Genomic DNA, 72,089 nt, shown 5'->3' with positions numbered 1-72,089 from the left:
CATGTACACAATGGAATAATAGCCATGGAAAACAATGAACCACTGCTCTCTGAGGCACCACAAATGAGTCTGGAGATAATCACGAAACATGAGGTAAGTCGGAAAGCAAAAGACCTATATTCTATGATATCACTTATAGGCGTTATCTAATAACTGACACAAAGGAACATATTTCCACAGAGAAAGACACTCACAGACTTAGAAAACAAACTATGCTCATCTAAAAGGAAAGGTGGGGGGAATGGATAAATTAAGATTAGTGTTACTATATGTATACAAACACATATTATATCCATATCTCAAAAAGACCAACCATATAGCAAGGGAGGTCTGCGGAACCGTCAGTAACATTTTACATGGGAAGAGGATCTGTACTTGAATAGACATCTATAATGTACAAACGAACCAGATGGTGTACACCTAGGACAAACAATATTCTAAGCTTTACCCCAATTAAAAAAAAATTTTAAAACCAAGAAGAAATAATGAGACATATACTTATGGGGCTTTCTCCATGCACATTCCAATGTAATTTACAAACTAGGAACACGACTTCCAGAAAGGCTCTGCTGCCCTAGTACCCAGATATGGGAATGGAGATATGCTGCCTGCTTGAGGCCACTTCCCACAACAGCAGATTTAAACCCATTGCTAAAGGTCACTAAATATTCACCAAACTTGCAGTTCGGTAAAAGACACCTGCTTTCTAAAAAAATTCTGGAGTGGAAAATCGACCAAAAATTTCAAAAGAGGGCAACCTTCCAAGAACACAATTTCAAGAGTTCTATTGTACTCCCAATTGTTTCCTTTTTTTTTAACAGAAAAGAAAACGGTGGAGAAAAATGATGAGTTTTACGAATTTTCAAAGACATGCAAACCCAAATTACAAAAACCTATCAGCTCACAGCAGCCAGAAGGGCCATTAGCATAAATGCTGCAAACAATATATGCTGAAGCGATTGTGGAGAAATGCGTACCCTCGATTCTAAGGGGGACGTGGTAAGAGCCACTAATGAAAACACAAAGAAGGTGCTTTGAAAAGGGAAACACGGTGCTACCAGTCAATCAATCACACCCACTGCTGGGCCTATCACCTGAGAAAAAATGAGAATCGAAAAGTCACAGCCTGGCAATCCTGCACTCCAACAATATTTACCATAGCCAACACTTGGAAGCAATGAAAATGTCCATCAACCGAGGAATGCACAAAGTAGAAGTGGTCCACGTACACAGTGGAAAATTACTCCAATAAAAAATAAAAATTAAATGTAAAAATCCAACAAAAGTAAGGAGACATCAGCTTGTGTGGGTTTGTCCGGGCACACTCCACTCTAATTTATAACCGAGAAACACCACAGGCCGCAAGGGCTTTTCCCTAGTTACCAGGGTGGGGGACATAGAAAGGCTGCCGCCCTCTGGCACTTACCTGCAAAAGCAGCTTTAAAGCCTGTGCTAATGGTCACTTCATAGGAACAAGTACTGCAGAACTGTAAATGAAACAGGCCCTCAAAATGTCTTGAGGGAGGTAAAGGCCAAAACATTTCAAAATGTGACACATACTTAAAGAGAACACTTTGAAGAACTAAGGGGTAATCACAGCTTGAAAAATAGCAAAGGACATGCCTTAAAGCTCAATTTCAACAGATTATGTGGCACATTCGAATTCAACCACAGAGAGGTATCAGCTCACACTTGTCAGAATAACCATCAGCAAGAAAACTACAAACAATAAATGCTGAAAGTGTTGTGGAGAAATGCATACCCTCAACTTCAAAGGGGACGTAACTTGGAAAGGGCCACGAATGAGAACAGAATGGAGGTGCCTTAAAAAGGTAAACATTGAGCTACTATATGATCCAGCAGGCCCACTCCTCGACGTAAAACCTAAGAAGAGAGAATTGGAAAGACACAGGCAGGCAAATCTGCACTGCACAGTATTACAATAGCCAAGATATGGAAGTAACCAAAAAGTCCACCAACAGATGGATGGACAAAGAAGAACTCCTCCATGTACAGATGGAATATTCGCTAGTGAAAAAAATGAAACAATGCCGTTTGCAGCACCATAGATGAGTCTAGACGTAATCACGCCACGTGTAGTAAGTGAGAAAGCAAAAGACACATATCCTATCATATCACTTTTAAGAGTTACTTAAAAATTGATACCAATGAAGATATTTCCACAGAGAAAGGCAATCACAGATTCATTAAAAAACTTATGGTTCACCAAATAGAAAGGGATGAGGATTGGATACATTGCCACATTGGGGTTAACAGAGATATACAAACCATGTGAAATATATAACCACCAAAGACGTACGGAAGACCAGGAGAAGACTACTCAACATTGTGTCATAACCTACATGGGAAAAGGATGCGAGGAACAATAGATACATGTATATGTGTGAAAGAACCACATCTTGCACACCTAGAACAAACAAACCATTGTAATCATATTTACTGGGATAAAAAATAAAAAGTAAACTACAAATATGAACAAGAAGTAATGAGACATAAACTTAAAGGGCTTTTCCCTGGCACATTCCATTCTAATTTACAACCTACAACACCACTTCCATTAAGGCTCTGTTTCCCTAGTAACCAAATATGGTAAAGGGGAAATGCTGCCACCTTGTGGCCGTTTCCTGCAAGAACAGCTTTAAACTCACAGCTAATGGTCACGTAACATTCCCAAGGACTCAGGGCTGTAAAGGACACCTGCCCTAAAAAATTGTGCTGAAGGAGGGAATGGACAAAACAATTCAAAACAGGCAAATGTTTCAAGAAGAGAGTATGAAGAGTTAAGTTTTACTCACGCTCTTTTAAAAAAAAAAGGAAAATGGATAAAAGCTCAACCTCAGGGAGTGTTAGACCCATGCAATCTAATCTACAAAAAGTTTCAACTTACACCAGTCGACTGAACATGAGCAAAAAGTCTACAAACAATAAATGCTGAAGGGGTTTTAGGGAACTGTGTACCCTCTACCTGCCGGTGAGACGTAAAGGGGTAACAGCCAATAATGAGAACAGAAAGGAGCTGTGTTTAAAAGTAAAACTGCAGGCACCATTCAATGCAGCAGGCGCACCATTGGACCTCTCACCTGAGAAGACAAGAATCGAGAAGACACAGGCCGCAAAAGCTGCAGTGCAGCCTTATTCACAATAGCCAAGACAGTGGAGCAATCAAAATGTCCAACAACAGGTGAATGGATAAAGAAGAAGTGGTCCATGTACACAATGGAATAATAGCCATGGAAAACAATGAACCACTGCTCTCTGAGGCACCACAAATGAGTCTGGAGATAATCACGAAACATGAGGTAAGTCGGAAAGCAAAAGACCTATATTCTATGATATCACTTATAGGCGTTATCTAATAACTGACACAAAGGAACATATTTCCACAGAGAAAGACACTCACAGACTTAGAAAACAAACTATGCTCATCTAAAAGGAAAGGTGGGGGAAATGGATAAATTAAGATTAGTGTTACTATATGTATACAAACACATATTATATCCATATCTCAAAAAGACCAACCATATAGCAAGGGAGGTCTGCGGAACCGTCAGTAACATTTTACATGGGAAGAGGATCTGTACTTGAATAGACATATATAATGTACAAACGAACCAGATGGTGTACACCTAGGACAAACAATATTCTAAGCTTTACCCCAATTAAAAAAAAATTTTAAAACCAAGAAGAAATAATGAGACATATACTTATGGGGCTTTCTCCATGCACATTCCAATGTAATTTACAAACTAGGAACACGACTTCCAGAAAGGCTCTGCTGCCCTAGTACCCAGATATGGGAATGGAGATATGCTGCCTGCTTGAGGCCACTTCCCACAACAGCAGATTTAAACCCATTGCTAAAGGTCACTAAATATTCACCAAACTTGCAGTTCGGTAAAAGACACCTGCTTTCTAAAAAAATTCTGGAGTGGAAAATCGACCAAAAATTTCAAAAGAGGGCAACCTTCCAAGAACACAATTTCAAGAGTTCTATTGTACTCCCAATTGTTTCCTTTTTTTTTAACAGAAAAGAAAACGGTGGAGAAAAATGATGAGTTTTACGAATTTTCAAAGACATGCAAACCCAAATTACAAAAACCTATCAGCTCACAGCAGCCAGAAGGGCCATTAGCATAAATGCTGCAAACAATATATGCTGAAGCGATTGTGGAGAAATGCGTACCCTGGATTCTAAGGGGGACGTGGTAAGAGCCACTAATGAAAACACAAAGAAGGTGCTTTGAAAAGGGAAACACGGTGCTACCAGTCAATCAATCACACCCACTGCTGGGCCTATCACCTGAGAAAAAATGAGAATCGAAAAGTCACAGCCTGGCAATCCTGCACTCCAACAATATTTACCATAGCCAACACTTGGAAGCAATGAAAATGTCCATCAACCGAGGAATGCACAAAGTAGAAGTGGTCCACGTACACAGTGGAAAATTACTCCAATAAAAAATAAAAATTAAATGTAAAAATCCAACAAAAGTAAGGAGACATCAGCTTGTGTGGGTTTGTCCGGGCACACTCCACTCTAATTTATAACCGAGAAACACCACAGGCCGCAAGGGCTTTTCCCTAGTTACCAGGGTGGGGGACATAGAAAGGCTGCCGCCCTCTGGCAGTTACCTGCAAAAGCAGCTTTAAAGCCTGTGCTAATGGTCACTTCATAGGAACAAGTACTGCAGAACTGTAAATGAAACAGGCCCTCAAAATGTCTTGAGGGAGGTAAAGGCCAAAACATTTCAAAATGTGACACATACTTAAAGAGAACACTTTGAAGAACTAAGGGGTAATCACAGCTTGAAAAATAGCAAAGGACATGCCTTAAAGCTCAATTTCAACAGATTATGTGGCACATTCGAATTCAACCACAGAGAGGTATCAGCTCACACTTGTCAGAATAACCATCAGCAAGAAAACTACAAACAATAAATGCTGAAAGTGTTGTGGAGAAATGCATACCCTCAACTTCAAAGGGGACGTAACTTGGAAAGGGCCACGAATGAGAACAGAATGGAGGTGCCTTAAAAAGGTAAACATTGAGCTACTATATGATCCAGCAGGCCCACTCCTCGACGTAAAACCTAAGAAGAGAGAATTGGAAAGACACAGGCAGGCAAATCTGCACTGCACAGTATTACAATAGCCAAGATATGGAAGTAACCAAAAAGTCCACCAACAGATGGATGGACAAAGAAGAACTCCTCCATGTACAGATGGAATATTCGCTAGTGAAAAAAATGAAACAATGCCGTTTGCAGCACCATAGATGAGTCTAGACGTAATCACGCCACGTGTAGTAAGTGAGAAAGCAAAAGACACATATCCTATCATATCACTTTTAAGAGTTACTTAAAAATTGATACCAATGAAGATATTTCCACAGAGAAAGGCAATCACAGATTCATTAAAAAACTTATGGTTCACCAAATAGAAAGGGATGAGGATTGGATACATTGCCACATTGGGGTTAACAGAGATATACAAACCATGTGAAATATATAACCACCAAAGACGTACGGAAGACCAGGAGAAGACTACTCAACATTGTGTCATAACCTACATGGGAAAAGGATGCGAGGAACAATAGATACATGTATATGTGTGAAAGAACCACATCTTGCACACCTAGAACAAACAAACCATTGTAATCATATTTACTGGGATAAAAAATAAAAAGTAAACTACAAATATGAACAAGAAGTAATGAGACATAAACTTAAAGGGCTTTTCCCTGGCACATTCCATTCTAATTTACAACCTACAACACCACTTCCATTAAGGCTCTGTTTCCCTAGTAACCAAATATGGTAAAGGGGAAATGCTGCCACCTTGTGGCCGTTTCCTGCAAGAACAGCTTTAAACTCACAGCTAATGGTCACGTAACATTCCCAAGGACTCAGGGCTGTAAAGGACACCTGCCCTAAAAAATTGTGCTGAAGGAGGGAATGGACAAAACAATTCAAAACAGGCAAATGTTTCAAGAAGAGAGTATGAAGAGTTAAGTTTTACTCACGCTCTTTTAAAAAAAAAAGGAAAATGGATAAAAGCTCAACCTCAGGGAGTGTTAGACCCATGCAATCTAATCTACAAAAAGTTTCAACTTACACCAGTCGACTGAACATGAGCAAAAAGTCTACAAACAATAAATGCTGAAGGGGTTTTAGGGAACTGTGTACCCTCTACCTGCCGGTGAGACGTAAAGGGGTAACAGCCAATAATGAGAACAGAAAGGAGCTGTGTTTAAAAGTAAAACTGCAGGCACCATTCAATGCAGCAGGCGCACCATTGGACCTCTCACCTGAGAAGACAAGAATCGAGAAGACACAGGCCGCAAAAGCTGCAGTGCAGCCTTATTCACAATAGCCAAGACAGTGGAGCAATCAAAATGTCCAACAACAGGTGAATGGATAAAGAAGAAGTGGTCCATGTACACAATGGAATAATAGCCATGGAAAACAATGAACCACTGCTCTCTGAGGCACCACAAATGAGTCTGGAGATAATCACGAAACATGAGGTAAGTCGGAAAGCAAAAGACCTATATTCTATGATATCACTTATAGGCGTTATCTAATAACTGACACAAAGGAACATATTTCCACAGAGAAAGACACTCACAGACTTAGAAAACAAACTATGCTCATCTAAAAGGAAAGGTGGGGGGAATGGATAAATTAAGATTAGTGTTACTATATGTATACAAACATATATTATATCCATATCTCAAAAAGACCAACCATATAGCAAGGGAGGTCTGCGGAACCGTCAGTAACATTTTACATGGGAAGAGGATCTGTACTTGAATAGACATCTATAATGTACAAACGAACCAGATGGTGTACACCTAGGACAAACAATATTCTCAGCTTTACCCCAATTAAAAAAAAACTTTAAAACCAAGAAGAAATAATGAGACATATACTTATGGGGCTTTCTCCATGCACATTCCAATGTAATTTACAAACTAGGAACACGACTTCCAGAAAGGCTCTGCTGCCCTAGTACCCAGATATGGGAATGGAGATATGCTGCCTGCTTGAGGCCACTTCCCACAACAGCAGATTTAAACCCATTGCTAAAGGTCACTAAATATTCACCAAACTTGCAGTTCGGTAAAAGACACCTGCTTTCTAAAAAAATTCTGGAGTGGAAAATCGACCAAAAATTTCAAAAGAGGGCAACCTTCCAAGAACACAATTTCAAGAGTTCTATTGTACTCCCAATTGTTTCCTTTTTTTTTAACAGAAAAGAAAACGGTGGAGAAAAATGATGAGTTTTACGAATTTTCAAAGACATGCAAACCCAAATTACAAAAACCTATCAGCTCACAGCAGCCAGAAGGGCCATTAGCATAAATGCTGCAAACAATATATGCTGAAGCGATTGTGGAGAAATGCGTACCCTCGATTCTAAGGGGGACGTGGTAAGAGCCACTAATGAAAACACAAAGAAGGTGCTTTGAAAAGGGAAACACGGTGCTACCAGTCAATCAATCACACCCACTGCTGGGCCTATCACCTGAGAAAAAATGAGAATCGAAAAGTCACAGCCTGGCAATCCTGCACTCCAACAATATTTACCATAGCCAACACTTGGAAGCAATGAAAATGTCCATCAACCGAGGAATGCACAAAGTAGAAGTGGTCCACGTACACAGTGGAAAATTACTCCAATAAAAAATAAAAATTAAATGTAAAAATCCAACAAAAGTAAGGAGACATCAGCTTGTGTGGGTTTGTCCGGGCACACTCCACTCTAATTTATAACCGAGAAACACCACAGGCCGCAAGGGCTTTTCCCTAGTTACCAGGGTGGGGGACATAGAAAGGCTGCCGCCCTCTGGCAGTTACCTGCAAAAGCAGCTTTAAAGCCTGTGCTAATGGTCACTTCATAGGAACAAGTACTGCAGAACTGTAAATGAAACAGGCCCTCAAAATGTCTTGAGGGAGGTAAAGGCCAAAACATTTCAAAATGTGACACATACTTAAAGAGAACACTTTGAAGAACTAAGGGGTAATCACAGCTTGAAAAATAGCAAAGGACATGCCTTAAAGCTCAATTTCAACAGATTATGTGGCACATTCGAATTCAACCACAGAGAGGTATCAGCTCACACTTGTCAGAATAACCATCAGCAAGAAAACTACAAACAATAAATGCTGAAAGTGTTGTGGAGAAATGCATACCCTCAACTTCAAAGGGGACGTAACTTGGAAAGGGCCACGAATGAGAACAGAATGGAGGTGCCTTAAAAAGGTAAACATTGAGCTACTATATGATCCAGCAGGCCCACTCCTCGACGTAAAACCTAAGAAGAGAGAATTGGAAAGACACAGGCAGGCAAATCTGCACTGCACAGTATTACAATAGCCAAGATATGGAAGTAACCAAAAAGTCCACCAACAGATGGATGGACAAAGAAGAACTCCTCCATGTACAGATGGAATATTCGCTAGTGAAAAAAATGAAACAATGCCGTTTGCAGCACCATAGATGAGTCTAGACGTAATCACGCCACGTGTAGTAAGTGAGAAAGCAAAAGACACATATCCTATCATATCACTTTTAAGAGTTACTTAAAAATTGATACCAATGAAGATATTTCCACAGAGAAAGGCAATCACAGATTCATTAAAAAACTTATGGTTCACCAAATAGAAAGGGATGAGGATTGGATACATTGCCACATTGGGGTTAACAGAGATATACAAACCATGTGAAATATATAACCACCAAAGACGTACGGAAGACCAGGAGAAGACTACTCAACATTGTGTCATAACCTACATGGGAAAAGGATGCGAGGAACAATAGATACATGTATATGTGTGAAAGAACCACATCTTGCACACCTAGAACAAACAAACCATTGTAATCATATTTACTGGGATAAAAAATAAAAAGTAAACTACAAATATGAACAAGAAGTAATGAGACATAAACTTAAAGGGCTTTTCCCTGGCACATTCCATTCTAATTTACAACCTACAACACCACTTCCATTAAGGCTCTGTTTCCCTAGTAACCAAATATGGTAAAGGGGAAATGCTGCCACCTTGTGGCCGTTTCCTGCAAGAACAGCTTTAAACTCACAGCTAATGGTCACGTAACATTCCCAAGGACTCAGGGCTGTAAAGGACACCTGCCCTAAAAAATTGTGCTGAAGGAGGGAATGGACAAAACAATTCAAAACAGGCAAATGTTTCAAGAAGAGAGTATGAAGAGTTAAGTTTTACTCACGCTCTTTTAAAAAAAAAAGGAAAATGGATAAAAGCTCAACCTCAGGGAGTGTTAGACCCATGCAATCTAATCTACAAAAAGTTTCAACTTACACCAGTCGACTGAACATGAGCAAAAAGTCTACAAACAATAAATGCTGAAGGGGTTTTAGGGAACTGTGTACCCTCTACCTGCCGGTGAGACGTAAAGGGGTAACAGCCAATAATGAGAACAGAAAGGAGCTGTGTTTAAAAGTAAAACTGCAGGCACCATTCAATGCAGCAGGCGCACCATTGGACCTCTCACCTGAGAAGACAAGAATCGAGAAGACACAGGCCGCAAAAGCTGCAGTGCAGCCTTATTCACAATAGCCAAGACAGTGGAGCAATCAAAATGTCCAACAACAGGTGAATGGATAAAGAAGAAGTGGTCCATGTACACAATGGAATAATAGCCATGGAAAACAATGAACCACTGCTCTCTGAGGCACCACAAATGAGTCTGGAGATAATCACGAAACATGAGGTAAGTCGGAAAGCAAAAGACCTATATTCTATGATATCACTTATAGGCGTTATCTAATAACTGACACAAAGGAACATATTTCCACAGAGAAAGACACTCACAGACTTAGAAAACAAACTATGCTCATCTAAAAGGAAAGGTGGGGGGAATGGATAAATTAAGATTAGTGTTACTATATGTATACAAACATATATTATATCCATATCTCAAAAAGACCAACCATATAGCAAGGGAGGTCTGCGGAACCGTCAGTAACATTTTACATGGGAAGAGGATCTGTACTTGAATAGACATCTATAATGTACAAACGAACCAGATGGTGTACACCTAGGACAAACAATATTCTCAGCTTTACCCCAATTAAAAAAAAACTTTAAAACCAAGAAGAAATAATGAGACATATACTTATGGGGCTTTCTCCATGCACATTCCAATGTAATTTACAAACTAGGAACACGACTTCCAGAAAGGCTCTGCTGCCCTAGTACCCAGATATGGGAATGGAGATATGCTGCCTGCTTGAGGCCACTTCCCACAACAGCAGATTTAAACCCATTGCTAAAGGTCACTAAATATTCACCAAACTTGCAGTTCGGTAAAAGACACCTGCTTTCTAAAAAAATTCTGGAGTGGAAAATCGACCAAAAATTTCAAAAGAGGGCAACCTTCCAAGAACACAATTTCAAGAGTTCTATTGTACTCCCAATTGTTTCCTTTTTTTTTAACAGAAAAGAAAACGGTGGAGAAAAATGATGAGTTTTACGAATTTTCAAAGACATGCAAACCCAAATTACAAAAACCTATCAGCTCACAGCAGCCAGAAGGGCCATTAGCATAAATGCTGCAAACAATATATGCTGAAGCGATTGTGGAGAAATGCGTACCCTCGATTCTAAGGGGGACGTGGTAAGAGCCACTAATGAAAACACAAAGAAGGTGCTTTGAAAAGGGAAACACGGTGCTACCAGTCAATCAATCACACCCACTGCTGGGCCTATCACCTGAGAAAAAATGAGAATCGAAAAGTCACAGCCTGGCAATCCTGCACTCCAACAATATTTACCATAGCCAACACTTGGAAGCAATGAAAATGTCCATCAACCGAGGAATGCACAAAGTAGAAGTGGTCCACGTACACAGTGGAAAATTACTCCAATAAAAAATAAAAATTAAATGTAAAAATCCAACAAAAGTAAGGAGACATCAGCTTGTGTGGGTTTGTCCGGGCACACTCCACTCTAATTTATAACCGAGAAACACCACAGGCCGCAAGGGCTTTTCCCTAGTTACCAGGGTGGGGGACCTAGAAAGGCTGCCGCCCTCTGGCAGTTACCTGCAAAAGCAGCTTTAAAGCCTGTGCTAATGGTCACTTCATAGGAACAAGTACTGCAGAACTGTAAATGAAACAGGCCCTCAAAATGTCTTGAGGGAGGTAAAGGCCAAAACATTTCAAAATGTGACACATACTTAAAGAGAACACTTTGAAGAACTAAGGGGTAATCACAGCTTGAAAAATAGCAAAGGACATGCCTTAAAGCTCAATTTCAACAGATTATGTGGCACATTCGAATTCAACCACAGAGAGGTATCAGCTCACACTTGTCAGAATAACCATCAGCAAGAAAACTACAAACAATAAATGCTGAAAGTGTTGTGGAGAAATGCATACCCTCAACTTCAAAGGGGACGTAACTTGGAAAGGGCCACGAATGAGAACAGAATGGAGGTGCCTTAAAAAGGTAAACATTGAGCTACTATATGATCCAGCAGGCCCACTCCTCGACGTAAAACCTAAGAAGAGAGAATTGGAAAGACACAGGCAGGCAAATCTGCACTGCACAGTATTACAATAGCCAAGATATGGAAGTAACCAAAAAGTCCACCAACAGATGGATGGACAAAGAAGAACTCCTCCATGTACAGATGGAATATTCGCTAGTGAAAAAAATGAAACAATGCCGTTTGCAGCACCATAGATGAGTCTAGACGTAATCACGCCACGTGTAGTAAGTGAGAAAGCAAAAGACACATATCCTATCATATCACTTTTAAGAGTTACTTAAAAATTGATACCAATGAAGATATTTCCACAGAGAAAGGCAATCACAGATTCATTAAAAAACTTATGGTTCACCAAATAGAAAGGGATGAGGATTGGATACATTGCCACATTGGGGTTAACAGAGATATACAAACCATGTGAAATATATAACCACCAAAGACGTACGGAAGACCAGGAGAAGACTACTCAACATTGTGTCATAACCTACATGGGAAAAGGATGCGAGGAACAATAGATACATGTATATGTGTGAAAGAACCACATCTTGCACACCTAGAACAAACAAACCATTGTAATCATATTTACTGGGATAAAAAATAAAAAGTAAACTACAAATATGAACAAGAAGTAATGAGACATAAACTTAAAGGGCTTTTCCCTGGCACATTCCATTCTAATTTACAACCTACAACACCACTTCCATTAAGGCTCTGTTTCCCTAGTAACCAAATATGGTAAAGGGGAAATGCTGCCACCTTGTGGCCGTTTCCTGCAAGAACAGCTTTAAACTCACAGCTAATGGTCACGTAACATTCCCAAGGACTCAGGGCTGTAAAGGACACCTGCCCTAAAAAATTGTGCTGAAGGAGGGAATGGACAAAACAATTCAAAACAGGCAAATGTTTCAAGAAGAGAGTATGAAGAGTTAAGTTTTACTCACGCTCTTTTAAAAAAAAAAGGAAAATGGATAAAAGCTCAACCTCAGGGAGTGTTAGACCCATGCAATCTAATCTACAAAAAGTTTCAACTTACACCAGTCGACTGAACATGAGCAAAAAGTCTACAAACAATAAATGCTGAAGGGGTTTTAGGGAACTGTGTACCCTCTACCTGCCGGTGAGACGTAAAGGGGTAACAGCCAATAATGAGAACAGAAAGGAGCTGTGTTTAAAAGTAAAACTGCAGGCACCATTCAATGCAGCAGGCGCACCATTGGACCTCTCACCTGAGAAGACAAGAATCGAGAAGACACAGGCCGCAAAAGCTGCAGTGCAGCCTTATTCACAATAGCCAAGACAGTGGAGCAATCAAAATGTCCAACAACAGGTGAATGGATAAAGAAGAAGTGGTCCATGTACACAATGGAATAATAGCCATGGAAAACAATGAACCACTGCTCTCTGAGGCACCACAAATGAGTCTGGAGATAATCACGAAACATGAGGTAAGTCGGAAAGCAAAAGACCTATATTCTATGATATCCCTTATAGGCGTTATCTAATAACTGACACAAAGGAACATATTTCCACAGAGAAAGACACTCACAGACTTAGAAAACAAACTATGCTCATCTAAAAGGAAAGGTGGGGGGAATGGATAAATTAAGATTAGTGTTACTATATGTATACAAACACATATTATATCCATATCTCAAAAAGACCAACCATATAGCAAGGGAGGTCTGCGGAACCGTCAGTAACATTTTACATGGGAAGAGGATCTGTACTTGAATAGACATCTATAATGTACAAACGAACCAGATGGTGTACACCTAGGACAAACAATATTCTAAGCTTTACCCCAATTAAAAAAAAATTTTAAAACCAAGAAGAAATAATGAGACATATACTTATGGGGCTTTCTCCATGCACATTCCAATGTAATTTACAAACTAGGAACACGACTTCCAGAAAGGCTCTGCTGCCCTAGTACCCAGATATGGGAATGGAGATATGCTGCCTGCTTGAGGCCACTTCCCACAACAGCAGATTTAAACCCATTGCTAAAGGTCACTAAATATTCACCAAACTTGCAGTTCGGTAAAAGACACCTGCTTTCTAAAAAAATTCTGGAGTGGAAAATCGACCAAAAATTTCAAAAGAGGGCAACCTTCCAAGAACACAATTTCAAGAGTTCTATTGTACTCCCAATTGTTTCCTTTTTTTTTAACAGAAAAGAAAACGGTGGAGAAAAATGATGAGTTTTACGAATTTTCAAAGACATGCAAACCCAAATTACAAAAACCTATCAGCTCACAGCAGCCAGAAGGGCCATTAGCATAAATGCTGCAAACAATATATGCTGAAGCGATTGTGGAGAAATGCGTACCCTCGATTCTAAGGGGGACGTGGTAAGAGCCACTAATGAAAACACAAAGAAGGTGCTTTGAAAAGGGAAACACGGTGCTACCAGTCAATCAATCACACCCACTGCTGGGCCTATCACCTGAGAAAAAATGAGAATCGAAAAGTCACAGCCTGGCAATCCTGCACTCCAACAATATTTACCATAGCCAACACTTGGAAGCAATGAAAATGTCCATCAACCGAGGAATGCACAAAGTAGAAGTGGTCCACGTACACAGTGGAAAATTACTCCAATAAAAAATAAAAATTAAATGTAAAAATCCAACAAAAGTAAGGAGACATCAGCTTGTGTGGGTTTGTCCGGGCACACTCCACTCTAATTTATAACCGAGAAACACCACAGGCCGCAAGGGCTTTTCCCTAGTTACCAGGGTGGGGGACCTAGAAAGGCTGCCGCCCTCTGGCAGTTACCTGCAAAAGCAGCTTTAAAGCCTGTGCTAATGGTCACTTCATAGGAACAAGTACTGCAGAACTGTAAATGAAACAGGCCCTCAAAATGTCTTGAGGGAGGTAAAGGCCAAAACATTTCAAAATGTGACACATACTTAAAGAGAACACTTTGAAGAACTAAGGGGTAATCACAGCTTGAAAAATAGCAAAGGACATGCCTTAAAGCTCAATTTCAACAGATTATGTGGCACATTCGAATTCAACCACAGAGAGGTATCAGCTCACACTTGTCAGAATAACCATCAGCAAGAAAACTACAAACAATAAATGCTGAAAGTGTTGTGGAGAAATGCATACCCTCAACTTCAAAGGGGACGTAACTTGGAAAGGGCCACGAATGAGAACAGAATGGAGGTGCCTTAAAAAGGTAAACATTGAGCTACTATATGATCCAGCAGGCCCACTCCTCGACGTAAAACCTAAGAAGAGAGAATTGGAAAGACACAGGCAGGCAAATCTGCACTGCACAGTATTACAATAGCCAAGATATGGAAGTAACCAAAAAGTCCACCAACAGATGGATGGACAAAGAAGAACTCCTCCATGTACAGATGGAATATTCGCTAGTGAAAAAAATGAAACAATGCCGTTTGCAGCACCATAGATGAGTCTAGACGTAATCACGCCACGTGTAGTAAGTGAGAAAGCAAAAGACACATATCCTATCATATCACTTTTAAGAGTTACTTAAAAATTGATACCAATGAAGATATTTCCACAGAGAAAGGCAATCACAGATTCATTAAAAAACTTATGGTTCACCAAATAGAAAGGGATGAGGATTGGATACATTGCCACATTGGGGTTAACAGAGATATACAAACCATGTGAAATATATAACCACCAAAGACGTACGGAAGACCAGGAGAAGACTACTCAACATTGTGTCATAACCTACATGGGAAAAGGATGCGAGGAACAATAGATACATGTATATGTGTGAAAGAACCACATCTTGCACACCTAGAACAAACAAACCATTGTAATCATATTTACTGGGATAAAAAATAAAAAGTAAACTACAAATATGAACAAGAAGTAATGAGACATAAACTTAAAGGGCTTTTCCCTGGCACATTCCATTCTAATTTACAACCTACAACACCACTTCCATTAAGGCTCTGTTTCCCTAGTAACCAAATATGGTAAAGGGGAAATGCTGCCACCTTGTGGCCGTTTCCTGCAAGAACAGCTTTAAACTCACAGCTAATGGTCACGTAACATTCCCAAGGACTCAGGGCTGTAAAGGACACCTGCCCTAAAAAATTGTGCTGAAGGAGGGAATGGACAAAACAATTCAAAACAGGCAAATGTTTCAAGAAGAGAGTATGAAGAGTTAAGTTTTACTCACGCTCTTTTAAAAAAAAAAGGAAAATGGATAAAAGCTCAACCTCAGGGAGTGTTAGACCCATGCAATCTAATCTACAAAAAGTTTCAACTTACACCAGTCGACTGAACATGAGCAAAAAGTCTACAAACAATAAATGCTGAAGGGGTTTTAGGGAACTGTGTACCCTCTACCTGCCGGTGAGACGTAAAGGGGTAACAGCCAATAATGAGAACAGAAAGGAGCTGTGTTTAAAAGTAAAACTGCAGGCACCATTCAATGCAGCAGGCGCACCATTGGACCTCTCACCTGAGAAGACAAGAATCGAGAAGACACAGGCCGCAAAAGCTGCAGTGCAGCCTTATTCACAATAGCCAAGACAGTGGAGCAATCAAAATGTCCAACAACAGGTGAATGGATAAAGAAGAAGTGGTCCATGTACACAATGGAATAATAGCCATGGAAAACAATGAACCACTGCTCTCTGAGGCACCACAAATGAGTCTGGAGATAATCACGAAACATGAGGTAAGTCGGAAAGCAAAAGACCTATATTCTATGATATCCCTTATAGGCGTTATCTAATAACTGACACAAAGGAACATATTTCCACAGAGAAAGACACTCACAGACTTAGAAAACAAACTATGCTCATCTAAAAGGAAAGGTGGGGGGAATGGATAAATTAAGATTAGTGTTACTATATGTATACAAACACATATTATATCCATATCTCAAAAAGACCAACCATATAGCAAGGGAGGTCTGCGGAACCGTCAGTAACATTTTACATGGGAAGAGGATCTGTACTTGAATAGACATCTATAATGTACAAACGAACCAGATGGTGTACACCTAGGACAAACAATATTCTAAGCTTTACCCCAATTAAAAAAAAATTTTAAAACCAAGAAGAAATAATGAGACATATACTTATGGGGCTTTCTCCATGCACATTCCAATGTAATTTACAAACTAGGAACACGACTTCCAGAAAGGCTCTGCTGCCCTAGTACCCAGATATGGGAATGGAGATATGCTGCCTGCTTGAGGCCACTTCCCACAACAGCAGATTTAAACCCATTGCTAAAGGTCACTAAATATTCACCAAACTTGCAGTTCGGTAAAAGACACCTGCTTTCTAAAAAAATTCTGGAGTGGAAAATCGACCAAAAATTTCAAAAGAGGGCAACCTTCCAAGAACACAATTTCAAGAGTTCTATTGTACTCCCAATTGTTTCCTTTTTTTTTAACAGAAAAGAAAACGGTGGAGAAAAATGATGAGTTTTACGAATTTTCAAAGACATGCAAACCCAAATTACAAAAACCTATCAGCTCACAGCAGCCAGAAGGGCCATTAGCATAAATGCTGCAAACAATATATGCTGAAGCGATTGTGGAGAAATGCGTACCCTCGATTCTAAGGGGGACGTGGTAAGAGCCACTAATGAAAACACAAAGAAGGTGCTTTGAAAAGGGAAACACGGTGCTACCAGTCAATCAATCACACCCACTGCTGGGCCTATCACCTGAGAAAAAATGAGAATCGAAAAGTCACAGCCTGGCAATCCTGCACTCCAACAATATTTACCATAGCCAACACTTGGAAGCAATGAAAATGTCCATCAACCGAGGAATGCACAAAGTAGAAGTGGTCCACGTACACAGTGGAAAATTACTCCAATAAAAAATAAAAATTAAATGTAAAAATCCAACAAAAGTAAGGAGACATCAGCTTGTGTGGGTTTGTCCGGGCACACTCCACTCTAATTTATAACCGAGAAACACCACAGGCCGCAAGGGCTTTTCCCTAGTTACCAGGGTGGGGGACATAGAAAGGCTGCCGCCCTCTGGCAGTTACCTGCAAAAGCAGCTTTAAAGCCTGTGCTAATGGTCACTTCATAGGAACAAGTACTGCAGAACTGTAAATGAAACAGGCCCTCAAAATGTCTTGAGGGAGGTAAAGGCCAAAACATTTCAAAATGTGACACATACTTAAAGAGAACACTTTGAAGAACTAAGGGGTAATCACAGCTTGAAAAATAGCAAAGGACATGCCTTAAAGCTCAATTTCAACAGATTATGTGGCACATTCGAATTCAACCACAGAGAGGTATCAGCTCACACTTGTCAGAATAACCATCAGCAAGAAAACTACAAACAATAAATGCTGAAAGTGTTGTGGAGAAATGCATACCCTCAACTTCAAAGGGGACGTAACTTGGAAAGGGCCACGAATGAGAACAGAATGGAGGTGCCTTAAAAAGGTAAACATTGAGCTACTATATGATCCAGCAGGCCCACTCCTCGACGTAAAACCTAAGAAGAGAGAATTGGAAAGACACAGGCAGGCAAATCTGCACTGCACAGTATTACAATAGCCAAGATATGGAAGTAACCAAAAAGTCCACCAACAGATGGATGGACAAAGAAGAACTCCTCCATGTACAGATGGAATATTCGCTAGTGAAAAAAATGAAACAATGCCGTTTGCAGCACCATAGATGAGTCTAGACGTAATCACGCCACGTGTAGTAAGTGAGAAAGCAAAAGACACATATCCTATCATATCACTTGTAAGAGTTACTTAAAAATTGATACCAATGAAGATATTTCCACAGAGAAAGGCAATCACAGATTCATTAAAAAACTTATGGTTCACCAAATAGAAAGGGATGAGGATTGGATACATTGCCACATTGGGGTTAACAGAGATATACAAACCATGTGAAATATATAACCACCAAAGACGTACGGAAGACCAGGAGAAGACTACTCAACATTGTGTCATAACCTACATGGGAAAAGGATGCGAGGAACAATAGATACATGTATATGTGTGAAAGAACCACATCTTGCACACCTAGAACAAACAAACCATTGTAATCATATTTACTGGGATAAAAAATAAAAAGTAAACTACAAATATGAACAAGAAGTAATGAGACATAAACTTAAAGGGCTTTTCCCTGGCACATTCCATTCTAATTTACAACCTACAACACCACTTCCATTAAGGCTCTGTTTCCCTAGTAACCAAATATGGTAAAGGGGAAATGCTGCCACCTTGTGGCCGTTTCCTGCAAGAACAGCTTTAAACTCACAGCTAATGGTCACGTAACATTCCCAAGGACTCAGGGCTGTAAAGGACACCTGCCCTAAAAAATTGTGCTGAAGGAGGGAATGGACAAAACAATTCAAAACAGGCAAATGTTTCAAGAAGAGAGTATGAAGAGTTAAGTTTTACTCACGCTCTTTTAAAAAAAAAAGGAAAATGGATAAAAGCTCAACCTCAGGGAGTGTTAGACCCATGCAATCTAATCTACAAAAAGTTTCAACTTACACCAGTCGACTGAACATGAGCAAAAACTCTACAAACAATAAATGCTGAAGGGGTTTTAGGGAACTGTGTACCCTCTACCTGCTGGTGAGACGTGAAGGGGTAACAGCCAATAATGAGAACAGAAAGGAGCTGTGTTTAAAAGTAAAACTGCAGGCACCATTCAATGCAGCAGGCGCACCATTGGACCTCTCACCTGAGAAGACAGGAATCGAGAAGACACAGGCCGCAAAAGCTGCAGTGCAGCCTTATTCACAATAGCCAAGACAGTGGAGCAATCAAAATGTCCAACAACAGGTGAATGGATAAAGAAGAAGTGGTCCATGTACACAATGGAATAATAGCCATGGAAAACAATGAACCACTGCTCTCTGAGGCACCACAAATGAGTCTGGAGATAATCACGAAACATGAGGTAAGTCGGAAAGCAAAAGACCTATATTCTATGATATCACTTATAGGCGTTATCTAATAACTGACACAAAGGAACATATTTCCACAGAGAAAGACACTCACAGACTTAGAAAACAAACTATGCTCATCTAAAAGGAAAGGTGGGGGGAATGGATAAATTAAGATTAGTGTTACTATATGTATACAAACACATATTATATCCATATCTCAAAAAGACCAACCATATAGCAAGGGAGGTCTGCGGAACCGTCAGTAACATTTTACATGGGAAGAGGATCTGTACTTGAATAGACATCTATAATGTACAAACGAACCAGATGGTGTACACCTAGGACAAACAATATTCTAAGCTTTACCCCAATTAAAAAAAAATTTTAAAACCAAGAAGAAATAATGAGACATATACTTATGGGGCTTTCTCCATGCACATTCCAATGTAATTTACAAACTAGGAACACGACTTCCAGAAAGGCTCTGCTGCCCTAGTACCCAGATATGGGAATGGAGATATGCTGCCTGCTTGAGGCCACTTCCCACAACAGCAGATTTAAACCCATTGCTAAAGGTCACTAAATATTCACCAAACTTGCAGTTCGGTAAAAGACACCTGCTTTCTAAAAAAATTCTGGAGTGGAAAATCGACCAAAAATTTCAAAAGAGGGCAACCTTCCAAGAACACAATTTCAAGAGTTCTATTGTACTCCCAATTGTTTCCTTTTTTTTTAACAGAAAAGAAAACGGTGGAGAAAAATGATGAGTTTTACGAATTTTCAAAGACATGCAAACCCAAATTACAAAAACCTATCAGCTCACAGCAGCCAGAAGGGCCATTAGCATAAATGCTGCAAACAATATATGCTGAAGCGATTGTGGAGAAATGCGTACCCTCGATTCTAAGGGGGACGTGGTAAGAGCCACTAATGAAAACACAAAGAAGGTGCTTTGAAAAGGGAAACACGGTGCTACCAGTCAATCAATCACACCCACTGCTGGGCCTATCACCTGAGAAAAAATGAGAATCGAAAAGTCACAGCCTGGCAATCCTGCACTCCAACAATATTTACCATAGCCAACACTTGGAAGCAATGAAAATGTCCATCAACCGAGGAATGCACAAAGTAGAAGTGGTCCACGTACACAGTGGAAAATTACTCCAATAAAAAATAAAAATTAAATGTAAAAATCCAACAAAAGTAAGGAGACATCAGCTTGTGTGGGTTTGTCCGGGCACACTCCACTCTAATTTATAACCGAGAAACACCACAGGCCGCAAGGGCTTTTCCCTAGTTACCAGGGTGGGGGACATAGAAAGGCTGCCGCCCTCTGGCAGTTACCTGCAAAAGCAGCTTTAAAGCCTGTGCTAATGGTCACTTCATAGGAACAAGTACTGCAGAACTGTAAATGAAACAGGCCCTCAAAATGTCTTGAGGGAGGTAAAGGCCAAAACATTTCAAAATGTGACACATACTTAAAGAGAACACTTTGAAGAACTAAGGGGTAATCACAGCTTGAAAAATAGCAAAGGACATGCCTTAAAGCTCAATTTCAACAGATTATGTGGCACATTCGAATTCAACCACAGAGAGGTATCAGCTCACACTTGTCAGAATAACCATCAGCAAGAAAACTACAAACAATAAATGCTGAAAGTGTTGTGGAGAAATGCATACCCTCAACTTCAAAGGGGACGTAACTTGGAAAGGGCCACGAATGAGAACAGAATGGAGGTGCCTTAAAAAGGTAAACATTGAGCTACTATATGATCCAGCAGGCCCACTCCTCGACGTAAAACCTAAGAAGAGAGAATTGGAAAGACACAGGCAGGCAAATCTGCACTGCACAGTATTACAATAGCCAAGATATGGAAGTAACCAAAAAGTCCACCAACAGATGGATGGACAAAGAAGAACTCCTCCATGTACAGATGGAATATTCGCTAGTGAAAAAAATGAAACAATGCCGTTTGCAGCACCATAGATGAGTCTAGACGTAATCACGCCACGTGTAGTAAGTGAGAAAGCAAAAGACACATATCCTATCATATCACTTTTAAGAGTTACTTAAAAATTGATACCAATGAAGATATTTCCACAGAGAAAGGCAATCACAGATTCATTAAAAAACTTATGGTTCACCAAATAGAAAGGGATGAGGATTGGATACATTGCCACATTGGGGTTAACAGAGATATACAAACCATGTGAAATATATAACCACCAAAGACGTACGGAAGACCAGGAGAAGACTACTCAACATTGTGTCATAACCTACATGGGAAAAGGATGCGAGGAACAATAGATACATGTATATGTGTGAAAGAACCACATCTTGCACACCTAGAACAAACAAACCATTGTAATCATATTTACTGGGATAAAAAATAAAAAGTAAACTACAAATATGAACAAGAAGTAATGAGACATAAACTTAAAGGGCTTTTCCCTGGCACATTCCATTCTAATTTACAACCTACAACACCACTTCCATTAAGGCTCTGTTTCCCTAGTAACCAAATATGGTAAAGGGGAAATGCTGCCACCTTGTGGCCGTTTCCTGCAAGAACAGCTTTAAACTCACAGCTAATGGTCACTTAACATTCCCAAGGACTCAGGGCTGTAAAGGACACCTGCCCTAAAAAATTGTGCTGAAGGAGGGAATGGACAAAACAATTCAAAACAGGCAAATGTTTCAAGAAGAGAGTATGAAGAGTTAAGTTTTACTCACGCTCTTTTAAAAAAAAAAGGAAAATGGATAAAAGCTCAACCTCAGGGAGTGTTAGACCCATGCAATCTAATCTACAAAAAGTTTCAACTTACACCAGTCGACTGAACATGAGCAAAAAGTCTACAAACAATAAATGCTGAAGGGGTTTTAGGGAACTGTGTACCCTCTACCTGCCGGTGAGACGTAAAGGGGTAACAGCCAATAATGAGAACAGAAAGGAGCTGTGTTTAAAAGTAAAACTGCAGGCACCATTCAATGCAGCAGGCGCACCATTGGACCTCTCACCTGAGAAGACAAGAATCGAGAAGACACAGGCCGCAAAAGCTGCAGTGCAGCCTTATTCACAATAGCCAAGACAGTGGAGCAATCAAAATGTCCAACAACAGGTGAATGGATAAAGAAGAAGTGGTCCATGTACACAATGGAATAATAGCCATGGAAAACAATGAACCACTGCTCTCTGAGGCACCACAAATGAGTCTGGAGATAATCACGAAACATGAGGTAAGTCGGAAAGCAAAAGACCTATATTCTATGATATCCCTTATAGGCGTTATCTAATAACTGACACAAAGGAACATATTTCCACAGAGAAAGACACTCACAGACTTAGAAAACAAACTATGCTCATCTAAAAGGAAAGGTGGGGGGAATGGATAAATTAAGATTAGTGTTACTATATGTATACAAACACATATTATATCCATATCTCAAAAAGACCAACCATATAGCAAGGGAGGTCTGCGGAACCGTCAGTAACATTTTACATGGGAAGAGGATCTGTACTTGAATAGACATCTATAATGTACAAACGAACCAGATGGTGTACACCTAGGACAAACAATATTCTAAGCTTTACCCCAATTAAAAAAAAATTTTAAAACCAAGAAGAAATAATGAGACATATACTTATGGGGCTTTCTCCATGCACATTCCAATGTAATTTACAAACTAGGAACACGACTTCCAGAAAGGCTCTGCTGCCCTAGTACCCAGATATGGGAATGGAGATATGCTGCCTGCTTGAGGCCACTTCCCACAACAGCAGATTTAAACCCATTGCTAAAGGTCACTAAATATTCACCAAACTTGCAGTTCGGTAAAAGACACCTGCTTTCTAAAAAAATTCTGGAGTGGAAAATCGACCAAAAATTTCAAAAGAGGGCAACCTTCCAAGAACACAATTTCAAGAGTTCTATTGTACTCCCAATTGTTTCCTTTTTTTTTAACAGAAAAGAAAACGGTGGAGAAAAATGATGAGTTTTACGAATTTTCAAAGACATGCAAACCCAAATTACAAAAACCTATCAGCTCACAGCAGCCAGAAGGGCCATTAGCATAAATGCTGCAAACAATATATGCTGAAGCGATTGTGGAGAAATGCGTACCCTGGATTCTAAGGGGGACGTGGTAAGAGCCACTAATGAAAACACAAAGAAGGTGCTTTGAAAAGGGAAACACGGTGCTACCAGTCAATCAATCACACCCACTGCTGGGCCTATCACCTGAGAAAAAATGAGAATCGAAAAGTCACAGCCTGGCAATCCTGCACTCCAACAATATTTACCATAGCCAACACTTGGAAGCAATGAAAATGTCCATCAACCGAGGAATGCACAAAGTAGAAGTGGTCCACGTACACAGTGGAAAATTACTCCAATAAAAAATAAAAATTAAATGTAAAAATCCAACAAAAGTAAGGAGACATCAGCTTGTGTGGGTTTGTCCGGGCACACTCCACTCTAATTTATAACCGAGAAACACCACAGGCCGCAAGGGCTTTTCCCTAGTTACCAGGGTGGGGGACATAGAAAGGCTGCCGCCCTCTGGCAGTTACCTGCAAAAGCAGCTTTAAAGCCTGTGCTAATGGTCACTTCATAGGAACAAGTACTGCAGAACTGTAAATGAAACAGGCCCTCAAAATGTCTTGAGGGAGGTAAAGGCCAAAACATTTCAAAATGTGACACATACTTAAAGAGAACACTTTGAAGAACTAAGGGGTAATCACAGCTTGAAAAATAGCAAAGGACATGCCTTAAAGCTCAATTTCAACAGATTATGTGGCACATTCGAATTCAACCACAGAGAGGTATCAGCTCACACTTGTCAGAATAACCATCAGCAAGAAAACTACAAACAATAAATGCTGAAAGTGTTGTGGAGAAATGCATACCCTCAACTTCAAAGGGGACGTAACTTGGAAAGGGCCACGAATGAGAACAGAATGGAGGTGCCTTAAAAAGGTAAACATTGAGCTACTATATGATCCAGCAGGCCCACTCCTCGACGTAAAACCTAAGAAGAGAGAATTGGAAAGACACAGGCAGGCAAATCTGCACTGCACAGTATTACAATAGCCAAGATATGGAAGTAACCAAAAAGTCCACCAACAGATGGATGGACAAAGAAGAACTCCTCCATGTACAGATGGAATATTCGCTAGTGAAAAAAATGAAACAATGCCGTTTGCAGCACCATAGATGAGTCTAGACGTAATCACGCCACGTGTAGTAAGTGAGAAAGCAAAAGACACATATCCTATCATATCACTTGTAAGAGTTACTTAAAAATTGATACCAATGAAGATATTTCCACAGAGAAAGGCAATCACAGATTCATTAAAAAACTTATGGTTCACCAAATAGAAAGGGATGAGGATTGGATACATTGCCACATTGGGGTTAACAGAGATATACAAACCATGTGAAATATATAACCACCAAAGACGTACGGAAGACCAGGAGAAGACTACTCAACATTGTGTCATAACCTACATGGGAAAAGGATGCGAGGAAGAATAGATACATGTATATGTGTGAAAGAACCACATCTTGCACACCTAGAACAAACAAACCATTGTAATCATATTTACTGGGATAAAAAATAAAAAGTAAACTACAAATATGAACAAGAAGTAATGAGACATAAACTTAAAGGGCTTTTCCCTGGCACATTCCATTCTAATTTACAACCTACAACACCACTTCCATTAAGGCTCTGTTTCCCTAGTAACCAAATATGGTAAAGGGGAAATGCTGCCACCTTGTGGCCGTTTCCTGCAAGAACAGCTTTAAACTCACAGCTAATGGTCACGTAACATTCCCAAGGACTCAGGGCTGTAAAGGACACCTGCCCTAAAAAATTGTGCTGAAGGAGGGAATGGACAAAACAATTCAAAACAGGCAAATGTTTCAAGAAGAGAGTATGAAGAGTTAAGTTTTACTCACGCTCTTTTAAAAAAAAAAGGAAAATGGATAAAAGCTCAACCTCAGGGAGTGTTAGACCCATGCAATCTAATCTACAAAAAGTTTCAACTTACACCAGTCGACTGAACATGAGCAAAAAGTCTACAAACAATAAATGCTGAAGGGGTTTTAGGGAACTGTGTACCCTCTACCTGCCGGTGAGACGTAAAGGGGTAACAGCCAATAATGAGAACAGAAAGGAGCTGTGTTTAAAAGTAAAACTGCAGGCACCATTCAATGCAGCAGGCGCACCATTGGACCTCTCACCTGAGAAGACAAGAATCGAGAAGACACAGGCCGCAAAAGCTGCAGTGCAGCCTTATTCACAATAGCCAAGACAGTGGAGCAATCAAAATGTCCAACAACAGGTGAATGGATAAAGAAGAAGTGGTCCATGTACACAATGGAATAATAGCCATGGAAAACAATGAACCACTGCTCTCTGAGGCACCACAAATGAGTCTGGAGATAATCACGAAACATGAGGTAAGTCGGAAAGCAAAAGACCTATATTCTATGATATCACTTATAGGCGTTATCTAATAACTGACACAAAGGAACATATTTCCACAGAGAAAGACACTCACAGACTTAGAAAACAAACTATGCTCATCTAAAAGGAAAGGTGGGGGGAATGGATAAATTAAGATTAGTGTTACTATATGTATACAAACACATATTATATCCATATCTCAAAAAGACCAACCATATAGCAAGGGAGGTCTGCGGAACCGTCAGTAACATTTTACATGGGAAGAGGATCTGTACTTGAATAGACATCTATAATGTACAAACGAACCAGATGGTGTACACCTAGGACAAACAATATTCTCAGCTTTACCCCAATTAAAAAAAAATTTTAAAACCAAGAAGAAATAATGAGACATATACTTATGGGGCTTTCTCCATGCACATTCCAATGTAATTTACAAACTAGGAACACGACTTCCAGAAAGGCTCTGCTGCCCTAGTACCCAGATATGGGAATGGAGATATGCTGCCTGCTTGAGGCCACTTCCCACAACAGCAGATTTAAACCCATTGCTAAAGGTCACTAAATATTCACCAAACTTGCAGTTCGGTAAAAGACACCTGCTTTCTAAAAAAATTCTGGAGTGGAAAATCGACCAAAAATTTCAAAAGAGGGCAACCTTCCAAGAACACAATTTCAAGAGTTCTATTGTACTCCCAATTGTTTCCTTTTTTTTTAACAGAAAAGAAAACGGTGGAGAAAAATGATGAGTTTTACGAATTTTCAAAGACATGCAAACCCAAATTACAAAAACCTATCAGCTCACAGCAGCCAGAAGGGCCATTAGCATAAATGCTGCAAACAATATATGCTGAAGCGATTGTGGAGAAATGCGTACCCTCGATTCTAAGGGGGACGTGGTAAGAGCCACTAATGAAAACACAAAGAAGGTGCTTTGAAAAGGGAAACACGGTGCTACCAGTCAATCAATCACACCCACTGCTGGGCCTATCACCTGAGAAAAAATGAGAATCGAAAAGTCACAGCCTGGCAATCCTGCACTCCAACAATATTTACCATAGCCAACACTTGGAAGCAATGAAAATGTCCATCAACCGAGGAATGCACAAAGTAGAAGTGGTCCACGTACACAGTGGAAAATTACTCCAATAAAAAATAAAAATTAAATGTAAAAATCCAACAAAAGTAAGGAGACATCAGCTTGTGTGGGTTTGTCCGGGCACACTCCACTCTAATTTATAACCGAGAAACACCACAGGCCGCAAGGGCTTTTCCCTAGTTACCAGGGTGGGGGACATAGAAAGGCTGCCGCCCTCTGGCAGTTACCTGCAAAAGCAGCTTTAAAGCCTGTGCTAATGGTCACTTCATAGGAACAAGTACTGCAGAACTGTAAATGAAACAGGCCCTCAAAATGTCTTGAGGGAGGTAAAGGCCAAAACATTTCAAAATGTGACACATACTTAAAGAGAACACTTTGAAGAACTAAGGGGTAATCACAGCTTGAAAAATAGCAAAGGACATGCCTTAAAGCTCAATTTCAACAGATTATGTGGCACATTCGAATTCAACCACAGAGAGGTATCAGCTCACACTTGTCAGAATAACCATCAGCAAGAAAACTACAAACAATAAATGCTGAAAGTGTTGTGGAGAAATGCATACCCTCAACTTCAAAGGGGACGTAACTTGGAAAGGGCCACGAATGAGAACAGAATGGAGGTGCCTTAAAAAGGTAAACATTGAGCTACTATATGATCCAGCAGGCCCACTCCTCGACGTAAAACCTAAGAAGAGAGAATTGGAAAGACACAGGCAGGCAAATCTGCACTGCACAGTATTACAATAGCCAAGATATGGAAGTAACCAAAAAGTCCACCAACAGATGGATGGACAAAGAAGAACTCCTCCATGTACAGATGGAATATTCGCTAGTGAAAAAAATGAAACAATGCCGTTTGCAGCACCATAGATGAGTCTAGACGTAATCACGCCACGTGTAGTAAGTGAGAAAGCAAAAGACACATATCCTATCATATCACTTTTAAGAGTTACTTAAAAATTGATACCAATGAAGATATTTCCACAGAGAAAGGCAATCACAGATTCATTAAAAAACTTATGGTTCACCAAATAGAAAGGGATGAGGATTGGATACATTGCCACATTGGGGTTAACAGAGATATACAAACCATGTGAAATATATAACCACCAAAGACGTACGGAAGACCAGGAGAAGACTACTCAACATTGTGTCATAACCTACATGGGAAAAGGATGCGAGGAAGAATAGATACATGTATATGTGTGAAAGAACCACATCTTGCACACCTAGAACAAACAAACCATTGTAATCATATTTACTGGGATAAAAAATAAAAAGTAAACTACAAATATGAACAAGAAGTAATGAGACATAAACTTAAAGGGCTTTTCCCTGGCACATTCCATTCTAATTTACAACCTACAACACCACTTCCATTAAGGCTCTGTTTCCCTAGTAACCAAATATGGTAAAGGGGAAATGCTGCCACCTTGTGGCCGTTTCCTGCAAGAACAGCTTTAAACTCACAGCTAATGGTCACGTAACATTCCCAAGGACTCAGGGCTGTAAAGGACACCTGCCCTAAAAAATTGTGCTGAAGGAGGGAATGGACAAAACAATTCAAAACAGGCAAATGTTTCAAGAAGAGAGTATGAAGAGTTAAGTTTTACTCACGCTCTTTTAAAAAAAAAAGGAAAATGGATAAAAGCTCAACCTCAGGGAGTGTTAGACCCATGCAATCTAATCTACAAAAAGTTTCAACTTACACCAGTCGACTGAACATGAGCAAAAAGTCTACAAACAATAAATGCTGAAGGGGTTTTAGGGAACTGTGTACCCTCTACCTGCCGGTGAGACGTAAAGGGGTAACAGCCAATAATGAGAACAGAAAGGAGCTGTGTTTAAAAGTAAAACTGCAGGCACCATTCAATGCAGCAGGCGCACCATTGGACCTCTCACCTGAGAAGACAAGAATCGAGAAGACACAGGCCGCAAAAGCTGCAGTGCAGCCTTATTCACAATAGCCAAGACAGTGGAGCAATCAAAATGTCCAACAACAGGTGAATGGATAAAGAAGAAGTGGTCCATGTACACAATGGAATAATAGCCATGGAAAACAATGAACCACTGCTCTCTGAGGCACCACAAATGAGTCTGGAGATAATCACGAAACATGAGGTAAGTCGGAAAGCAAAAGACCTATATTCTATGATATCACTTATAGGCGTTATCTAATAACTGACACAAAGGAACATATTTCCACAGAGAAAGACACTCACAGACTTAGAAAACAAACTATGCTCATCTAAAAGGAAAGGTGGGGGGAATGGATAAATTAAGATTAGTGTTACTATATGTATACAAACACATATTATATCCATATCTCAAAAAGACCAACCATATAGCAAGGGAGGTCTGCGGAACCGTCAGTAACATTTTACATGGGAAGAGGATCTGTACTTGAATAGACATCTATAATGTACAAACGAACCAGATGGTGTACACCTAGGACAAACAATATTCTAAGCTTTACCCCAATTAAAAAAAAATTTTAAAACCAAGAAGAAATAATGAGACATATACTTATGGGGCTTTCTCCATGCACATTCCAATGTAATTTACAAACTAGGAACACGACTTCCAGAAAGGCTCTGCTGCCCTAGTACCCAGATATGGGAATGGAGATATGCTGCCTGCTTGAGGCCACTTCCCACAACAGCAGATTTAAACCCATTGCTAAAGGTCACTAAATATTCACCAAACTTGCAGTTCGGTAAAAGACACCTGCTTTCTAAAAAAATTCTGGAGTGGAAAATCGACCAAAAATTTCAAAAGAGGGCAACCTTCCAAGAACACAATTTCAAGAGTTCTATTGTACTCCCAATTGTTTCCTTTTTTTTTAACAGAAAAGAAAACGGTGGAGAAAAATGATGAGTTTTACGAATTTTCAAAGACATGCAAACCCAAATTACAAAAACCTATCAGCTCACAGCAGCCAGAAGGGCCATTAGCATAAATGCTGCAAACAATATATGCTGAAGCGATTGTGGAGAAATGCGTACCCTGGATTCTAAGGGGGACGTGGTAAGAGCCACTAATGAAAACACAAAGAAGGTGCTTTGAAAAGGGAAACACGGTGCTACCAGTCAATCAATCACACCCACTGCTGGGCCTATCACCTGAGAAAAAATGAGAATCGAAAAGTCACAGCCTGGCAATCCTGCACTCCAACAATATTTACCATAGCCAACACTTGGAAGCAATGAAAATGTCCATCAACCGAGGAATGCACAAAGTAGAAGTGGTCCACGTACACAGTGGAAAATTACTCCAATAAAAAATAAAAATTAAATGTAAAAATCCAACAAAAGTAAGGAGACATCAGCTTGTGTGGGTTTGTCCGGGCACACTCCACTCTAATTTATAACCGAGAAACACCACAGGCCGCAAGGGCTTTTCCCTAGTTACCAGGGTGGGGGACATAGAAAGGCTGCCGCCCTCTGGCAGTTACCTGCAAAAGCAGCTTTAAAGCCTGTGCTAATGGTCACTTCATAGGAACAAGTACTGCAGAACTGTAAATGAAACAGGCCCTCAAAATGTCTTGAGGGAGGTAAAGGCCAAAACATTTCAAAATGTGACACATACTTAAAGAGAACACTTTGAAGAACTAAGGGGTAATCACAGCTTGAAAAATAGCAAAGGACATGCCTTAAAGCTCAATTTCAACAGATTATGTGGCACATTCGAATTCAACCACAGAGAGGTATCAGCTCACACTTGTCAGAATAACCATCAGCAAGAAAACTACAAACAATAAATGCTGAAAGTGTTGTGGAGAAATGCATACCCTCAACTTCAAAGGGGACGTAACTTGGAAAGGGCCACGAATGAGAACAGAATGGAGGTGCCTTAAAAAGGTAAACATTGAGCTACTATATGATCCAGCAGGCCCACTCCTCGACGTAAAACCTAAGAAGAGAGAATTGGAAAGACACAGGCAGGCAAATCTGCACTGCACAGTATTACAATAGCCAAGATATGGAAGTAACCAAAAAGTCCACCAACAGATGGATGGACAAAGAAGAACTCCTCCATGTACAGATGGAATATTCGCTAGTGAAAAAAATGAAACAATGCCGTTTGCAGCACCATAGATGAGTCTAGACGTAATCACGCCACGTGTAGTAAGTGAGAAAGCAAAAGACACATATCCTATCATATCACTTGTAAGAGTTACTTAAAAATTGATACCAATGAAGATATTTCCACAGAGAAAGGCAATCACAGATTCATTAAAAAACTTATGGTTCACCAAATAGAAAGGGATGAGGATTGGATACATTGCCACATTGGGGTTAACAGAGATATACAAACCATGTGAAATATATAACCACCAAAGACGTACGGAAGACCAGGAGAAGACTACTCAACATTGTGTCATAACCTACATGGGAAAAGGATGCGAGGAAGAATAGATACATGTATATGTGTGAAAGAACCACATCTTGCACACCTAGAACAAACAAACCATTGTAATCATATTTACTGGGATAAAAAATAAAAAGTAAACTACAAATATGAACAAGAAGTAATGAGACATAAACTTAAAGGGCTTTTCCCTGGCACATTCCATTCTAATTTACAACCTACAACACCACTTCCATTAAGGCTCTGTTTCCCTAGTAACCAAATATGGTAAAGGGGAAATGCTGCCACCTTGTGGCCGTTTCCTGCAAGAACAGCTTTAAACTCACAGCTAATGGTCACTTAACATTCCCAAGGACTCAGGGCTGTAAAGGACACCTGCCCTAAAAAATTGTGCTGAAGGAGGGAATGGACAAAACAATTCAAAACAGGCAAATGTTTCAAGAAGAGAGTATGAAGAGTTAAGTTTTACTCACGCTCTTTTAAAAAAAAAAGGAAAATGGATAAAAGCTCAACCTCAGGGAGTGTTAGACCCATGCAATCTAATCTACAAAAAGTTTCAACTTACACCAGTCGACTGAACATGAGCAAAAAGTCTACAAACAATAAATGCTGAAGGGGTTTTAGGGAACTGTGTACCCTCTACCTGCCGGTGAGACGTAAAGGGGTAACAGCCAATAATGAGAACAGAAAGGAGCTGTGTTTAAAAGTAAAACTGCAGGCACCATTCAATGCAGCAGGCGCACCATTGGACCTCTCACCTGAGAAGACAAGAATCGAGAAGACACAGGCCGCAAAAGCTGCAGTGCAGCCTTATTCACAATAGCCAAGACAGTGGAGCAATCAAAATGTCCAACAACAGGTGAATGGATAAAGAAGAAGTGGTCCATGTACACAATGGAATAATAGCCATGGAAAACAATGAACCACTGCTCTCTGAGGCACCACAAATGAGTCTGGAGATAATCACGAAACATGAGGTAAGTCGGAAAGCAAAAGACCTATATTCTATGATATCACTTATAGGCGTTATCTAATAACTGACACAAAGGAACATATTTCCACAGAGAAAGACACTCACAGACTTAGAAAACAAACTATGCTCATCTAAAAGGAAAGGTGGGGGGAATGGATAAATTAAGATTAGTGTTACTATATGTATACAAACACATATTATATCCATATCTCAAAAAGACCAACCATATAGCAAGGGAGGTCTGCGGAACCGTCAGTAACATTTTACATGGGAAGAGGATCTGTACTTGAATAGACATCTATAATGTACAAACGAACCAGATGGTGTACACCTAGGACAAACAATATTCTAAGCTTTACCCCAATTAAAAAAAAATTTTAAAACCAAGAAGAAATAATGAGACATATACTTATGGGGCTTTCTCCATGCACATTCCAATGTAATTTACAAACTAGGAACACGACTTCCAGAAAGGCTCTGCTGCCCTAGTACCCAGATATGGGAATGGAGATATGCTGCCTGCTTGAGGCCACTTCCCACAACAGCAGATTTAAACCCATTGCTAAAGGTCACTAAATATTCACCAAACTTGCAGTTCGGTAAAAGACACCTGCTTTCTAAAAAAATTCTGGAGTGGAAAATCGACCAAAAATTTCAAAAGAGGGCAACCTTCCAAGAACACAATTTCAAGAGTTCTATTGTACTCCCAATTGTTTCCTTTTTTTTTAACAGAAAAGAAAACGGTGGAGAAAAATGATGAGTTTTACGAATTTTCAAAGACATGCAAACCCAAATTACAAAAACCTATCAGCTCACAGCAGCCAGAAGGGCCATTAGCATAAATGCTGCAAACAATATATGCTGAAGCGATTGTGGAGAAATGCGTACCCTGGATTCTAAGGGGGACGTGGTAAGAGCCACTAATGAAAACACAAAGAAGGTGCTTTGAAAAGGGAAACACGGTGCTACCAGTCAATCAATCACACCCACTGCTGGGCCTATCACCTGAGAAAAAATGAGAATCGAAAAGTCACAGCCTGGCAATCCTGCACTCCAACAATATTTACCATAGCCAACACTTGGAAGCAATGAAAATGTCCATCAACCGAGGAATGCACAAAGTAGAAGTGGTCCACGTACACAGTGGAAAATTACTCCAATAAAAAATAAAAATTAAATGTAAAAATCCAACAAAAGTAAGGAGACATCAGCTTGTGTGGGTTTGTCCGGGCACACTCCACTCTAATTTATAACCGAGAAACACCACAGGCCGCAAGGGCTTTTCCCTAGTTACCAGGGTGGGGGACCTAGAAAGGCTGCCGCCCTCTGGCAGTTACCTGCAAAAGCAGCTTTAAAGCCTGTGCTAATGGTCACTTCATAGGAACAAGTACTGCAGAACTGTAAATGAAACAGGCCCTCAAAATGTCTTGAGGGAGGTAAAGGCCAAAACATTTCAAAATGTGACACATACTTAAAGAGAACACTTTGAAGAACTAAGGGGTAATCACAGCTTGAAAAATAGCAAAGGACATGCCTTAAAGCTCAATTTCAACAGATTATGTGGCACATTCGAATTCAACCACAGAGAGGTATCAGCTCACACTTGTCAGAATAACCATCAGCAAGAAAACTACAAACAATAAATGCTGAAAGTGTTGTGGAGAAATGCATACCCTCAACTTCAAAGGGGACGTAACTTGGAAAGGGCCACGAATGAGAACAGAATGGAGGTGCCTTAAAAAGGTAAACATTGAGCTACTATATGATCCAGCAGGCCCACTCCTCGACGTAAAACCTAAGAAGAGAGAATTGGAAAGACACAGGCAGGCAAATCTGCACTGCACAGTATTACAATAGCCAAGATATGGAAGTAACCAAAAAGTCCACCAACAGATGGATGGACAAAGAAGAACTCCTCCATGTACAGATGGAATATTCGCTAGTGAAAAAAATGAAACAATGCCGTTTGCAGCACCATAGATGAGTCTAGACGTAATCACGCCACGTGCAGTAAGTGAGAAAGCAAAAGACACATATCCTATCATATCACTTTTAAGAGTTACTTAAAAATTGATACCAATGAAGATATTTCCACAGAGAAAGGCAATCACAGATTCATTAAAAAACTTATGGTTCACCAAATAGAAAGGGATGAGGATTGGATACATTGCCACATTGGGGTTAACAGAGATATACAAACCATGTGAAATATATAACCACCAAAGACGTACGGAAGACCAGGAGAAGACTACTCAACATTGTGTCATAACCTACATGGGAAAAGGATGCGAGGAACAATAGATACATGTATATGTGTGAAAGAACCACATCTTGCACACCTAGAACAAACAAACCATTGTAATCATATTTACTGGGATAAAAAATAAAAAGTAAACTACAAATATGAACAAGAAGTAATGAGACATAAACTTAAAGGGCTTTTCCCTGGCACATTCCATTCTAATTTACAACCTACAACACCACTTCCATTAAGGCTCTGTTTCCCTAGTAACCAAATATGGTAAAGGGGAAATGCTGCCACCTTGTGGCCGTTTCCTGCAAGAACAGCTTTAAACTCACAGCTAATGGTCACTTAACATTCCCAAGGACTCAGGGCTGTAAAGGACACCTGCCCTAAAAAATTGTGCTGAAGGAGGGAATGGACAAAACAATTCAAAACAGGCAAATGTTTCAAGAAGAGAGTATGAAGAGTTAAGTTTTACTCACGCTCTTTTAAAAAAAAAGGAAAATGGATAAAAGCTCAACCTCAGGGAGTGTTAGACCCATGCAATCTAATCTACAAAAAGTTTCAACTTACACCAGTCGCCTGAACATGAGCAAAAAGTCTACAAACAATAAATGCTGAAAGGGTTTTAGAGAACTGTGTACCCTCTACCTGCCGGTGAGACGTGAAGGGGTAACAGCCAATAATGAGAACAGAAAGGAGCTGTGTTTAAAAGTAAAACTGCAGGCACCATTCAATGCAGCAGGCGCACCATTGGACCTCTCACCTGAGAAGACAAGAATCGAGAAGACACAGGCCGCAAAAGCTGCAGTGCAGCCTTATTCACAATAGCCAAGACAGTGGAGCAATCAAAATGTCCAACAACAGGTGAATGGATAAAGAAGAAGTGGTCCATGTACACAATGGAATAATAGCCATGGAAAACAATGAACCACTGCTCTCTGAGGCACCACAAATGAGTCTGGAGATAATCACGAAACATGAGGTAAGTCGGAAAGCAAAAGACCTATATTCTATGATATCCCTTATAGGCGTTATCTAATAACTGACACAAAGGAACATATTTCCACAGAGAAAGACACTCACAGACTTAGAAAACAAACTATGCTCATCTAAAAGGAAAGGTGGGGGGAATGGATAAATTAAGATTAGTGTTACTATATGTATACAAACACATATTATATCCATATCTCAAAAAGACCAACCATATAGCAAGGGAGGTCTGCGGAACCGTCAGTAACATTTTACATGGGAAGAGGATCTGTACTTGAATAGACATCTATAATGTACAAACGAACCAGATGGTGTACACCTAGGACAAACAATATTCTAAGCTTTACCCCAATTAAAAAAAAATTTTAAAACCAAGAAGAAATAATGAGACATATACTTATGGGGCTTTCTCCATGCACATTCCAATGTAATTTACAAACTAGGAACACGACTTCCAGAAAGGCTCTGCTGCCCTAGTACCCAGATATGGGAATGGAGATATGCTGCCTGCTTGAGGCCACTTCCCACAACAGCAGATTTAAACCCATTGCTAAAGGTCACTAAATATTCACCAAACTTGCAGTTCGGTAAAAGACACCTGCTTTCTAAAAAAATTCTGGAGTGGAAAATCGACCAAAAATTTCAAAAGAGGGCAACCTTCCAAGAACACAATTTCAAGAGTTCTATTGTACTCCCAATTGTTTCCTTTTTTTTTAACAGAAAAGAAAACGGTGGAGAAAAATGATGAGTTTTACGAATTTTCAAAGACATGCAAACCCAAATTACAAAAACCTATCAGCTCACAGCAGCCAGAAGGGCCATTAGCATAAATGCTGCAAACAATATATGCTGAAGCGATTGTGGAGAAATGCGTACCCTGGATTCTAAGGGGGACGTGGTAAGAGCCACTAATGAAAACACAAAGAAGGTGCTTTGAAAAGGGAAACACGGTGCTACCAGTCAATCAATCACACCCACTGCTGGGCCTATCACCTGAGAAAAAATGAGAATCGAAAAGTCACAGCCTGGCAATCCTGCACTCCAACAATATTTACCATAGCCAACACTTGGAAGCAATGAAAATGTCCATCAACCGAGGAATGCACAAAGTAGAAGTGGTCCACGTACACAGTGGAAAATTACTCCAATAAAAAATAAAAATTAAATGTAAAAATCCAACAAAAGTAAGGAGACATCAGCTTGTGTGGGTTTGTCCGGGCACACTCCACTCTAATTTATAACCGAGAAACACCACAGGCCGCAAGGGCTTTTCCCTAGTTACCAGGGTGGGGGACATAGAAAGGCTGCCGCCCTCTGGCAGTTACCTGCAAAAGCAGCTTTAAAGCCTGTGCTAATGGTCACTTCATAGGAACAAGTACTGCAGAACTGTAAATGAAACAGGCCCTCAAAATGTCTTGAGGGAGGTAAAGGCCAAAACATTTCAAAATGTGACACATACTTAAAGAGAACACTTTGAAGAACTAAGGGGTAATCACAGCTTGAAAAATAGCAAAGGACATGCCTTAAAGCTCAATTTCAACAGATTATGTGGCACATTCGAATTCAACCACAGAGAGGTATCAGCTCACACTTGTCAGAATAACCATCAGCAAGAAAACTACAAACAATAAATGCTGAAAGTGTTGTGGAGAAATGCATACCCTCAACTTCAAAGGGGACGTAACTTGGAAAGGGCCACGAATGAGAACAGAATGGAGGTGCCTTAAAAAGGTAAACATTGAGCTACTATATGATCCAGCAGGCCCACTCCTCGACGTAAAACCTAAGAAGAGAGAATTGGAAAGACACAGGCAGGCAAATCTGCACTGCACAGTATTACAATAGCCAAGATATGGAAGTAACCAAAAAGTCCACCAACAGATGGATGGACAAAGAAGAACTCCTCCATGTACAGATGGAATATTCGCTAGTGAAAAAAATGAAACAATGCCGTTTGCAGCACCATAGATGAGTCTAGACGTAATCACGCCACGTGCAGTAAGTGAGAAAGCAAAAGACACATATCCTATCATATCACTTTTAAGAGTTACTTAAAAATTGATACCAATGAAGATATTTCCACAGAGAAAGGCAATCACAGATTCATTAAAAAACTTATGGTTCACCAAATAGAAAGGGATGAGGATTGGATACATTGCCACATTGGGGTTAACAGAGATATACAAACCATGTGAAATATATAACCACCAAAGACGTACGGAAGACCAGGAGAAGACTACTCAACATTGTGTCATAACCTACATGGGAAAAGGATGCGAGGAACAATAGATACATGTATATGTGTGAAAGAACCACATCTTGCACACCTAGAACAAACAAACCATTGTAATCATATTTACTGGGATAAAAAATAAAAAGTAAACTACAAATATGAACAAGAAGTAATGAGACATAAACTTAAAGGGCTTTTCCCTGGCACATTCCATTCTAATTTACAACCTACAACACCACTTCCATTAAGGCTCTGTTTCCCTAGTAACCAAATATGGTAAAGGGGAAATGCTGCCACCTTGTGGCCGTTTCCTGCAAGAACAGCTTTAAACTCACAGCTAATGGTCACTTAACATTCCCAAGGACTCAGGGCTGTAAAGGACACCTGCCCTAAAAAATTGTGCTGAAGGAGGGAATGGACAAAACAATTCAAAACAGGCAAATGTTTCAAGAAGAGAGTATGAAGAGTTAAGTTTTACTCACGCTCTTTTAAAAAAAAAGGAAAATGGATAAAAGCTCAACCTCAGGGAGTGTTAGACCCATGCAATCTAATCTACAAAAAGTTTCAACTTACACCAGTCGCCTGAACATGAGCAAAAAGTCTACAAACAATAAATGCTGAAAGGGTTTTAGAGAACTGTGTACCCTCTACCTGCCGGTGAGACGTGAAGGGGTAACAGCCAATAATGAGAACAGAAAGGAGCTGTGTTTAAAAGTAAAACTGCAGGCACCATTCAATGCAGCAGGCGCACCATTGGACCTCTCACCTGAGAAGACAAGAATCGAGAAGACACAGGCCGCAAAAGCTGCAGTGCAGCCTTATTCACAATAGCCAAGACAGTGGAGCAATCAAAATGTCCAACAACAGGTGAATGGATAAAGAAGAAGTGGTCCATGTACACAATGGAATAATAGCCATGGAAAACAATGAACCACTGCTCTCTGAGGCACCACAAATGAGTCTGGAGATAATCACGAAACATGAGGTAAGTCGGAAAGCAAAAGACCTATATTCTATGATATCCCTTATAGGCGTTATCTAATAACTGACACAAAGGAACATATTTCCACAGAGAAAGACACTCACAGACTTAGAAAACAAACTATGCTCATCTAAAAGGAAAGGTGGGGGGAATGGATAAATTAAGATTAGTGTTACTATATGTATACAAACACATATTATATCCATATCTCAAAAAGACCAACCATATAGCAAGGGAGGTCTGCGGAACCGTCAGTAACATTTTACATGGGAAGAGGATCTGTACTTGAATAGACATCTATAATGTACAAACGAACCAGATGGTGTACACCTAGGACAAACAATATTCTAAGCTTTACCCCAATTAAAAAAAAATTTTAAAACCAAGAAGAAATAATGAGACATATACTTATGGGGCTTTCTCCATGCACATTCCAATGTAATTTACAAACTAGGAACACGACTTCCAGAAAGGCTCTGCTGCCCTAGTACCCAGATATGGGAATGGAGATATGCTGCCTGCTTGAGGCCACTTCCCACAACAGCAGATTTAAACCCATTGCTAAAGGTCACTAAATATTCACCAAACTTGCAGTTCGGTAAAAGACACCTGCTTTCTAAAAAAATTCTGGAGTGGAAAATCGACCAAAAATTTCAAAAGAGGGCAACCTTCCAAGAACACAATTTCAAGAGTTCTATTGTACTCCCAATTGTTTCCTTTTTTTTTAACAGAAAAGAAAACGGTGGAGAAAAATGATGAGTTTTACGAATTTTCAAAGACATGCAAACCCAAATTACAAAAACCTATCAGCTCACAGCAGCCAGAAGGGCCATTAGCATAAATGCTGCAAACAATATATGCTGAAGCGATTGTGGAGAAATGCGTACCCTCGATTCTAAGGGGGACGTGGTAAGAGCCACTAATGAAAACACAAAGAAGGTGCTTTGAAAAGGGAAACACGGTGCTACCAGTCAATCAATCACACCCACTGCTGGGCCTATCACCTGAGAAAAAATGAGAATCGAAAAGTCACAGCCTGGCAATCCTGCACTCCAACAATATTTACCATAGCCAACACTTGGAAGCAATGAAAATGTCCATCAACCGAGGAATGCACAAAGTAGAAGTGGTCCACGTACACAGTGGAAAATTACTCCAATAAAAAATAAAAATTAAATGTAAAAATCCAACAAAAGTAAGGAGACATCAGCTTGTGTGGGTTTGTCCGGGCACACTCCACTCTAATTTATAACCGAGAAACACCACAGGCCGCAAGGGCTTTTCCCTAGTTACCAGGGTGGGGGACCTAGAAAGGCTGCCGCCCTCTGGCAGTTACCTGCAAAAGCAGCTTTAAAGCCTGTGCTAATGGTCACTTCATAGGAACAAGTACTGCAGAACTGTAAATGAAACAGGCCCTCAAAATGTCTTGAGGGAGGTAAAGGCCAAAACATTTCAAAATGTGACACATACTTAAAGAGAACACTTTGAAGAACTAAGGGGTAATCACAGCTTGAAAAATAGCAAAGGACATGCCTTAAAGCTCAATTTCAACAGATTATGTGGCACATTCGAATTCAACCACAGAGAGGTATCAGCTCACACTTGTCAGAATAACCATCAGCAAGAAAACTACAAACAATAAATGCTGAAAGTGTTGTGGAGAAATGCATACCCTCAACTTCAAAGGGGACGTAACTTGGAAAGGGCCACGAATGAGAACAGAATGGAGGTGCCTTAAAAAGGTAAACATTGAGCTACTATATGATCCAGCAGGCCCACTCCTCGACGTAAAACCTAAGAAGAGAGAATTGGAAAGACACAGGCAGGCAAATCTGCACTGCACAGTATTACAATAGCCAAGATATGGAAGTAACCAAAAAGTCCACCAACAGATGGATGGACAAAGAAGAACTCCTCCATGTACAGATGGAATATTCGCTAGTGAAAAAAATGAAACAATGCCGTTTGCAGCACCATAGATGAGTCTAGACGTAATCACGCCACGTGTAGTAAGTGAGAAAGCAAAAGACACATATCCTATCATATCACTTGTAAGAGTTACTTAAAAATTGATACCAATGAAGATATTTCCACAGAGAAAGGCAATCACAGATTCATTAAAAAACTTATGGTTCACCAAATAGAAAGGGATGAGGATTGGATACATTGCCACATTGGGGTTAACAGAGATATACAAACCATGTGAAATATATAACCACCAAAGACGTACGGAAGACCAGGAGAAGACTACTCAACATTGTGTCATAACCTACATGGGAAAAGGATGCGAGGAACAATAGATACATGTATATGTGTGAAAGAACCACATCTTGCACACCTAGAACAAACAAACCATTGTAATCATATTTACTGGGATAAAAAATAAAAAGTAAACTACAAATATGAACAAGAAGTAATGAGACATAAACTTAAAGGGCTTTTCCCTGGCACATTCCATTCTAATTTACAACCTACAACACCACTTCCATTAAGGCTCTGTTTCCCTAGTAACCAAATATGGTAAAGGGGAAATGCTGCCACCTTGTGGCCGTTTCCTGCAAGAACAGCTTTAAACTCACAGCTAATGGTCACTTAACATTCCCAAGGACTCAGGGCTGTAAAGGACACCTGCCCTAAAAAATTGTGCTGAAGGAGGGAATGGACAAAACAATTCAAAACAGGCAAATGTTTCAAGAAGAGAGTATGAAGAGTTAAGTTTTACTCACGCTCTTTTAAAAAAAAAGGAAAATGGATAAAAGCTCAACCTCAGGGAGTGTTAGACCCATGCAATCTAATCTACAAAAAGTTTCAACTTACACCAGTCGCCTGAACATGAGCAAAAAGTCTACAAACAATAAATGCTGAAAGGGTTTTAGAGAACTGTGTACCCTCTACCTGCTGGTGAGACGTGAAGGGGTAACAGCCAATAATGAGAACAGAAAGGAGCTGTGTTTAAAAGTAAAACTGCAGGCACCATTCAATGCAGCAGGCGCACCATTGGACCTCTCACCTGAGAAGACAAGAATCGAGAAGACACAGGCCGCAAAAGCTGCAGTGCAGCCTTATTCACAATAGCCAAGACAGTGGAGCAATCAAAATGTCCAACAACAGGTGAATGGATAAAGAAGAAGTGGTCCATGTACACAATGGAATAATAGCCATGGAAAACAATGAACCACTGCTCTCTGAGGCACCACAAATGAGTCTGGAGATAATCACGAAACATGAGGTAAGTCGGAAAGCAAAAGACCTATATTCTATGATATCCCTTATAGGCGTTATCTAATAACTGACACAAAGGAACATATTTCCACAGAGAAAGACACTCACAGACTTAGAAAACAAACTATGCTCATCTAAAAGGAAAGGTGGGGGGAATGGATAAATTAAGATTAGTGTTACTATATGTATACAAACACATATTATATCCATATCTCAAAAAGACCAACCATATAGCAAGGGAGGTCTGCGGAACCGTCAGTAACATTTTACATGGGAAGAGGATCTGTACTTGAATAGACATCTATAATGTACAAACGAACCAGATGGTGTACACCTAGGACAAACAATATTCTCAGCTTTACCCCAATTAAAAAAAAAATTTTAAAACCAAGAAGAAATAATGAGACATATACTTATGGGGCTTTCTCCATGCACATTCCAATGTAATTTACAAACTAGGAACACGACTTCCAGAAAGGCTCTGCTGCCCTAGTACCCAGATATGGGAATGGAGATATGCTGCCTGCTTGAGGCCACTTCCCACAACAGCAGATTTAAACCCATTGCTAAAGGTCACTAAATATTCACCAAACTTGCAGTTCGGTAAAAGACACCTGCTTTCTAAAAAAATTCTGGAGTGGAAAATCGACCAAAAATTTCAAAGGAGGGCAACCTTCCAAGAACACAATTTCAAGAGTTCTATTGTACTCCCAATTGTTTCCTTTTTTTTTAACAGAAAAGAAAACGGTGGAGAAAAATGATGAGTTTTACGAATTTTCAAAGACATGCAAACCCAAATTACAAAAACCTATCAGCTCACAGCAGCCAGAAGGGCCATTAGCATAAATGCTGCAAACAATATATGCTGAAGCGATTGTGGAGAAATGCGTACCCTCGATTCTAAGGGGGACGTGGTAAGAGCCACTAATGAAAACACAAAGAAGGTGCTTTGAAAAGGGAAACACGGTGCTACCAGTCAATCAATCACACCCACTGCTGGGCCTATCACCTGAGAAAAAATGAGAATCGAAAAGTCACAGCCTGGCAATCCTGCACTCCAACAATATTTACCATAGCCAGCACTTGGAAGCAATGAAAATGTCCATCAACCGAGGAATGCACAAAGTAGAAGTGGTCCACGTACACAGTGGAAAATTACTCCAATAAAAAATAAAAATTAAATGTAAAAATCCAACAAAAGTAAGGAGACATCAGCTTGTGTGGGTTTGTCCGGGCACACTCCACTCTAATTTATAACCGAGAAACACCACAGGCCGCAAGGGCTTTTCCCTAGTTACCAGGGTGGGGGACATAGAAAGGCTGCCGCCCTCTGGCAGTTACCTGCAAAAGCAGCTTTAAAGCCTGTGCTAATGGTCACTTCATAGGAACAAGTACTGCAGAACTGTAAATGAAACAGGCCCTCAAAATGTCTTGAGGGAGGTAAAGGCCAAAACATTTCAAAATGTGACACATACTTAAAGAGAACACTTTGAAGAACTAAGGGGTAATCACAGCTTGAAAAATAGCAAAGGACATGCCTTAAAGCTCAATTTCAACAGATTATGTGGCACATTCGAATTCAACCACAGAGAGGTATCAGCTCACACTTGTCAGAATAACCATCAGCAAGAAAACTACAAACAATAAATGCTGAAAGTGTTGTGGAGAAATGCATACCCTCAACTTCAAAGGGGACGTAACTTGGAAAGGGCCACGAATGAGAACAGAATGGAGGTGCCTTAAAAAGGTAAACATTGAGCTACTATATGATCCAGCAGGCCCACTCCTCGACGTAAAACCTAAGAAGAGAGAATTGGAAAGACACAGGCAGGCAAATCTGCACTGCACAGTATTACAATAGCCAAGATATGGAAGTAACCAAAAAGTCCACCAACAGATGGATGGACAAAGAAGAACTCCTCCATGTACAGATGGAATATTCGCTAGTGAAAAAAATGAAACAATGCCGTTTGCAGCACCATAGATGAGTCTAGACGTAATCACGCCACGTGTAGTAAGTGAGAAAGCAAAAGACACATATCCTATCATATCACTTTTAAGAGTTACTTAAAAATTGATACCAATGAAGATATTTCCACAGAGAAAGGCAATCACAGATTCATTAAAAAACTTATGGTTCACCAAATAGAAAGGGATGAGGATTGGATACATTGCCACATTGGGGTTAACAGAGATATACAAACCATGTGAAATATATAACCACCAAAGACGTACGGAAGACCAGGAGAAGACTACTCAACATTGTGTCATAACCTACATGGGAAAAGGATGCGAGGAACAATAGATACATGTATATGTGTGAAAGAACCACATCTTGCACACCTAGAACAAACAAACCATTGTAATCATATTTACTGGGATAAAAAATAAAAAGTAAACTACAAATATGAACAAGAAGTAATGAGACATAAACTTAAAGGGCTTTTCCCTGGCACATTCCATTCTAATTTACAACCTACAACACCACTTCCATTAAGGCTCTGTTTCCCTAGTAACCAAATATGGTAAAGGGGAAATGCTGCCACCTTGTGGCCGTTTCCTGCAAGAACAGCTTTAAACTCACAGCTAATGGTCACTTAACATTCCCAAGGACTCAGGGCTGTAAAGGACACCTGCCCTAAAAAATTGTGCTGAAGGAGGGAATGGACAAAACAATTCAAAACAGGCAAATGTTTCAAGAAGAGAGTATGAAGAGTTAAGTTTTACTCACGCTCTTTTAAAAAAAAAGGAAAATGGATAAAAGCTCAACCTCAGGGAGTGTTAGACCCATGCAATCTAATCTACAAAAAGTTTCAACTTACACCAGTCGACTGAACATGAGCAAAAACTCTACAAACAATAAATGCTGAAGGGGTTTTAGGGAACTGTGTACCCTCTACCTGCTGGTGAGACGTGAAGGGGTAACAGCCAATAATGAGAACAGAAAGGAGCTGTGTTTAAAAGTAAAACTGCAGGCACCATTCAATGCAGCAGGCGCACCATTGGACCTCTCACCTGAGAAGACAAGAATCGAGAAGACACAGGCCGCAAAAGCTGCAGTGCAGCCTTATTCACAATAGCCAAGACAGTGGAGCAATCAAAATGTCCAACAACAGGTGAATGGATAAAGAAGAAGTGGTCCATGTACACAATGGAATAATAGCCATGGAAAACAATGAACCACTGCTCTCTGAGGCACCTCAAATGAGTCTGGAGATAATCACGAAACATGAGGTAAGTCGGAAAGCAAAAGACCTATATTCTATGATATCACTTATAGGCGTTATCTAATAACTGACACAAAGGAACATATTTCCACAGAGAAAGACACTCACAGACTTAGAAAACAAACTATACTCATCTAAAAGGAAAGGTGGGGGGAATGGATAAATTAAGATTAGTGTTACTATATGTATACAAACACATATTATATCCATATCTCAAAAAGACCAACCATATAGCAAGGGAGGTCTGCGGAACCGTCAGTAACATTTTACATGGGAAGAGGATCTGTACTTGAATAGACATCTATAATGTACAAACGAACCAGATGGTGTACACCTAGGACAAACAATATTCTCAGCTTTACCCCAATTAAAAAAAACTTTAAAACCAAGAAGAAATAATGAGACATATACTTATGGGGCTTTCTCCATGCACATTCCAATGTAATTTACAAACTAGGAACACGACTTCCAGAAAGGCTCTGCTGCCCTAGTACCCAGATATGGGAATGGAGATATGCTGCCTGCTTGAGGCCACTTCCCACAACAGCAGATTTAAACCCATTGCTAAAGGTCACTAAATATTCACCAAACTTGCAGTTCGGTAAAAGACACCTGCTTTCTAAAAAAATTCTGGAGTGGAAAATCGACCAAAAATTTCAAAGGAGGGCAACCTTCCAAGAACACAATTTCAAGAGTTCTATTGTACTCCCAATTGTTTCCTTTTTTTTTAACAGAAAAGAAAACGGTGGAGAAAAATGATGAGTTTTACGAATTTTCAAAGACATGCAAACCCAAATTACAAAAACCTATCAGCTCACAGCAGCCAGAAGGGCCATTAGCATAAATGCTGCAAACAATATATGCTGAAGCGATTGTGGAGAAATGCGTACCCTCGATTCTAAGGGGGACGTGGTAAGAGCCACTAATGAAAACACAAAGAAGGTGCTTTGAAAAGGGAAACACGGTGCTACCAGTCAATCAATCACACCCACTGCTGGGCCTATCACCTGAGAAAAAATGAGAATCGAAAAGTCACAGCCTGGCAATCCTGCACTCCAACAATATTTACCATAGCCAACACTTGGAAGCAATGAAAATGTCCATCAACCGAGGAATGCACAAAGTAGAAGTGGTCCACGTACACAGTGGAAAATTACTCCAATAAAAAATAAAAATTAAATGTAAAAATCCAACAAAAGTAAGGAGACATCAGCTTGTGTGGGTTTGTCCGGGCACACTCCACTCTAATTTATAACCGAGAAACACCACAGGCCGCAAGGGCTTTTCCCTAGTTACCAGGGTGGGGGACCTAGAAAGGCTGCCGCCCTCTGGCAGTTACCTGCAAAAGCAGCTTTAAAGCCTGTGCTAATGGTCACTTCATAGGAACAAGTACTGCAGAACTGTAAATGAAACAGGCCCTCAAAATGTCTTGAGGGAGGTAAAGGCCAAAACATTTCAAAATGTGACACATACTTAAAGAGAACACTTTGAAGAACTAAGGGGTAATCACAGCTTGAAAAATAGCAAAGGACATGCCTTAAAGCTCAATTTCAACAGATTATGTGGCACATTCGAATTCAACCACAGAGAGGTATCAGCTCACACTTGTCAGAATAACCATCAGCAAGAAAACTACAAACAATAAATGCTGAAAGTGTTGTGGAGAAATGCATACCCTCAACTTCAAAGGGGACGTAACTTGGAAAGGGCCACGAATGAGAACAGAATGGAGGTGCCTTAAAAAGGTAAACATTGAGCTACTATATGATCCAGCAGGCCCACTCCTCGACGTAAAACCTAAGAAGAGAGAATTGGAAAGACACAGGCAGGCAAATCTGCACTGCACAGTATTACAATAGCCAAGATATGGAAGTAACCAAAAAGTCCACCAACAGATGGATGGACAAAGAAGAACTCCTCCATGTACAGATGGAATATTCGCTAGTGAAAAAAATGAAACAATGCCGTTTGCAGCACCATAGATGAGTCTAGACGTAATCACGCCACGTGCAGTAAGTGAGAAAGCAAAAGACACATATCCTATCATATCACTTTTAAGAGTTACTTAAAAATTGATACCAATGAAGATATTTCCACAGAGAAAGGCAATCACAGATTCATTAAAAAACTTATGGTTCACCAAATAGAAAGGGATGAGGATTGGATACATTGCCACATTGGGGTTAACAGAGATATACAAACCATGTGAAATATATAACCACCAAAGACGTACGGAAGACCAGGAGAAGACTACTCAACATTGTGTCATAACCTACATGGGAAAAGGATGCGAGGAACAATAGATACATGTATATGTGTGAAAGAACCACATCTTGCACACCTAGAACAAACAAACCATTGTAATCATATTTACTGGGATAAAAAATAAAAAGTAAACTACAAATATGAACAAGAAGTAATGAGACATAAACTTAAAGGGCTTTTCCCTGGCACATTCCATTCTAATTTACAACCTACAACACCACTTCCATTAAGGCTCTGTTTCCCTAGTAACCAAATATGGTAAAGGGGAAATGCTGCCACCTTGTGGCCGTTTCCTGCAAGAACAGCTTTAAACTCACAGCTAATGGTCACTTAACATTCCCAAGGACTCAGGGCTGTAAAGGACACCTGCCCTAAAAAATTGTGCTGAAGGAGGGAATGGACAAAACAATTCAAAACAGGCAAATGTTTCAAGAAGAGAGTATGAAGAGTTAAGTTTTACTCACGCTCTTTTAAAAAAAAAGGAAAATGGATAAAAGCTCAACCTCAGGGAGTGTTAGACCCATGCAATCTAATCTACAAAAAGTTTCAACTTACACCAGTCGACTGAACATGAGCAAAAAGTCTACAAACAATAAATGCTGAAGGGGTTTTAGGGAACTGTGTACCCTCTACCTGCTGGTGAGACGTGAAGGGGTAACAGCCAATAATGAGAACAGAAAGGAGCTGTGTTTAAAAGTAAAACTGCAGGCACCATTCAATGCAGCAGGCGCACCATTGGACCTCTCACCTGAGAAGACAAGAATCGAGAAGACACAGGCCGCAAAAGCTGCAGTGCAGCCTTATTCACAATAGCCAAGACAGTGGAGCAATCAAAATGTCCAACAACAGGTGAATGGATAAAGAAGAAGTGGTCCATGTACACAATGGAATAATAGCCATGGAAAACAATGAACCACTGCTCTCTGAGGCACCTCAAATGAGTCTGGAGATAATCACGAAACATGAGGTAAGTCGGAAAGCAAAAGACCTATATTCTATGATATCACTTATAGGCGTTATCTAATAACTGACACAAAGGAACATATTTCCACAGAGAAAGACACTCACAGACTTAGAAAACAAACTATACTCATCTAAAAGGAAAGGTGGGGGGAATGGATAAATTAAGATTAGTGTTACTATATGTATACAAACACATATTATATCCATATCTCAAAAAGACCAACCATATAGCAAGGGAGGTCTGCGGAACCGTCAGTAACATTTTACATGGGAAGAGGATCTGTACTTGAATAGACATCTATAATGTACAAACGAACCAGATGGTGTACACCTAGGACAAACAATATTCTCAGCTTTACCCCAATTAAAAAAAACTTTAAAACCAAGAAGAAATAATGAGACATATACTTATGGGGCTTTCTCCATGCACATTCCAATGTAATTTACAAACTAGGAACACGACTTCCAGAAAGGCTCTGCTGCCCTAGTACCCAGATATGGGAATGGAGATATGCTGCCTGCTTGAGGCCACTTCCCACAACAGCAGATTTAAACCCATTGCTAAAGGTCACTAAATATTCACCAAACTTGCAGTTCGGTAAAAGACACCTGCTTTCTAAAAAAATTCTGGAGTGGAAAATCGACCAAAAATTTCAAAGGAGGGCAACCTTCCAAGAACACAATTTCAAGAGTTCTATTGTACTCCCAATTGTTTCCTTTTTTTTTAACAGAAAAGAAAACGGTGGAGAAAAATGATGAGTTTTACGAATTTTCAAAGACATGCAAACCCAAATTACAAAAACCTATCAGCTCACAGCAGGCAGAAGGGCCATTAGCATAAATGCTGCAAACAATATATGCTGAAGCGATTGTGGAGAAATGCGTACCCTCGATTCTAAGGGGGACGTGGTAAGAGCCACTAATGAAAACACAAAGAAGGTGCTTTGAAAAGGGAAACACGGTGCTACCAGTCAATCAATCACACCCACTGCTGGGCCTATCACCTGAGAAAAAATGAGAATCGAAAAGTCACAGCCTGGCAATCCTGCACTCCAACAATATTTACCATAGCCAACACTTGGAAGCAATGAAAATGTCCATCAACCGAGGAATGCACAAAGTAGAAGTGGTCCACGTACACAGTGGAAAATTACTCCAATAAAAAATAAAAATTAAATGTAAAAATCCAACAAAAGTAAGGAGACATCAGCTTGTGTGGGTTTGTCCGGGCACACTCCACTCTAATTTATAACCGAGAAACACCACAGGCCGCAAGGGCTTTTCCCTAGTTACCAGGGTGGGGGACCTAGAAAGGCTGCCGCCCTCTGGCAGTTACCTGCAAAAGCAGCTTTAAAGCCTGTGCTAATGGTCACTTCATAGGAACAAGTACTGCAGAACTGTAAATGAAACAGGCCCTCAAAATGTCTTGAGGGAGGTAAAGGCCAAAACATTTCAAAATGTGACACATACTTAAAGAGAACACTTTGAAGAACTAAGGGGTAATCACAGCTTGAAAAATAGCAAAGGACATGCCTTAAAGCTCAATTTCAACAGATTATGTGGCACATTCGAATTCAACCACAGAGAGGTATCAGCTCACACTTGTCAGAATAACCATCAGCAAGAAAACTACAAACAATAAATGCTGAAAGTGTTGTGGAGAAATGCATACCCTCAACTTCAAAGGGGACGTAACTTGGAAAGGGCCACGAATGAGAACAGAATGGAGGTGCCTTAAAAAGGTAAACATTGAGCTACTATATGATCCAGCAGGCCCACTCCTCGACGTAAAACCTAAGAAGAGAGAATTGGAAAGACACAGGCAGGCAAATCTGCACTGCACAGTATTACAATAGCCAAGATATGGAAGTAACCAAAAAGTCCACCAACAGATGGATGGACAAAGAAGAACTCCTCCATGTACAGATGGAATATTCGCTAGTGAAAAAAATGAAACAATGCCGTTTGCAGCACCATAGATGAGTCTAGACGTAATCACGCCACGTGCAGTAAGTGAGAAAGCAAAAGACACATATCCTATCATATCACTTTTAAGAGTTACTTAAAAATTGATACCAATGAAGATATTTCCACAGAGAAAGGCAATCACAGATTCATTAAAAAACTTATGGTTCACCAAATAGAAAGGGATGAGGATTGGATACATTGCCACATTGGGGTTAACAGAGATATACAAACCATGTGAAATATATAACCACCAAAGACGTACGGAAGACCAGGAGAAGACTACTCAACATTGTGTCATAACCTACATGGGAAAAGGATGCGAGGAACAATAGATACATGTATATGTGTGAAAGAACCACATCTTGCACACCTAGAACAAACAAACCATTGTAATCATATTTACTGGGATAAAAAATAAAAAGTAAACTACAAATATGAACAAGAAGTAATGAGACATAAACTTAAAGGGCTTTTCCCTGGCACATTCCATTCTAATTTACAACCTACAACACCACTTCCATTAAGGCTCTGTTTCCCTAGTAACCAAATATGGTAAAGGGGAAATGCTGCCACCTTGTGGCCGTTTCCTGCAAGAACAGCTTTAAACTCACAGCTAATGGTCACTTAACATTCCCAAGGACTCAGGGCTGTAAAGGACACCTGCCCTAAAAAATTGTGCTGAAGGAGGGAATGGACAAAACAATTCAAAACAGGCAAATGTTTCAAGAAGAGAGTATGAAGAGTTAAGTTTTACTCACGCTCTTTTAAAAAAAAAGGAAAATGGATAAAAGCTCAACCTCAGGGAGTGTTAGACCCATGCAATCTAATCTACAAAAAGTTTCAACTTACACCAGTCGACTGAACATGAGCAAAAAGTCTACAAACAATAAATGCTGAAGGGGTTTTAGGGAACTGTGTACCCTCTACCTGCTGGTGAGACGTGAAGGGGTAACAGCCAATAATGAGAACAGAAAGGAGCTGTGTTTAAAAGTAAAACTGCAGGCACCATTCAATGCAGCAGGCGCACCATTGGACCTCTCACCTGAGAAGACAAGAATCGAGAAGACACAGGCCGCAAAAGCTGCAGTGCAGCCTTATTCACAATAGCCAAGACAGTGGAGCAATCAAAATGTCCAACAACAGGTGAATGGATAAAGAAGAAGTGGTCCATGTACACAATGGAATAATAGCCATGGAAAACAATGAACCACTGCTCTCTGAGGCACCTCAAATGAGTCTGGAGATAATCACGAAACATGAGGTAAGTCGGAAAGCAAAAGACCTATATTCTATGATATCACTTATAGGCGTTATCTAATAACTGACACAAAGGAACATATTTCCACAGAGAAAGACACTCACAGACTTAGAAAACAAACTATACTCATCTAAAAGGAAAGGTGGGGGGAATGGATAAATTAAGATTAGTGTTACTATATGTATACAAACACATATTATATCCATATCTCAAAAAGACCAACCATATAGCAAGGGAGGTCTGCGGAACCGTCAGTAACATTTTACATGGGAAGAGGATCTGTACTTGAATAGACATCTATAATGTACAAACGAACCAGATGGTGTACACCTAGGACAAACAATATTCTCAGCTTTACCCCAATTAAAAAAAACTTTAAAACCAAGAAGAAATAATGAGACATATACTTATGGGGCTTTCTCCATGCACATTCCAATGTAATTTACAAACTAGGAACACGACTTCCAGAAAGGCTCTGCTGCCCTAGTACCCAGATATGGGAATGGAGATATGCTGCCTGCTTGAGGCCACTTCCCACAACAGCAGATTTAAACCCATTGCTAAAGGTCACTAAATATTCACCAAACTTGCAGTTCGGTAAAAGACACCTGCTTTCTAAAAAAATTCTGGAGTGGAAAATCGACCAAAAATTTCAAAGGAGGGCAACCTTCCAAGAACACAATTTCAAGAGTTCTATTGTACTCCCAATTGTTTCCTTTTTTTTTAACAGAAAAGAAAACGGTGGAGAAAAATGATGAGTTTTACGAATTTTCAAAGACATGCAAACCCAAATTACAAAAACCTATCAGCTCACAGCAGGCAGAAGGGCCATTAGCATAAATGCTGCAAACAATATATGCTGAAGCGATTGTGGAGAAATGCGTACCCTCGATTCTAAGGGGGACGTGGTAAGAGCCACTAATGAAAACACAAAGAAGGTGCTTTGAAAAGGGAAACACGGTGCTACCAGTCAATCAATCACACCCACTGCTGGGCCTATCACCTGAGAAAAAATGAGAATCGAAAAGTCACAGCCTGGCAATCCTGCACTCCAACAATATTTACCATAGCCAACACTTGGAAGCAATGAAAATGTCCATCAACCGAGGAATGCACAAAGTAGAAGTGGTCCACGTACACAGTGGAAAATTACTCCAATAAAAAATAAAAATTAAATGTAAAAATCCAACAAAAGTAAGGAGACATCAGCTTGTGTGGGTTTGTCCGGGCACACTCCACTCTAATTTATAACCGAGAAACACCACAGGCCGCAAGGGCTTTTCCCTAGTTACCAGGGTGGGGGACCTAGAAAGGCTGCCGCCCTCTGGCAGTTACCTGCAAAAGCAGCTTTAAAGCCTGTGCTAATGGTCACTTCATAGGAACAAGTACTGCAGAACTGTAAATGAAACAGGCCCTCAAAATGTCTTGAGGGAGGTAAAGGCCAAAACATTTCAAAATGTGACACATACTTAAAGAGAACACTTTGAAGAACTAAGGGGTAATCACAGCTTGAAAAATAGCAAAGGACATGCCTTAAAGCTCAATTTCAACAGATTATGTGGCACATTCGAATTCAACCACAGAGAGGTATCAGCTCACACTTGTCAGAATAACCATCAGCAAGAAAACTACAAACAATAAATGCTGAAAGTGTTGTGGAGAAATGCATACCCTCAACTTCAAAGGGGACGTAACTTGGAAAGGGCCACGAATGAGAACAGAATGGAGGTGCCTTAAAAAGGTAAACATTGAGCTACTATATGATCCAGCAGGCCCACTCCTCGACGTAAAACCTAAGAAGAGAGAATTGGAAAGACACAGGCAGGCAAATCTGCACTGCACAGTATTACAATAGCCAAGATATGGAAGTAACCAAAAAGTCCACCAACAGATGGATGGACAAAGAAGAACTCCTCCATGTACAGATGGAATATTCGCTAGTGAAAAAAATGAAACAATGCCGTTTGCAGCACCATAGATGAGTCTAGACGTAATCACGCCACGTGCAGTAAGTGAGAAAGCAAAAGACACATATCCTATCATATCACTTTTAAGAGTTACTTAAAAATTGATACCAATGAAGATATTTCCACAGAGAAAGGCAATCACAGATTCATTAAAAAACTTATGGTTCACCAAATAGAAAGGGATGAGGATTGGATACATTGCCACATTGGGGTTAACAGAGATATACAAACCATGTGAAATATATAACCACCAAAGACGTACGGAAGACCAGGAGAAGAGTACTCAACATTGTGTCATAACCTACATGGGAAAAGGATGCGAGGAACAATAGATACATGTATATGTGTGAAAGAACCACATCTTGCACACCTAGAACAAACAAACCATTGTAATCATATTTACTGGGATAAAAAATAAAAAGTAAACTACAAATATGAACAAGAAGTAATGAGACATAAACTTAAAGGGCTTTTCCCTGGCACATTCCATTCTAATTTACAACCTACAACACCACTTCCATTAAGGCTCTGTTTCCCTAGTAACCAAATATGGTAAAGGGGAAATGCTGCCACCTTGTGGCCGTTTCCTGCAAGAACAGCTTTAAACTCACAGCTAATGGTCACTTAACATTCCCAAGGACTCAGGGCTGTAAAGGACACCTGCCCTAAAAAATTGTGCTGAAGGAGGGAATGGACAAAACAATTCAAAACAGGCAAATGTTTCAAGAAGAGAGTATGAAGAGTTAAGTTTTACTCACGCTCTTTTAAAAAAAAAGGAAAATGGATAAAAGCTCAACCTCAGGGAGTGTTAGACCCATGCAATCTAATCTACAAAAAGTTTCAACTTACACCAGTCGACTGAACATGAGCAAAAAGTCTACAAACAATAAATGCTGAAGGGGTTTTAGGGAACTGTGTACCCTCTACCTGCTGGTGAGACGTGAAGGGGTAACAGCCAATAATGAGAACAGAAAGGAGCTGTGTTTAAAAGTAAAACTGCAGGCACCATTCAATGCAGCAGGCGCACCATTGGACCTCTCACCTGAGAAGACAAGAATCGAGAAGACACAGGCCGCAAAAGCTGCAGTGCAGCCTTATTCACAATAGCCAAGACAGTGGAGCAATCAAAATGTCCAACAACAGGTGAATGGATAAAGAAGAAGTGGTCCATGTACACAATGGAATAATAGCCATGGAAAACAATGAACCACTGCTCTCTGAGGCACCACAAATGAGTCTGGAGATAATCACGAAACATGAGGTAAGTCGGAAAGCAAAAGACCTATATTCTATGATATCCCTTATAGGCGTTATCTAATAACTGACACAAAGGAACATATTTCCACAGAGAAAGACACTCACAGACTTAGAAAACAAACTATGCTCATCTAAAAGGAAAGGTGGGGGGAGTGGATAAATTAAGATTAGTGTTACTATATGTATACAAACACATATTATATCCATATCTCAAAAAGACCAACCATATAGCAAGGGAGGTCTGCGGAACCGTCAGTAACATTTTACATGGGAAGAGGATCTGTACTTGAATAGACATCTATAATGTACAAACGAACCAGATGGTGTACACCTAGGACAAACAATATTCTCAGCTTTACCCCAATTAAAAAAAAACTTTAAAACCAAGAAGAAATAATGAGACATATACTTATGGGGCTTTCTCCATGCACATTCCAATGTAATTTACAAACTAGGAACACGACTTCCAGAAAGGCTCTGCTGCCCTAGTACCCAGATATGGGAATGGAGATATGCTGCCTGCTTGAGGCCACTTCCCACAACAGCAGATTTAAACCCATTGCTAAAGGTCACTAAATATTCACCAAACTTGCAGTTCGGTAAAAGACACCTGCTTTCTAAAAAAATTCTGGAGTGGAAAATCGACCAAAAATTTCAAAGGAGGGCAACCTTCCAAGAACACAATTTCAAGAGTTCTATTGTACTCCCAATTGTTTCCTTTTTTTTTAACAGAAAAGAAAACGGTGGAGAAAAATGATGAGTTTTACGAATTTTCAAAGACATGCAAACCCAAATTACAAAAACCTATCAGCTCACAGCAGGCAGAAGGGCCATTAGCATAAATGCTGCAAACAATATATGCTGAAGCGATTGTGGAGAAATGCGTACCCTCGATTCTAAGGGGGACGTGGTAAGAGCCACTAATGAAAACACAAAGAAGGTGCTTTGAAAAGGGAAACACGGTGCTACCAGTCAATCAATCACACCCACTGCTGGGCCTATCACCTGAGAAAAAATGAGAATCGAAAAGTCACAGCCTGGCAATCCTGCACTCCAACAATATTTACCATAGCCAACACTTGGAAGCAATGAAAATGTCCATCAACCGAGGAATGCACAAAGTAGAAGTGGTCCACGTACACAGTGGAAAATTACTCCAATAAAAAATAAAAATTAAATGTAAAAATCCAACAAAAGTAAGGAGACATCAGCTTGTGTGGGTTTGTCCGGGCACACTCCACTCTAATTTATAACCGAGAAACACCACAGGCCGCAAGGGCTTTTCCCTAGTTACCAGGGTGGGGGACCTAGAAAGGCTGCCGCCCTCTGGCAGTTACCTGCAAAAGCAGCTTTAAAGCCTGTGCTAATGGTCACTTCATAGGAACAAGTACTGCAGAACTGTAAATGAAACAGGCCCTCAAAATGTCTTGAGGGAGGTAAAGGCCAAAACATTTCAAAATGTGACACATACTTAAAGAGAACACTTTGAAGAACTAAGGGGTAATCACAGCTTGAAAAATAGCAAAGGACATGCCTTAAAGCTCAATTTCAACAGATTATGTGGCACATTCGAATTCAACCACAGAGAGGTATCAGCTCACACTTGTCAGAATAACCATCAGCAAGAAAACTACAAACAATAAATGCTGAAAGTGTTGTGGAGAAATGCATACCCTCAACTTCAAAGGGGACGTAACTTGGAAAGGGCCACGAATGAGAACAGAATGGAGGTGCCTTAAAAAGGTAAACATTGAGCTACTATATGATCCAGCAGGCCCACTCCTCGACGTAAAACCTAAGAAGAGAGAATTGGAAAGACACAGGCAGGCAAATCTGCACTGCACAGTATTACAATAGCCAAGATATGGAAGTAACCAAAAAGTCCACCAACAGATGGATGGACAAAGAAGAACTCCTCCATGTACAGATGGAATATTCGCTAGTGAAAAAAATGAAACAATGCCGTTTGCAGCACCATAGATGAGTCTAGACGTAATCACGCCACGTGCAGTAAGTGAGAAAGCAAAAGACACATATCCTATCATATCACTTTTAAGAGTTACTTAAAAATTGATACCAATGAAGATATTTCCACAGAGAAAGGCAATCACAGATTCATTAAAAAACTTATGGTTCACCAAATAGAAAGGGATGAGGATTGGATACATTGCCACATTGGGGTTAACAGAGATATACAAACCATGTGAAATATATAACCACCAAAGACGTACGGAAGACCAGGAGAAGACTACTCAACATTGTGTCATAACCTACATGGGAAAAGGATGCGAGGAACAATAGATACATGTATATGTGTGAAAGAACCACATCTTGCACACCTAGAACAAACAAACCATTGTAATCATATTTACTGGGATAAAAAATAAAAAGTAAACTACAAATATGAACAAGAAGTAATGAGACATAAACTTAAAGGGCTTTTCCCTGGCACATTCCATTCTAATTTACAACCTACAACACCACTTCCATTAAGGCTCTGTTTCCCTAGTAACCAAATATGGTAAAGGGGAAATGCTGCCACCTTGTGGCCGTTTCCTGCAAGAACAGCTTTAAACTCACAGCTAATGGTCACTTAACATTCCCAAGGACTCAGGGCTGTAAAGGACACCTGCCCTAAAAAATTGTGCTGAAGGAGGGAATGGACAAAACAATTCAAAACAGGCAAATGTTTCAAGAAGAGAGTATGAAGAGTTAAGTTTTACTCACGCTCTTTTAAAAAAAAAGGAAAATGGATAAAAGCTCAACCTCAGGGAGTGTTAGACCCATGCAATCTAATCTAGAAAAAGTTTCAACTTACACCAGTCGACTGAACATGAGCAAAAAGTCTACAAACAATAAATGCTGAAGGGGTTTTAGGGAACTGTGTACCCTCTACCTGCTGGTGAGACGTGAAGGGGTAACAGCCAATAATGAGAACAGAAAGGAGCTGTGTTTAAAAGTAAAACTGCAGGCACCATTCAATGCAGCAGGCGCACCATTGGACCTCTCACCTGAGAAGACAAGAATCGAGAAGACACAGGCCGCAAAAGCTGCAGTGCAGCCTTATTCACAATAGCCAAGACAGTGGAGCAATCAAAATGTCCAACAACAGGTGAATGGATAAAGAAGAAGTGGTCCATGTACACAATGGAATAATAGCCATGGAAAACAATGAACCACTGCTCTCTGAGGCACCACAAATGAGTCTGGAGATAATCACGAAACATGAGGTAAGTCGGAAAGCAAAAGACCTATATTCTATGATATCCCTTATAGGCGTTATCTAATAACTGACACAAAGGAACATATTTCCACAGAGAAAGACACTCACAGACTTAGAAAACAAACTATGCTCATCTAAAAGGAAAGGTGGGGGGAGTGGATAAATTAAGATTAGTGTTACTATATGTATACAAACACATATTATATCCATATCTCAAAAAGACCAACCATATAGCAAGGGAGGTCTGCGGAACCGTCAGTAACATTTTACATGGGAAGAGGATCTGTACTTGAATAGACATCTATAATGTACAAACGAACCAGATGGTGTACACCTAGGACAAACAATATTCTCAGCTTTACCCCAATTAAAAAAAAACTTTAAAACCAAGAAGAAATAATGAGACATATACTTATGGGGCTTTCTCCATGCACATTCCAATGTAATTTACAAACTAGGAACACGACTTCCAGAAAGGCTCTGCTGCCCTAGTACCCAGATATGGGAATGGAGATATGCTGCCTGCTTGAGGCCACTTCCCACAACAGCAGATTTAAACCCATTGCTAAAGGTCACTAAATATTCACCAAACTTGCAGTTCGGTAAAAGACACCTGCTTTCTAAAAAAATTCTGGAGTGGAAAATCGACCAAAAATTTCAAAGGAGGGCAACCTTCCAAGAACACAATTTCAAGAGTTCTATTGTACTCCCAATTGTTTCCTTTTTTTTTAACAGAAAAGAAAACGGTGGAGAAAAATGATGAGTTTTACGAATTTTCAAAGACATGCAAACCCAAATTACAAAAACCTATCAGCTCACAGCAGGCAGAAGGGCCATTAGCATAAATGCTGCAAACAATATATGCTGAAGCGATTGTGGAGAAATGCGTACCCTCGATTCTAAGGGGGACGTGGTAAGAGCCACTAATGAAAACACAAAGAAGGTGCTTTGAAAAGGGAAACACGGTGCTACCAGTCAATCAATCACACCCACTGCTGGGCCTATCACCTGAGAAAAAATGAGAATCGAAAAGTCACAGCCTGGCAATCCTGCACTCCAACAATATTTACCATAGCCAACACTTGGAAGCAATGAAAATGTCCATCAACCGAGGAATGCACAAAGTAGAAGTGGTCCACGTACACAGTGGAAAATTACTCCAATAAAAAATAAAAATTAAATGTAAAAATCCAACAAAAGTAAGGAGACATCAGCTTGTGTGGGTTTGTCCGGGCACACTCCACTCTAATTTATAACCGAGAAACACCACAGGCCGCAAGGGCTTTTCCCTAGTTACCAGGGTGGGGGACCTAGAAAGGCTGCCGCCCTCTGGCACTTACCTGCAAAAGCAGCTTTAAAGCCTGTGCTAATGGTCACTTCATAGGAACAAGTACTGCAGAACTGTAAATGAAACAGGCCCTCAAAATGTCTTGAGGGAGGTAAAGGCCAAAACATTTCAAAATGTGACACATACTTAAAGAGAACACTTTGAAGAACTAAGGGGTAATCACAGCTTGAAAAATAGCAAAGGACATGCCTTAAAGCTCAATTTCAACAGATTATGTGGCACATTCGAATTCAACCACAGAGAGGTATCAGCTCACACTTGTCAGAATAACCATCAGCAAGAAAACTACAAACAATAAATGCTGAAAGTGTTGTGGAGAAATGCATACCCTCAACTTCAAAGGGGACGTAACTTGGAAAGGGCCACGAATGAGAACAGAATGGAGGTGCCTTAAAAAGGTAAACATTGAGCTACTATATGATCCAGCAGGCCCACTCCTCGACGTAAAACCTAAGAAGAGAGAATTGGAAAGACACAGGCAGGCAAATCTGCACTGCACAGTATTACAATAGCCAAGATATGGAAGTAACCAAAAAGTCCACCAACAGATGGATGGACAAAGAAGAACTCCTCCATGTACAGATGGAATATTCGCTAGTGAAAAAAATGAAACAATGCCGTTTGCAGCACCATAGATGAGTCTAGACGTAATCACGCCACGTGTAGTAAGTGAGAAAGCAAAAGACACATATCCTATCATATCACTTGTAAGAGTTACTTAAAAATTGATACCAATGAAGATATTTCCACAGAGAAAGGCAATCACAGATTCATTAAAAAACTTATGGTTCACCAAATAGAAAGGGATGAGGATTGGATACATTGCCACATTGGGGTTAACAGAGATATACAAACCATGTGAAATATATAACCACCAAAGACGTACGGAAGACCAGGAGAAGACTACTCAACATTGTGTCATAACCTACATGGGAAAAGGATGCGAGGAACAATAGATACATGTATATGTGTGAAAGAACCACATCTTGCACACCTAGAACAAACAAACCATTGTAATCATATTTACTGGGATAAAAAATAAAAAGTAAACTACAAATATGAACAAGAAGTAATGAGACATAAACTTAAAGGGCTTTTCCCTGGCACATTCCATTCTAATTTACAACCTACAACACCACTTCCATTAAGGCTCTGTTTCCCTAGTAACCAAATATGGTAAAGGGGAAATGCTGCCACCTTGTGGCCGTTTCCTGCAAGAACAGCTTTAAACTCACAGCTAATGGTCACTTAACATTCCCAAGGACTCAGGGCTGTAAAGGACACCTGCCCTAAAAAATTGTGCTGAAGGAGGGAATGGACAAAACAATTCAAAACAGGCAAATGTTTCAAGAAGAGAGTATGAAGAGTTAAGTTTTACTCACGCTCTTTTAAAAAAAAAGGAAAATGGATAAAAGCTCAACCTCAGGGAGTGTTAGACCCATGCAATCTAATCTAGAAAAAGTTTCAACTTACACCAGTCGACTGAACATGAGCAAAAAGTCTACAAACAATAAATGCTGAAGGGGTTTTAGGGAACTGTGTACCCTCTACCTACTGGTGAGACGTGAAGGGGTAACAGCCAATAATGAGAACAGAAAGGAGCTGTGTTTAAAAGTAAAACTGCAGGCACCATTCAATGCAGCAGGCGCACCATTGGACCTCTCACCTGAGAAGACAAGAATCGAGAAGACACAGGCCGCAAAAGCTGCAGTGCAGCCTTATTCACAATAGCCAAGACAGTGGAGCAATCAAAATGTCCAACAACAGGTGAATGGATAAAGAAGAAGTGGTCCATGTACACAATGGAATAATAGCCATGGAAAACAATGAACCACTGCTCTCTGAGGCACCACAAATGAGTCTGGAGATAATCACGAAACATGAGGTAAGTCGGAAAGCAAAAGACCTATATTCTATGATATCCCTTATAGGCGTTATCTAATAACTGACACAAAGGAACATATTTCCACAGAGAAAGACACTCACAGACTTAGAAAACAAACTATGCTCATCTAAAAGGAAAGGTGGGGGGAGTGGATAAATTAAGATTAGTGTTACTATATGTATACAAACACATATTATATCCATATCTCAAAAAGACCAACCATATAGCAAGGGAGGTCTGCGGAACCGTCAGTAACATTTTACATGGGAAGAGGATCTGTACTTGAATAGACATCTATAATGTACAAACGAACCAGATGGTGTACACCTAGGACAAACAATATTCTCAGCTTTACCCCAATTAAAAAAAAACTTTAAAACCAAGAAGAAATAATGAGACATATACTTATGGGGCTTTCTCCATGCACATTCCAATGTAATTTACAAACTAGGAACACGACTTCCAGAAAGGCTCTGCTGCCCTAGTACCCAGATATGGGAATGGAGATATGCTGCCTGCTTGAGGCCACTTCCCACAACAGCAGATTTAAACCCATTGCTAAAGGTCACTAAATATTCACCAAACTTGCAGTTCGGTAAAAGACACCTGCTTTCTAAAAAAATTCTGGAGTGGAAAATCGACCAAAAATTTCAAAGGAGGGCAACCTTCCAAGAACACAATTTCAAGAGTTCTATTGTACTCCCAATTGTTTCCTTTTTTTTTAACAGAAAAGAAAACGGTGGAGAAAAATGATGAGTTTTACGAATTTTCAAAGACATGCAAACCCAAATTACAAAAACCTATCAGCTCACAGCAGGCAGAAGGGCCATTAGCATAAATGCTGCAAACAATATATGCTGAAGCGATTGTGGAGAAATGCGTACCCTCGATTCTAAGGGGGACGTGGTAAGAGCCACTAATGAAAACACAAAGAAGGTGCTTTGAAAAGGGAAACACGGTGCTACCAGTCAATCAATCACACCCACTGCTGGGCCTATCACCTGAGAAAAAATGAGAATCGAAAAGTCACAGCCTGGCAATCCTGCACTCCAACAATATTTACCATAGCCAACACTTGGAAGCAATGAAAATGTCCATCAACCGAGGAATGCACAAAGTAGAAGTGGTCCACGTACACAGTGGAAAATTACTCCAATAAAAAATAAAAATTAAATGTAAAAATCCAACAAAAGTAAGGAGACATCAGCTTGTGTGGGTTTGTCCGGGCACACTCCACTCTAATTTATAACCGAGAAACACCACAGGCCGCAAGGGCTTTTCCCTAGTTACCAGGGTGGGGGACCTAGAAAGGCTGCCGCCCTCTGGCAGTTACCTGCAAAAGCAGCTTTAAAGCCTGTGCTAATGGTCACTTCATAGGAACAAGTACTGCAGAACTGTAAATGAAACAGGCCCTCAAAATGTCTTGAGGGAGGTAAAGGCCAAAACATTTCAAAATGTGACACATACTTAAAGAGAACACTTTGAAGAACTAAGGGGTAATCACAGCTTGAAAAATAGCAAAGGACATGCCTTAAAGCTCAATTTCAACAGATTATGTGGCACATTCGAATTCAACCACAGAGAGGTATCAGCTCACACTTGTCAGAATAACCATCAGCAAGAAAACTACAAACAATAAATGCTGAAAGTGTTGTGGAGAAATGCATACCCTCAACTTCAAAGGGGACGTAACTTGGAAAGGGCCACGAATGAGAACAGAATGGAGGTGCCTTAAAAAGGTAAACATTGAGCTACTATATGATCCAGCAGACCCACTCCTCGACGTAAAACCTAAGAAGAGAGAATTGGAAAGACACAGGCAGGCAAATCTGCACTGCACAGTATTACAATAGCCAAGATATGGAAGTAACCAAAAAGTCCACCAACAGATGGATGGACAAAGAAGAACTCCTCCATGTACAGATGGAATATTCGCTAGTGAAAAAAATGAAACAATGCCGTTTGCAGCACCATAGATGAGTCTAGACGTAATCACGCCACGTGTAGTAAGTGAGAAAGCAAAAGACACATATCCTATCATATCACTTGTAAGAGTTACTTAAAAATTGATACCAATGAAGATATTTCCACAGAGAAAGGCAATCACAGATTCATTAAAAAACTTATGGTTCACCAAATAGAAAGGGATGAGGATTGGATACATTGCCACATTGGGGTTAACAGAGATATACAAACCATGTGAAATATATAACCACCAAAGACGTACGGAAGACCAGGAGAAGACTACTCAACATTGTGTCATAACCTACATGGGAAAAGGATGCGAGGAACAATAGATACATGTATATGTGTGAAAGAACCACATCTTGCACACCTAGAACAAACAAACCATTGTAATCATATTTACTGGGATAAAAAATAAAAAGTAAACTACAAATATGAACAAGAAGTAATGAGACATAAACTTAAAGGGCTTTTCCCTGGCACATTCCATTCTAATTTACAACCTACAACACCACTTCCATTAAGGCTCTGTTTCCCTAGTAACCAAATATGGTAAAGGGGAAATGCTGCCACCTTGTGGCCGTTTCCTGCAAGAACAGCTTTAAACTCACAGCTAATGGTCACTTAACATTCCCAAGGACTCAGGGCTGTAAAGGACACCTGCCCTAAAAAATTGTGCTGAAGGAGGGAATGGACAAAACAATTCAAAACAGGCAAATGTTTCAAGAAGAGAGTATGAAGAGTTAAGTTTTACTCACGCTCTTTTAAAAAAAAAGGAAAATGGATAAAAGCTCAACCTCAGGGAGTGTTAGACCCATGCAATCTAATCTAGAAAAAGTTTCAACTTACACCAGTCGACTGAACATGAGCAAAAAGTCTACAAACAATAAATGCTGAAGGGGTTTTAGGGAACTGTGTACCCTCTACCTACTGGTGAGACGTGAAGGGGTAACAGCCAATAATGAGAACAGAAAGGAGCTGTGTTTAAAAGTAAAACTGCAGGCACCATTCAATGCAGCAGGCGCACCATTGGACCTCTCACCTGAGAAGACAAGAATCGAGAAGACACAGGCCGCAAAAGCTGCAGTGCAGCCTTATTCACAATAGCCAAGACAGTGGAGCAATCAAAATGTCCAACAACAGGTGAATGGATAAAGAAGAAGTGGTCCATGTACACAATGGAATAATAGCCATGGAAAACAATGAACCACTGCTCTCTGAGGCACCACAAATGAGTCTGGAGATAATCACGAAACATGAGGTAAGTCGGAAAGCAAAAGACCTATATTCTATGATATCCCTTATAGGCGTTATCTAATAACTGACACAAAGGAACATATTTCCACAGAGAAAGACACTCACAGACTTAGAAAACAAACTATGCTCATCTAAAAGGAAAGGTGGGGGGAGTGGATAAATTAAGATTAGTGTTACTATATGTATACAAACACATATTATATCCATATCTCAAAAAGACCAACCATATAGCAAGGGAGGTCTGCGGAACCGTCAGTAACATTTTACATGGGAAGAGGATCTGTACTTGAATAGACATCTATAATGTACAAACGAACCAGATGGTGTACACCTAGGACAAACAATATTCTCAGCTTTACCCCAATTAAAAAAAAACTTTAAAACCAAGAAGAAATAATGAGACATATACTTATGGGGCTTTCTCCATGCACATTCCAATGTAATTTACAAACTAGGAACACGACTTCCAGAAAGGCTCTGCTGCCCTAGTACCCAGATATGGGAATGGAGATATGCTGCCTGCTTGAGGCCACTTCCCACAACAGCAGATTTAAACCCATTGCTAAAGGTCACTAAATATTCACCAAACTTGCAGTTCGGTAAAAGACACCTGCTTTCTAAAAAAATTCTGGAGTGGAAAATCGACCAAAAATTTCAAAGGAGGGCAACCTTCCAAGAACACAATTTCAAGAGTTCTATTGTACTCCCAATTGTTTCCTTTTTTTTTAACAGAAAAGAAAACGGTGGAGAAAAATGATGAGTTTTACGAATTTTCAAAGACATGCAAACCCAAATTACAAAAACCTATCAGCTCACAGCAGGCAGAAGGGCCATTAGCATAAATGCTGCAAACAATATATGCTGAAGCGATTGTGGAGAAATGCGTACCCTCGATTCTAAGGGGGACGTGGTAAGAGCCACTAATGAAAACACAAAGAAGGTGCTTTGAAAAGGGAAACACGGTGCTACCAGTCAATCAATCACACCCACTGCTGGGCCTATCACCTGAGAAAAAATGAGAATCGAAAAGTCACAGCCTGGCAATCCTGCACTCCAACAATATTTACCATAGCCAACACTTGGAAGCAATGAAAATGTCCATCAACCGAGGAATGCACAAAGTAGAAGTGGTCCACGTACACAGTGGAAAATTACTCCAATAAAAAATAAAAATTAAATGTAAAAATCCAACAAAAGTAAGGAGACATCAGCTTGTGTGGGTTTGTCCGGGCACACTCCACTCTAATTTATAACCGAGAAACACCACAGGCCGCAAGGGCTTTTCCCTAGTTACCAGGGTGGGGGACCTAGAAAGGCTGCCGCCCTCTGGCAGTTACCTGCAAAAGCAGCTTTAAAGCCTGTGCTAATGGTCACTTCATAGGAACAAGTACTGCAGAACTGTAAATGAAACAGGCCCTCAAAATGTCTTGAGGGAGGTAAAGGCCAAAACATTTCAAAATGTGACACATACTTAAAGAGAACACTTTGAAGAACTAAGGGGTAATCACAGCTTGAAAAATAGCAAAGGACATGCCTTAAAGCTCAATTTCAACAGATTATGTGGCACATTCGAATTCAACCACAGAGAGGTATCAGCTCACACTTGTCAGAATAACCATCAGCAAGAAAACTACAAACAATAAATGCTGAAAGTGTTGTGGAGAAATGCATACCCTCAACTTCAAAGGGGACGTAACTTGGAAAGGGCCACGAATGAGAACAGAATGGAGGTGCCTTAAAAAGGTAAACATTGAGCTACTATATGATCCAGCAGACCCACTCCTCGACGTAAAACCTAAGAAGAGAGAATTGGAAAGACACAGGCAGGCAAATCTGCACTGCACAGTATTACAATAGCCAAGATATGGAAGTAACCAAAAAGTCCACCAACAGATGGATGGACAAAGAAGAACTCCTCCATGTACAGATGGAATATTCGCTAGTGAAAAAAATGAAACAATGCCGTTTGCAGCACCATAGATGAGTCTAGACGTAATCACGCCACGTGTAGTAAGTGAGAAAGCAAAAGACACATATCCTATCATATCACTTGTAAGAGTTACTTAAAAATTGATACCAATGAAGATATTTCCACAGAGAAAGGCAATCACAGATTCATTAAAAAACTTATGGTTCACCAAATAGAAAGGGATGAGGATTGGATACATTGCCACATTGGGGTTAACAGAGATATACAAACCATGTGAAATATATAACCACCAAAGACGTACGGAAGACCAGGAGAAGACTACTCAACATTGTGTCATAACCTACATGGGAAAAGGATGCGAGGAACAATAGATACATGTATATGTGTGAAAGAACCACATCTTGCACACCTAGAACAAACAAACCATTGTAATCATATTTACTGGGATAAAAAATAAAAAGTAAACTACAAATATGAACAAGAAGTAATGAGACATAAACTTAAAGGGCTTTTCCCTGGCACATTCCATTCTAATTTACAACCTACAACACCACTTCCATTAAGGCTCTGTTTCCCTAGTAACCAAATATGGTAAAGGGGAAATGCTGCCACCTTGTGGCCGTTTCCTGCAAGAACAGCTTTAAACTCACAGCTAATGGTCACTTAACATTCCCAAGGACTCAGGGCTGTAAAGGACACCTGCCCTAAAAAATTGTGCTGAAGGAGGGAATGGACAAAACAATTCAAAACAGGCAAATGTTTCAAGAAGAGAGTATGAAGAGTTAAGTTTTACTCACGCTCTTTTAAAAAAAAAGGAAAATGGATAAAAGCTCAACCTCAGGGAGTGTTAGACCCATGCAATCTAATCTAGAAAAAGTTTCAACTTACACCAGTCGACTGAACATGAGCAAAAAGTCTACAAACAATAAATGCTGAAGGGGTTTTAGGGAACTGTGTACCCTCTACCTACTGGTGAGACGTGAAGGGGTAACAGCCAATAATGAGAACAGAAAGGAGCTGTGTTTAAAAGTAAAACTGCAGGCACCATTCAATGCAGCAGGCGCACCATTGGACCTCTCACCTGAGAAGACAAGAATCGAGAAGACACAGGCCGCAAAAGCTGCAGTGCAGCCTTATTCACAATAGCCAAGACAGTGGAGCAATCAAAATGTCCAACAACAGGTGAATGGATAAAGAAGAAGTGGTCCATGTACACAATGGAATAATAGCCATGGAAAACAATGAACCACTGCTCTCTGAGGCACCACAAATGAGTCTGGAGATAATCACGAAACATGAGGTAAGTCGGAAAGCAAAAGACCTATATTCTATGATATCCCTTATAGGCGTTATCTAATAACTGACACAAAGGAACATATTTCCACAGAGAAAGACACTCACAGACTTAGAAAACAAACTATGCTCATCTAAAAGGAAAGGTGGGGGGAGTGGATAAATTAAGATTAGTGTTACTATATGTATACAAACACATATTATATCCATATCTCAAAAAGACCAACCATATAGCAAGGGAGGTCTGCGGAACCGTCAGTAACATTTTACATGGGAAGAGGATCTGTACTTGAATAGACATCTATAATGTACAAACGAACCAGATGGTGTACACCTAGGACAAACAATATTCTCAGCTTTACCCCAATTAAAAAAAAACTTTAAAACCAAGAAGAAATAATGAGACATATACTTATGGGGCTTTCTCCATGCACATTCCAATGTAATTTACAAACTAGGAACACGACTTCCAGAAAGGCTCTGCTGCCCTAGTACCCAGATATGGGAATGGAGATATGCTGCCTGCTTGAGGCCACTTCCCACAACAGCAGATTTAAACCCATTGCTAAAGGTCACTAAATATTCACCAAACTTGCAGTTCGGTAAAAGACACCTGCTTTCTAAAAAAATTCTGGAGTGGAAAATCGACCAAAAATTTCAAAGGAGGGCAACCTTCCAAGAACACAATTTCAAGAGTTCTATTGTACTCCCAATTGTTTCCTTTTTTTTTAACAGAAAAGAAAACGGTGGAGAAAAATGATGAGTTTTACGAATTTTCAAAGACATGCAAACCCAAATTACAAAAACCTATCAGCTCACAGCAGCCAGAAGGGCCATTAGCATAAATGCTGCAAACAATATATGCTGAAGCGATTGTGGAGAAATGCGTACCCTCGATTCTAAGGGGGACGTGGTAAGAGCCACTAATGAAAACACAAAGAAGGTGCTTTGAAAAGGGAAACACGGTGCTACCAGTCAATCAATCACACCCACTGCTGGGCCTATCACCTGAGAAAAAATGAGAATCGAAAAGTCACAGCCTGGCAATCCTGCACTCCAACAATATTTACCATAGCCAACACTTGGAAGCAATGAAAATGTCCATCAACCGAGGAATGCACAAAGTAGAAGTGGTCCACGTACACAGTGGAAAATTACTCCAATAAAAAATAAAAATTAAATGTAAAAATCCAACAAAAGTAAGGAGACATCAGCTTGTGTGGGTTTGTCCGGGCACACTCCACTCTAATTTATAACCGAGAAACACCACAGGCCGCAAGGGCTTTTCCCTAGTTACCAGGGTGGGGGACCTAGAAAGGCTGCCGCCCTCTGGCAGTTACCTGCAAAAGCAGCTTTAAAGCCTGTGCTAATGGTCACTTCATAGGAACAAGTACTGCAGAACTGTAAATGAAACAGGCCCTCAAAATGTCTTGAGGGAGGTAAAGGCCAAAACATTTCAAAATGTGACACATACTTAAAGAGAACACTTTGAAGAACTAAGGGGTAATCACAGCTTGAAAAATAGCAAAGGACATGCCTTAAAGCTCAATTTCAACAGATTATGTGGCACATTCGAATTCAACCACAGAGAGGTATCAGCTCACACTTGTCAGAATAACCATCAGCAAGAAAACTACAAACAATAAATGCTGAAAGTGTTGTGGAGAAATGCATACCCTCAACTTCAAAGGGGACGTAACTTGGAAAGGGCCACGAATGAGAACAGAATGGAGGTGCCTTAAAAAGGTAAACATTGAGCTACTATATGATCCAGCAGACCCACTCCTCGACGTAAAACCTAAGAAGAGAGAATTGGAAAGACACAGGCAGGCAAATCTGCACTGCACAGTATTACAATAGCCAAGATATGGAAGTAACCAAAAAGTCCACCAACAGATGGATGGACAAAGAAGAACTCCTCCATGTACAGATGGAATATTCGCTAGTGAAAAAAATGAAACAATGCCGTTTGCAGCACCATAGATGAGTCTAGACGTAATCACGCCACGTGTAGTAAGTGAGAAAGCAAAAGACACATATCCTATCATATCACTTGTAAGAGTTACTTAAAAATTGATACCAATGAAGATATTTCCACAGAGAAAGGCAATCACAGATTCATTAAAAAACTTATGGTTCACCAAATAGAAAGGGATGAGGATTGGATACATTGCCACATTGGGGTTAACAGAGATATACAAACCATGTGAAATATATAACCACCAAAGACGTACGGAAGACCAGGAGAAGACTACTCAACATTGTGTCATAACCTACATGGGAAAAGGATGCGAGGAACAATAGATACATGTATATGTGTGAAAGAACCACATCTTGCACACCTAGAACAAACAAACCATTGTAATCATATTTACTGGGATAAAAAATAAAAAGTAAACTACAAATATGAACAAGAAGTAATGAGACATAAACTTAAAGGGCTTTTCTCTGGCACATTCCATTCTAATTTACAACCTACAACACCACTTCCATTAAGGCTCTGTTTCCCTAGTAACCAAATATGGTAAAGGGGAAATGCTGCCACCTTGTGGCCGTTTCCTGCAAGAACAGCTTTAAACTCACAGCTAATGGTCACGTAACATTCCCAAGGACTCAGGGCTGTAAAGGACACCTGCCCTAAAAAATTGTGCTGAAGGAGGGAATGGACAAAACAATTCAAAACAGGCAAATGTTTCAAGAAGAGAGTATGAAGAGTTAAGTTTTACTCACGCTCTTTTAAAAAAAAAGGAAAATGGATAAAAGCTCAACCTCAGGGAGTGTTAGACCCATGCAATCTAATCTAGAAAAAGTTTCAACTTACACCAGTCGACTGAACATGAGCAAAAAGTCTACAAACAATAAATGCTGAAGGGGTTTTAGGGAACTGTGTACCCTCTACCTACTGGTGAGACGTGAAGGGGTAACAGCCAATAATGAGAACAGAAAGGAGCTGTGTTTAAAAGTAAAACTGCAGGCACCATTCAATGCAGCAGGCGCACCATTGGACCTCTCACCTGAGAAGACAAGAATCGAGAAGACACAGGCCGCAAAAGCTGCAGTGCAGCCTTATTCACAATAGCCAAGACAGTGGAGCAATCAAAATGTCCAACAACAGGTGAATGGATAAAGAAGAAGTGGTCCATGTACACAATGGAATAATAGCCATGGAAAACAATGAACCACTGCTCTCTGAGGCACCACAAATGAGTCTGGAGATAATCACGAAACATGAGGTAAGTCGGAAAGCAAAAGACCTATATTCTATGATATCCCTTATAGGCGTTATCTAATAACTGACACAAAGGAACATATTTCCACAGAGAAAGACACTCACAGACTTAGAAAACAAACTATGCTCATCTAAAAGGAAAGGTGGGGGGAGTGGATAAATTAAGATTAGTGTTACTATATGTATACAAACACATATTATATCCATATCTCAAAAAGACCAACCATATAGCAAGGGAGGTCTGCGGAACCGTCAGTAACATTTTACATGGGAAGAGGATCTGTACTTGAATAGACATCTATAATGTACAAACGAACCAGATGGTGTACACCTAGGACAAACAATATTCTCAGCTTTACCCCAATTAAAAAAAAACTTTAAAACCAAGAAGAAATAATGAGACATATACTTATGGGGCTTTCTCCATGCACATTCCAATGTAATTTACAAACTAGGAACACGACTTCCAGAAAGGCTCTGCTGCCCTAGTACCCAGATATGGGAATGGAGATATGCTGCCTGCTTGAGGCCACTTCCCACAACAGCAGATTTAAACCCATTGCTAAAGGTCACTAAATATTCACCAAACTTGCAGTTCGGTAAAAGACACCTGCTTTCTAAAAAAATTCTGGAGTGGAAAATCGACCAAAAATTTCAAAGGAGGGCAACCTTCCAAGAACACAATTTCAAGAGTTCTATTGTACTCCCAATTGTTTCCTTTTTTTTTAACAGAAAAGAAAACGGTGGAGAAAAATGATGAGTTTTACGAATTTTCAAAGACATGCAAACCCAAATTACAAAAACCTATCAGCTCACAGCAGCCAGAAGGGCCATTAGCATAAATGCTGCAAACAATATATGCTGAAGCGATTGTGGAGAAATGCGTACCCTCGATTCTAAGGGGGACGTGGTAAGAGCCACTAATGAAAACACAAAGAAGGTGCTTTGAAAAGGGAAACACGGTGCTACCAGTCAATCAATCACACCCACTGCTGGGCCTATCACCTGAGAAAAAATGAG

The sequence above is a fragment of the Balaenoptera borealis genome (assembly GCF_965194805.1).
Source record: "Balaenoptera borealis genome assembly, chromosome: 7".
NCBI classification, from domain to species: Eukaryota; Metazoa; Chordata; class Mammalia; order Artiodactyla; family Balaenopteridae; genus Balaenoptera; species Balaenoptera borealis.
This window is presented reverse-complemented; position numbering follows the sequence as displayed.